Genomic DNA, 72,089 nt, shown 5'->3' on the forward strand with positions numbered 1-72,089 from the left:
AAATGCAGCAAGGAGACTGCGGCCATACTTCTATGCTCACAAGGTATGCGTCTTAACCGATCTGCCTCTTCGGCAAGTTTTGACCAAGCCAGAAGCGTCAGGCAGAATCGCCAAATGGGCCATAGAGCTGGGAGAACACTCAATCGAGTACCTACCTCGGAAGGCCATCAAGGGACAAGCCTTGGCAGATTTTCTTACAGAAGCCAAGTTCGATCAAGCAATCCCTGTCATTGCCGAACAGAAAAAGTCTGCCAATGCCGAACTAGCACAGCCCTTGGAATCCGAAGTAGAGCCGCCAGACTGCTGGAGCGGATTCGTAGATGGAGCTTCAAACAAGATGGGAAGTGGAGCTGGTATTTTACTCGTCGCTCCTGACGGACACGAGGTAACCTACTCACTTAGGTTCCTATTCCCCACTACTAATAATGAAGCCGAGTACGAAGCCCTCCTTGCCGGACTCCAGTTAGCGCAAAGTCTGCTCGTCAAATCTCTCAAAGTCCATTGTGATTCACAAGTCATAGTAAATCATATGTTGGGTACAAGTGAAGCTCGTGACGAGAGAATGAAGAAGTATTTGGACAAAGCGCAAAGCATCAGCCGAAGTTTCTCCTATTTTCGGATAATCCGCGTTCCCAGAGCGGAAAATAGCCGAGCAGATACCTTAAGTAAGTTGGCCTCAGATCCGAGCTCAAAGGCGGAAGAATTAATGCATCGAAGCATTGATGAAGCCGAGGTACATTCAGTATCCAGCTCGCCGAACTGGATGACGCCGATCTTGCAGTATCTGGATCAAGGACAATTGCCCGAGGATAAGAGAGAAGCTCGGAAGATCACGTGCCGAGCACTTCGGTACGAACTTCATGAAGGAGTCCTCTTTAGAAAGTCTTACCTCCAGCCGTTATTGCGGTGCGTGGGACCAGAAGAGACGGACTACATCCTCAGAGAAGTTCATGAAGGATCGTGCGGCAGCCACATCGGAGCTAGAGCTTTAGCTAAAAAAGTTCCAAGATGGGGATATTATTGGCCAACCTTGGTACAAGAAGCAGTGCAGCTCGTCAAGACCTGCCCGAAGTGCCAAATCCATGCAAACATCCCAAGGATGCCGCAAACCGATCTATCCACTATGCAGAGCCCTTGGCCTTTCATGCAATGGGGCATAGACATAGTGGGACCACTTCCTCAAGCTCCTCGGCAAATGAAATTCCTAATCGTTGCCGTGGACTACTTTACGAAGTGGGTGGAAGCTGAACCATTAGCTACGATAACGAGCTCGAAGGCATTGGATTTCGTCTGGAAGAACATAGTGTGCCGATTTGGCATACCCCACATCCTCATCTCGGATAACGGGACTCAGTTCACCGACAAGACGTTCAAGAATTGGTGCCAAGAGCTGAATATTCAACAGCGGTTCACTTCGGTCTCTCATCCACAAGCAAACGGACAAACGGAGGTAACAAATCGTATCCTGGTGAAAGGGTTAAAAGCTTGGTTAGAACAAGCCAAAGGACAATGGGTAGAAAATCTCCCTCAAGTCCTATGGTCCTACCGAACTACACCCACAACCTCCAACGGTGAAACTCCGTACAGCCTTGTGTACGGCACTGAAGCCGTAATTCCGGTGGAGATCGGCGTACCCAGTCCCCGAACTCTAAATTTCTCCTCAGAAATGAATGACGACGGACTGAGAGCCGAGCTAGATCTTGCCGAAGAAAGAAGAGAATTGGCATGCATAAAAGCAGCCAAGTACAAGGAGCAAGTAGCCCGATATTACAACCAAAGGGTGAAGAAGCTGCAATTTCAAGTGGGAGATCTCGTCTTGAGAAACAACGAAGTAAGCCGAGCAGAAAAGCTGGGCAAGCTCGAACCCACATGGGAAGGTCCGTATCGGGTGTCAGAAGTCCTCGGCAAAGGGTCTTACAAATTGGCTCACATGTCAGGAGAACAGGTACCCCGAACATGGCACATTTCCAACCTCAAGAAGTTTCATTTGTAAGAGACAGTCCGGTCAGTCAGTCTTGAGTCCTGTCCGGTCAATGTGCTTTATTTGGTTTGCTTGATCTTTGTTTCTCTATGTGCTTTTTATTTGCCTCTATGCGTTTTGTCTATGTGTTTTGTCTGTCTCTGTGCGTGTCGTCTCTTACAAATGTTACTGAGGTATCTTGTTCTTCGAAGGCTGATCCCCTTCTTAGAACATATACAAGCACACGATTGTGAGTCAAAGCTTCTACAGAAGATACAAGACCACAATTCAGCTTAAACAAGCAGTTCGTCTGAAACGAGCTGCAACAAGCCAACGATTGTGAGTCAAAGCTTCTACAGAAGATACAAGACCACAATTCAGCTTAAACAAGCAGTTCGTCTGAAACGAGCTGCAATAAGCCAACGATTGTGAAGTCCAAGCTTCTAAAGAGGATACAAGACCACAATTCGGCTTAAAAATCAAGCACTTCGTCTGAAACGAACTGCAACAAAAGTCTGATTCTCGCGATAAAACTTGCCTGAATTAGGACTAGGGAAAGTCCGATCCACGCGATAAAACTCGCCGAATTAGGACAAGGGAAAGTCCGATCCCCAAATTAGGACAACGGAAAGTTCGATCCGAGCGATAAAACTCGCCAAATTAGGACACAAACCAAGTCCGGTCAAAGAAGAGTTCACTTCATCAGACCGAGGACAAACATCAACTTACCCCGTACCTTTATCCAGAATGCCGAAGTGATTCACTTCACTTTTCGGGGGGGGGTAGTGATGGAGTACGTACTAAACAAATACTAAACAAGCCCAACAGCAGTAAAGCCCAAGAAAGAGTATCAGTTCGGCATGGCTAAAGAGTATCAGTCCGGCATGACTCAAGAGTTCAGTTCGGCACAACCACAGAGTTCGGCCCCAGCCTACAGCTCGGTAAAAGCCAACCAATCAAACTCTGCTCTCTGGTCGGCATCAAGCTCTACTCTCAGATCGGCAAAAGCTGCTCGGCAATGATTCAGCAGTCCGGTCTCAGTATTCGACCGAACTAGGAAATAGTGGACTCATGCAAGATTTCCACCTCCGCTACACCGACGATCTATTTAGTGGTGTCAAGCAGTCATTAACTCATGCAGGATAGTGGACCCATGCAAGGTCGCCACGACCTCCACGACATCCACTACCTAATAAATGCTGCATGCCACGATCTTGGTTCAATGTATAAATAGAACCTAGGTCAGATAGATAAGCTCCTTCAGTTAACTTCTGTTAAGCTCTCTAGAGAGAAAATAGCAAATAGCAAGTCTGTATTGTTAGCTGTAGAAAACAGATCAAGCAATACAACTCTGCCCTCTTTTCTTCCCGTGGACGTAGATTTACCTCAGTAAATCGAACCACGTAAATCTCTGTGTGTTGATCTTCCTTTATTTTTACAAGCATTCATCACCATCAAAAATTCGCAGATTCATCAAATTGTAAACCAAATCACATATTGAATGCATAATCACGTATAAGAGAACCAAGTTTGAATCCATGTAATGATTACCCATTCATTGAATTTAAACCATCACATTATCGCACAAGAAATATACGCACGCGCAACTTTGTCTTCTTCGTATTTAGTGTTTTTCAAGTTCGATAAAAACAAAAACACAAACCAAACGAAGAAATTCATGCATTCAAGCAAATCACACAACATGAAATTAATCCACATAATCAGAGCCAAAAATTGGCTCTGATACCAATTGCTGGGGTTTGGAGCCCCTTGCACAGCGGAAGACATGCATTCACAAATAAATCATACATATGGATCTATTTGACCGATTATGGGATTAATTGATTCACATGTTAAACATTGAATTGCATACAAGAACGCACAAAAATCATGCTTAAGGAATTAAAATCCTAATTCATGATATTCTACGGTTTAGGATTACCGATCTGATTCTCCAAAGAATCGACGATTGCTTGCGCCTTCTCCACGTGATGTTCTTCGTACTCAACCACGAATCTTCTAATCTGTGTCCCGAACTCAGAATCTGACCTTTGGGTGGGCAAAGCTTGTCCGAATTGGAAAGGACTTGATTAGAAAAGAGATAGAATACCAGTTCTGTCAAAAACTGGTTTTTCGTCCACTCCCAGAGGGGAGCACGAAAATTTATGATTAATTCTTCATAAATCTCCTTTCTAATCTCCTTTTATATTGAGTTATGTTGGGCCAGATTAGGGATCCATGGAGGTTGGACTTGGGCCAAACCTGTTGGACTTTTACTAATTAAATTGAGCCCCAATTTAATACAAGTCCAATAGAATATTATTATCAGCCACTACAGTAAAATAATATTGACTGCCTGTCCAATCCCAAATTACGAGTAATCCGGGCTTTACCTCTTTAATTTATTATTTCCCGTGTTTAAGATATAAATATCCATTAATTAATTTAAGTCTGCTATTTGACTTTAATTAATTAATATCTTTTTCCAAGAGTTGTCTAGTTCAAAATCTTTATTTATTATTCTGGAATAAATTCCAACCGGCCGGGTTTCTGAATAATAAAACCTTTTTCGAACACCTCTTGAGGATATTATCAAACTGGACTCACCCAGCACACGATTCATTGCAATAACAATACTAGCACCTCTAGACATTGATCACCACTACCCAAGATACCAGGATTCTTGGATTGCGAAAAATCCGCACCATTTGATAAATCAAAGTAGTGCATAATCAATATCGTATGCTCAATGTTATGTCAACAATGATTAAGAAATAACAATCACCGAGACCTCGTCTTTCAGTAAATAGCAAGAAAGACTTATCTCAACTGTTAGATCCTTCAGTGCTATACCACACCAGTGTCGTTTATTTCCAAAGGTATGGAAACATGCGGACTGACACTGCAACCTTTCACGATAGGTAGCCAAAGTCTATCTAGGTTGTGAAATTCTATTTCTCTTCTACAAAGGACCGACTGCGTCACCTTCTGTGAACGTCGTTCACGACCAGTCTACTATGCAGAAGAATTAGACTTATTTGCTTCTTATACATTTAAATGTTTGAGAAACATCTTATAAATGCATAAGCAAACACCAATGCGATAAAATTAATTCTTCTCGCCTTGGGTTAAAAGTGGATTGTAGAGTTTATTGTATACAAGCAATTCTATCCGTGCAACATGCTCGAAATATGCTTTTCAGTATACCAATCCTAACAGTTTCGCCTCTTGCTCTTTCGTAAGGCTGCTGCTAATGATCATCGGGTACGAGTTTTCCTTCCCTAAGAAAGTATACTTCAGGGTTGCTGGCAGTTTCTTCAATTCAACTTGTGGGGGAAGCGTGTCTGCAGGTAGAAGGTTCCTTGCAGCATCCCCCTCCTTTTCTAACTCTCCATCTGAAAGTTCCTCTGTACTGGCTGGTAGCTGAGCCCCTGCGGCTCCAATAAATTCCGATTTCTGGCAGAAATCCTTAATTGCTCCTTCTATCTCTTCATCTGTTAACCTTTGGCTACTGATAAGTTCGCACCATGCAGCCGCCTCTACATCAGCCTGTTCGTACACATCCAACGCTTGGAGCCTTTCCTGCAATAATTCGGTCTCAAGAAAATCTTGGACTAGGGGGTCAATTACATCAACGTAGCATAGATTTTCAGAATCGATAGGCTTTTTCATGGCCTCATTGATATCAAATGTAAATTTCTCCCCATGAAAATCAATGCAAATTGTCCCTTCAGCCATGTCCACGATTGTCTTAGCTGTTCTAAAAACGGTCTCCCTAGCAATATACCACTGGACTCCCTAGCTTCAGACTCACTCATCTTGATCACATAAAAGTCAGCAGGATAAGTAAAATCATGCACTCTCACCAGCACATTTTCTAACACACCCTCAGGATTTTTGCACGACCTATCAGCCAGCTGGATTAATACCCTAGTGCTCGATAACGTTACTCCCTTCAGCCGATTATAAACTGACAATGGCATAACATTTATAGAATCTCCCAGATCACACATTGCATGCTTGATTTTTACATCTCCTATAGTTATAGGCAGAGTGAACATACCGGGATCGGCTCTCTTGGGCGGTAGCTTTTTCTGCACAATTGGTGACGCTATCCCTTCCACCATGATCTTTCCATCTTTCTGGGCCTTCCCGGCTATGAGCTCTTTGATAAATTTTTCAAGCGGGGGTAGCTTCACGGCTTGGAAGAGTGGTATGGTGACATCCAGCTTCCCAAAAATTGACATGTAATCCACTGGGGTTTCCTTCTTCCTCTTGGTCACGAAACGGTAAGGGAATGGTTTTTTTCCTTTTTCCTCTTCAATCGGTTCCCCGACAGCCTTTCTGGAGTCTTTCTTGGGCACATTCTGGGCTAGAGCTTCTTTCATGGATTCTGCTTCTTTAGGCTGGCCTTCCCTGGGTTGTTTGCCCTTGGTTTCATCCTTTTCCACTGGTGTTTCGTCCAAGAAAAATGGATTCTGCATCTGGGGCAGAGGTCTGTTGAGCTATTATTCCTAGACGACGTCTTTCAGTATATTCGTCCCACTGGGCTCTCCACTGGGTTTCCTCCGTTGGGGTCCCTTATAAGCAGTACCGGATCGCAGGGTGACCTTGCTCACGTTTGCCTTTTCAAATACGTGGACTGTAGACGGGAGATCCCCCGAATTCCCTTTCAATTCACCCATCGAATTTGCCAGCTAAGCCAATTGCCTATTCATCATATCTATGTTTTCCTTATGCTCCTTCTGGGCACTCTGCATCCCCTGCACTACTTCATTATTGGACTGCAACTCACCCTTGATACTATGCTGCGAAGCGAGCAGTTCTCCCATCATATCCTCCATAGATCTCCTTGACCTGTTAGGATATTGGGACTGATTCGGACCTTGGTGCTGGTTATACTGGGGGTTTTGGTTGGGCTGGTAATTCTGGAAATTTTAGTTGTTCTGGTTAGGTGGGTATTAGTTATACTGGGCAGGAGGGTTGTACTGGACTTGGTGATAAGGAAACTGGTTCTGGTTCTGCTGGTGTTGGGGACCTTGATTATGCTAATTCTGGTAATTTTGGAAGTTTCTCTGGTGGGGTGGTACATAAACAGGGTTTGAGTTTTGGTTCTGTGGTTTTGGTTATGGGGTTGTTGGTTCCTTCCTGACCAGTTGGACTAGTGGTCGAGATTTGCTGGGCCACGGTTGGGATTCTGGTTCAGGTGGGGGTTGTATTGGTTCTGACCTTGACCTTGGTTCTGATTTTGGTTTCCATCTCCCCATCGAAAATTTGGATGGTCCCTCCATGGTGCGTCCCGTTGTCTCCCCGGGATCCAATTCCCACTAGAATTATAGTACCCTGCAGCATTGACTTGCTCCATATTTACGAAGTCATTCTACTGATCGTAGGTTGGCCCTTGACTTCCCTGCTCCACAGCCTTATATGGTTCCCAGTTGGGGAAGGTGGTGGAGTGTTCTTCTTGATTGCGCTCAGGAGCATCTTTTTTAGCTCTTCTATCTTCAAGTCCATTTTCTGCTCTATTTTTTGCTCTATGTTCTGCTCCTGATCAGTAGACGAAGCACTCGCAATCCGTTCTCTGCTGTACCCATCTCTCGAATTGTCGTACTTCTTCTTCGCGCTCAGAAGCTTCCCTAGGACCTTTTTCGCTTCACTAACCCTCAGTTGCGTGAAGCTTCCTCCTGACGACGAGTTTGCCAGATCTTTTGTTGCCTTATTCATCCCCTCATAAAAGGTATGATGTATCTCTATATCTGCCATACGATGGTTCGGACATGCGTCCAAAAGGCTCATATACTTCGCCCAATAATCACTCAAGGGTTCATCGTAACCTTGCTTCACACTTGTTATCTCTCTCTTCAGCGCACTCGTCTTTGATGACGGAAAAAATTCACCTAAGAAGGCTGACTTGAAATCGGCCCAACTCTCCATGGAGTCGGGTGGCAGGCGCATGAACCATGTGTTGGCCTCCCCCTTTAGGACGAACGGCAAGGCCTTCAATATGTAGTCATCTTCGGTTGCCCCCGCTGGCCTTCTCTGAGCCTTACAAATCTTACAGAACTCATGAAGGAATTCGTAGGAGCCTTTATAGCTCTTCCCACAGTACGTGGGTAGAATTGCGATAACATGGGACTTCACATCACAGGCTGTCTGTCCTGGGATGACAACTATAGCTTGCGGCGGTTCTCCTTCGGTATGCGCGTTCAGCGATCCGATCTCCGGATCATCATCTACTTGGGCAGCCATCCTCCTTGGATTTCCTTCCAATTGTAGCACCGGTTCTGGCATTCCTCCTTCTATGATGTCCTGCTTTTCGTCACTACTCGTGCCTAGGTCAGACAGGGCTGTCTACAGGCCAGAACGAGTGGTCACAAGTATAGTCCCTCGTTGGAGTATCTTCGGTCTCTGATGGTCAGGAGCCGAGCTGCTTCTCATAAACTGAAATAAAAAAGGAAAAAAAGAATTATGCACAATATATACGGCAAAGTATCACACACAATAACAGTTAATAACACCATTCATTCCCGGCAACGGCGCCATTTAATAGAGCTTCACTTTCAGGTGTCGTGTAAAGCAAGGATGTATCCTACTGATCAGGATAGAAACCCCAGCTAAGCCTGAACCTGGCTATCAAAGAAATTCTTCAACCCACTTCTACTGATTAGTATAGTGGTGGTAAGGATCGAATCCCACAGAGATGAATGCGCTTTGGAAATTGTGGTGATATTCTGGAAGGGTTGGTTAGTTACCACGCTTTGGGTTGAGATCCTATTTAGGCGGGAATTTAAGGTGGTACTCTACTGACTAGTAGGTGTGAAAATGATCAACGTGTGGCTGTGTTTGTGAGAGTGGGGAACAAAGTGTTTCAGAGACATGTACTATAAAAGGCTAAACAGAATATCAGATAATAAGTGGTAGTTAGGTAACTGGACTGACAAATCTGTAGGGTACGAGCAGAAAAAGTAAGGATAAAACAAAAAGCAACTAAAAAGCAAAAGTGGTCCCAAACTTGGATGTGGATGTTGTCTTCTTCAACAAGCACGAACAAAATCAAACAAACTCAGATTCCATAGATGAAATTACAGATTAACAACTCCACAATTCAGATCCATAAATTAACTCACTAAAATTCAAAGATTAAACAAGAGAAATCGAGAACTACACATACTGGACGACATGCAAGGTGGCAGAATCACGTAAACTCAGATTTCGCACTTAATCACTTCAGAAATTAAATCTAAACAACAACTTAACTAACACTCACAGATCGAGCAACTCCGAATGAAATCATGCTTTCAACCCTTAGAAATTACCGCAACAACTAGATCTAAGCTACCTAGGCAGAATGAAACAGATTCAAACAGAAAGAGATGCATAAAAACAACTTCATTGCATAAAACGTTTGGATCTAAACGAAGTATTTCAAAAGCTAACAAGTATTGAAATTGCAACAGATCCAACGTAAGGAAAACAAGTAAAGATTAACTAGGAAAGCAAATAAAGATTGTTTTGCCACTCCGGGTGAGGAAACTGCTATGACTACGAAATGAACTGGCAGGAACGGTGGAAGGCGAATCTCCGGCGGACTTCTGGAAACTTCAGGTGATCATGGTTGTGGCGAGGAATGAGAAGATGTAGGACAATGCTAAAGGAAACTGATCTACCGAGAGAAAATATTCTAATTAAGAGTGGAGTGTGTTGATTCTTTCTCTCTCTCCAAGTGGCTTGCTTTTATAGGGAGGCCTGCCCCTTGATTTTTAGGGTAGACTCTCTTCGTGAAATGACTCATTTGCCCTTGTTTGTGGTTGATCCTTTCCAGCAATCTTTCTTCTCCATCTCGAGCCTTTTCTGGCATGCATCCTGGTCAGTATTGCACCCTTCTGGCGCTCTTTTCACCTGAGTTATCCGAAACCCTTCGATACTGACTAGAACCCTTTTCCTGCACACTTTAACAACTGTTTTGCAGATATAATCCAATTACGCACGTTATACTGACCAGTAACCAAGGCCTAGAATGCGACTTATCATTGCTCTTTTTGGCCTTTGCATGGAGGACTCCACCTCAATGGCTGCACCATTCTTCTTATTGTCAAGATATGGCATCCGATTCTCATAAAAAACAACATCCTTACTAACCAACAGCTTCCCCTTTCCTGACTCAGTACACTAGAGACTAAAGTCATTGGGTCTAGTTTGGTATCCCAGAAACATACACTTAATTGCTTTTGGACTTAACTTGCCCTGCTTGACATTAGCATAGGCTCTACAACCAAATGGTTTTAGCCTAGTATAGTCAGGCATTCTGTCATACCACAAACAATTTGGAATTTCAAAATTAACAGTAGAAGATGGACTTCGGTTGATCACCTGTTGTGGATAAAGCTTCTTCCCAAAATCTCTTGTAAGTTCTAGATGTCAGAAGCATACACCTTACTCTTTCAAGAATAGTACTATTCATGCGCTCAGCCACTCCATTTTGCTGTGGATTTCTAGGAGCAGTTCTGTGTCTTTTAATGCCCTTAGCTTTGCAATATTAACTCTGAAATACTCCAATCCGTTGTCTGTTCTAAGTAATTGAAGACTTACTCTTTTTTCCCTCTCAATCATGGTGTGCCACTCTTTAAAGAACTTGAATGCTTCTAACTTTTCTCTCAAAATCTGAACCCATAATTTTCTAGAGAAATCATCTACAATGGTAATGAAATATTTATCTCCATTCATTGTAGATGGTTGAGCTGGCACCAGATGTCACGGCATATTCCAGAACTGACTTTGAGGTATGTTTGGCTTTAGGAAAAGGCTGCTTGCTACTCTTTCCCATCACACATTGTTCATAAATTTTTATGCTATCTTTCTCATCAGCCTTGATTACCCCTTTCATGACCAGCTGCAGTAATCCCTTATGCCCAAGATGCCCGAGTTTCATGTGCCAGCTTCTCAGATCAGATTATACTAGTTTTGTGCTATTTGAATGTCCAATGATCACATCTGCCTCAAGATAGTAAAGACTTCTCTTCTTGACAGCACTTAAGATGAATTTGGAGCCTTTGTAGATCTCCGTGTAGTGTTTTTCATATTTGAATCCATATCCTTCGGATTGAAGTACACCCAGGGACACCAAATTTCTTTTGATTTGTGGAATAAATCTGACTTGATGACAGATTGATCTTTCAGTCTCATTCTGATGCGCCTTTGCCTTTGATAGAATACATATGATCATTCCCCAAAAGAACTGATTCTTGTGATGGCTCAAAGGTCTCAACCATTCCTTGTGAGAGCAAATAGGGAAAATGCAGCCAGAGTCAACAATCCAGCTTTCTCCTATTTCACCTTCAACATTATTCATTATCTGCATTGGCTTGCTTCCTCTTCCAAGAAAAACAATTCTTTTTGTTGTGTCCTAGCTTCTTGCAGTAATGACAGCTTCGAGTCTACTTTTTCTCCCATTTTTCTTTATCTTGGGAATTCTAGGATCCTCCTACCTTTGGTTTGAACTTGTTCTTAAATTTATTGACATTCAAGACTTCTGCAGAGGCATCATCTTGATTGTGCCCAAATATTTTCAAATCGTTAAATTTCAGAGCTGATTGAACCTCTACTAAGGTAATAGCTTTCTCTCTACCATATAGCATTGCATCCTTAAGCTGCTCAAAAGATTTAGGAAGAGCATTCAGCAACGCAATTGCCTTATCTTTCTCCTCAATTTTACCATTGGCTATCTTGTTAAACTGATCCAACTGATCTCCTATCTCCCTATCATCATTGAATCTAAAAGATTATCAACATTGCTTAAAATATAACTTGTTGGCCAACGATTGGTCATATGTACAACTCCTCCAATTTCTTCCAAATCAAGGCTGCAGACTCCTCCCTCGTGACCTCTCTAAGAACCTTGTCATCCAGATTCAAAATGATCGTGCTTCGAGCCTTCTTTAATATCTCATGAACTCTCCAGAACTTCATCAAGCCCTTGATAAGTGAGCAGCACCTGCATTTTGATCCACCACAAACCAAAATCATTCCCCCCGTTGAATTTCTCCATCTCAAACTGCGCCAGCGCCATCGATCCATCCTTCGTTTTCCACAAACGACCGACAAGAGTGAAATAATAAAGACATGCGGTTTACGTGGTTTGACAAAATTGCCTATGTCCACGGAAGGGATGAGATGTTTATTAATATCACTCTTTTGATGGATGTACATAGATGGGAACAAAGAAAAAATGGAAAACAACTCCAAGCTAACACACAGTACACATAGTGAATCACACAACTCTCTTTCACCTTTTTTTATCTCTCACTCTCTCTGATATTGGTTGCTAAGTTAGTTACATGATGAGGAAACTCCCCTTCTATATCTATGGAGGCTTCCGAATTAGTTACAACTAATTCTACTCCCCCATGCTTTGATCTCATGCAACACGCTCTCATGCACCGGAAGCGAATGGGCCATGTGCTCACTCCACACTCGTCGATGTCGCGGCCGCATTCCATGAAAGTCAATATCACTTGAAACACATGGGATCGATCTAAAATATTATTGTCATTAAGATATCCCGACATCCCAAAGAAAGCATGTCATATCCAAAGATCAAATGATTCTACAGCTTCTAATATTATTATTGGAGTTGGACAATTTTTCCAGTTCCAGTGCATGCAATCTATGCTTCCTAACATACCTGGAAACCACGTTCGCCAAGTGCAAGTAGTCAAGCTATATCATTGTTGTATGGAGACCTCAAGTATTGTGGACCATATACCTCTACAATTGTTGCCATGAACTCTCTCAAACAAACCAATGTAGTACTCTCTCCAATTCTAATATATTCATCCACAGAATCCGCTAGTTGGCCATAACCAAGATCCTTTGTGGCTATCATGACCTTCTGAAGAGAGGACAAATCGGGAAGACCGGTAGCATCACATCTTTGGCGAAAATATGCATTGTGAGCTACCACGTCGTCAATAATTCAGATAAAAAGAGGACGACTCATGCGGAATATCCTACGAAATAAGTTTGCAGGATACACTGGATGCTCATAGAAGTAGTCGCGATAAAGTGTTTCATGACCTTCTTGCCTACCACAATTAATCACTCGATGTCCCGGAATGGAGCCATGATGGTCCCTCATCTGCCGACGACTCACCTCTTCCTCTTGTGATGCCGTTATAATGGCATCAAATTCATCATTCGAATCATTATTCATATAATCTAAAATATTTTGAAAATGAAAACAATGAATTATCCATTAACTCATATTGTTGCTTCCATATAATCCTAAATAACAATCCTAACTAACAATTCTATCTTGTAGTTCATTTTTTATGCATAGTATAGTATTTAAAATAGTACCGTTGCATTCTTGTAGAATGAGTCTAGTAGCTAACATTTGAGGAAATAACAATTTACCTTTTCAATACACCTCTTCTTCTTTGGAGTTAGTTACTTTTTGGAAAGGTTGATTTCACTTTTAGAGAAGGTATATACATGATATACTCTTTTATTTACCCTCTCACCTTGGAGATACTCCAATAGTGGCTTCGCAAGTTGATATCAAATATGTTCACACACTGAGACTACACCGACATTTTAGAAGAAGAGGTAGTATTAAGCCCTCTAGAAAAAAATCAATTGTACTCCTCCGTCTCACTGAAGATGACTCACTTTTCTTTTTTATTTGTGCCAATCAAAATGACTCATTACTAAAAATAGAAACACATTATCTCTACTTTATTTCATCACTCTTACTTTATTCTCTCCACTAAATACATACTCCCTGCTTTTTTTAAAAAAATAGCAACTATTTCTATTTTGGGACGTTCCTTAAGACCATCCACAATACCGCCCAGCCGACCGCCCAGCCGAGCGCCGGCGCTGGGCGGTTCGCTGGGCGGTCTATTACAGTCGCCCAGCGGACGATTGGAGAGAGAAACCGCGCAGCGCTGGGCGGTTTCGTGGCGCTGGGCGGTGCGCTGGGCGATCCGCTCGGCGCTATTGCAACGCCCGGATCGCCCAGCGCGATTTTTTTTTTAATTCGAATTTTTGAAATTCGATTTTTTTTAAAAAAATCAAATATAAAAAATATTATTTATTTATAAAAATTGTTTTCTATATATAAAAATCAATTTTTATAAATAAATTTATACTAGAAATTCGTAATAGCCCATATATATTTAATGTGCTTGCGAATTTATGAAACTCATTCTTGGTTGTCTCTCTTTTATAGAGACATCCTTGAATGTTTTATGTTCCACTTTCGATGTGTGACAAACTCATTCTTGGTTGCCTCTATTTTATAGAGACATCCTTGAATGTTTTATGTTCCACTTTCGATGTGGGACAAACTCATTCAAGGATGTTTCTCTTTTATAGAGAGATATCCATGAATGTTTTATGTTCCACTTTCGATGTGGGACAAACTCATTCAAGGATGTTTCTCTTTTATAGAGAGATATCCTTGAATGTTTTATGTTCCACTTTCGATGTGGGACAATCTCATTCAAGGATGTTTCTCTTTTATAGAGAGATATCCTTGAATGTTTTATGTTCCACTTTCGATGTGGGACAATCTCATTCAAGGATGTTTCTCTTTTATAGAGAGATATCCTTGAATGTTTTATGTTCCACTTTCGATGTGGGACAAACTCATTCAAGGATGTTTCTCTTTTATAAAGAGATATCCTTGAATGTTTTATGTTCCACTTTTGATGTGGGACAATCTCATTCAAGGATGTTTCTCTTTTATAGAGAGATATCCTTGAATGTTTTATGTTCCACTTTCGATGTGGGACAATCTCATTCAAGGATGTTTCTCTTTTATAAAGAGATATTCTTGAATGTTTTATGCTCCACTTTCGATGTGGGACAATCTCATTCAAGGATGTTTCTCTTTTATAGAGAGATATCCTTGAATGTTTTATGCTCCACTTTCGATGTGGGACAAACTCATTCAAGGATGTTTCTCTTTTATAGAGAGATATCCTTGAATGTTTTATGTTCCACTTTCGATGTGGGACAAACTCATTCAAGGATGTTTCTCTTTTATAAAGAGATATCCTTGAATGTTTTATGTTCCACTTTCGATGTGGGACAATCTCATTCAAGGATATTTCTCTTTTATAGAGAGATATCCTTGAATGTTTTATGTTCCACTTTCGATGTGGGACAATCTCATTCAAGGATTTTCTATAAAATTGTATTTTAAATTATGGCATTTTTATTTTTTTAAGATTTTAATTATGTCTTTTTTTTATTTTTTAACTTTAAGTTGTAATGTTATTTTAAATTTTCATTTGTAAATTTAATTAATGTAATTTTTTTTAATTATGTAATTTTTTTTAATTATGTACTTTTTAAATTTTATTAATATTAGTGAATTTTCCCCGTATATGTCTCGTAAATTAAATTTCGTATATTGCGTTATTGTTAATTATTGCATTTTGTATATATTTGTTAATAGTGATGTGGATAGTATGTGGCTAGGCTATGGCTGGGCTATTGCTGGGCTATTTGCTTGTTTTGATGATGTGGCAGGAGGATTTTTAGTGCTGATGATGTGGCAGTGGCTGGGCTATGGCTGGGCTATTCCTATTGTGGATGGCCTAAAAGTAGAAATTTTAGAATCTTTCTATTTTAGGACATGGACCCCACAATCCAATAACTCTACTTTCACTCATTTTTCTTTTCCTCTCTCTTACTTTACTCATTTTTATTTTCCTCTCCTCACTTACCAATTTTTCTCATTTACTTTACCAATTGTGCATTAAAATCCGTGTCATTTCAAATGTTTCTATTTTTTTAATACGGAGGGAGTGTAATAAAGTTGCATAAAATACCGTACCGCCCAAACAAGGAGTCATCTTCCTTGGGACGGAGAGAGTACTTGTAAAGTTGTCCCTCGATCTCACTATAAGCAAGTCTTTTTTTTGGTGTCCAAGCATAACTTAGTTATTCTCTCTTTTAGTAGTACTCCCTCTGTCCCTGAAGAGTATGCACTATTTCCTTATGAACCTTCTAATTTTGGAAACACTTTTCTCTCTAATGAGGTATGACTCATTCACCATTAACATACTTAAAAAACTTTTTCTATCTATCTCTCTTTTACTTTACCAATAATGCATTAAAACCTGTGTCAAACCTAAAGTTCATACTCTCTGAGGACGGAGGACGTATATTTTAATCTCTTTTGACTCAATTACTTTTTTATGGAGGGAGTATTTATTATTATGTCATTATTGTTGCCATTTATGGTGTTTTTATTTTTATGTAGCTATCTTTATTGGTTATGATTTCTATAATTGATTTTGTTTTCAAACTTGAGATATTTTTCCTTTATTCTTAGTCATAAGTTTAGACATTGTGATTTGGTAAATTTGCACATCAATAGCACTTATTTGGTGTTTTAATTAGATGTTTGACATCGGTAACAAATTACCAATATAATCGACTCAATTGAGCATTCCTTTGGTGTCAAGTTCGGGGTGATTTAATTATGCTCGAGTTTTAAACTTGTTTTTGTAATATACTCCATGTAGCATGGCAAACGGCTGAAATTAGGGCTGAAATTAGGGGTGAACATTCGGGTTTCAGTTCGATTTTTTGCCTAATCGAACAAAAATTGAAAAGCTGAATTTAGTTCAAAACCTAAACCGAACCGAACTCGAAAAATCGAAAAACCGAAAACCGAACCTCAAAAATTGAATTTATATGAAATAACTGAAAAACTAAAAAAATCGAAATTAATATATATATATATATATATATATATATATATATATATATAATATGACTTAAAATTGCTTAATTATGACCTTCCGTGTTTTTGGTTAATTATTGACCATTAGATCATCTAATCCTAGGGCCAAGATTTGGACTGCATTTCTGGATTTAAATGCATTTTTATTTTGATCATCTCCCTATATATATATATATATATATATATATATATATATATATATATATATATAGGGATGTATTCATTTCCTTTTCTCATATTTCCTCCTATTTCCTTCTTGATCTTAGCCGTTGATTTCCTGTATCCAATGGCCTAAATTAGTGTGTTTAATCATTTAATTTAATGATTAAAAAAAAACGAAAAGGGCTTAATTGGTAATCAATAATTTGGTTGGTTATGGCAACTTCCTAAATTTACTCCAACTCAATCTTCACGGTTATTATTCCTTGCCAAACGCCATTGACGTGAATTTCTCCATTACATATGTGCTTTATGAGAGGCAGCGACGGGGAACAGAGGTTGATGCGACGTCGGCTCTGTGCTGGATCGCGCACAGCCATGGCGGGAGGAAAACAGCAACATCCGTTCAATGGCGACCCTAGTGGTGGCAGCGGTGGCTGATCAACAGCGATGATGGAGAGTCGCGGCTGCGACGAATCGCAGCGGCGCTGAGAGAAGAAGATAGGCGGAGAGCTGAGCTTTCGAGCTCGCCGACGGTGACGACGGAGTACAGATCGGAGGGCAGAGAAAGCGAGGTTGGGAACATGGGTAGTAGCTGCGCGAAGGACAGCAGCCGTGCAGCAGTTCAGCGACGGAACGCCGACGAAGGAGGGAGAGCAGACCTAAACAATGGCTGACGGTGACGGAGAATTTTCTAAGAGAGAGGGAGCGCTGCGTGAAAGGAGATGCTATACTTTGTTGAATTCTGATATGTAGAGTATAATGCGCAGTTTAGTTTCTGTAATGCATCATATGTGATATGTAATGAACATTGATCTTGACCCGTTTAATTAAACTTATGCAGTGTTTCGATGTTTGGCTCACGTTTCCTGTTTTCCCTAAGGGTTTAACAAGCCTAGGGGCTAGGGTGTAGTACGTTCTAAGTCTAAATAACGTTGTCCAAATACACGAGATGCAGTATTTCATCTGGGGTCGCACATTCATAGCGTGTATGTTTTTTTAGTGATATACATAATGTACATATTATATAGTATAATGCGCAGTTTAGTTTCTGTAATGCATTATTTGTGATATGTAATGAACATTTATCCTGGTCCGTTTGATTTGGTTGTGCAGTGTTTCGATGTTTGGTTCACGTTTCTTGTTTTCCCTTAAGGTTTAACAAGCCTAGGGGCTAGGGTGTAGTACATTCTAAGTCTAAATAACGTTGTCCAAACACACGAGCTGCAGTAATTCATCTGGGGTCGCACATTCATAACGCGTAGGTTTTTTTTACTGATATACATAATGTACATATTATATAGTATAATGCGCATTTTAGTTTCTATAATGCATTATTTGTGATATGTAATGAACATTTATCCTGATCCGTTTAACTTATGTTGTGCCGTGTTTCTATGTTTGGTTCACGTTTCTTGTTTTCCCTAAGGGTTTAACAAGCCTAGGGGCTAGGGTGTAGTACGTTCTAAGTCTACATAACGTTGTCCAAATACACGAGCTGCAGTAATTCGTCTGGGTTGTAGAGTATAATGCGTAGTTTAGTTTCTGTAATGCATGTTTTGTGATATGTAATTCACATTTATCCTGCCCCATTTAATTTAAGTTGGGCCATGTTTAGATGTTTGGCGCACGTTTCTTGTTTTCCCTAAGGGTTTAACAAGCCCAGGGGCTAGGGTCTAGTAAGTACACATTAATAACAACGTTAACAAAGACCATTAGTTTGATTTATAAAACTAGTGTTTAGTTATAATCGCGGATATGCAATAATTTTGACTGATTTACATAATGTACATATTATGTAAGAGACGAGGGCCCTTTCTTCCTCTACGGCTCTTCGGCTCACCCTTAGGGTCTAGGGTCTATTTATAAATCAAACTAATAGTCTTTGTTAACGTTGTTATTAATGTGTACTTACTAGACCCTAGCCCTTGGGCTTGTTAAACCCTTAGGGAAAACAAGAAACGTGCGCCAAACATCTAAACACGGCCCAACTTAAATTAAACGGGGCAGGATAAATATGAATTACATATCACAAAACATGCATTACAGAAACTAAACTACGCATTATACTCTACAACAAATGTACATTACGTACATTTGTTTTAAAAATGTCTACGCGCTATGAACGTGCAACCCCAGACGAATTACTGCAGCTCGTGTATTTGGACAACGTTATGTAGACTTAGAACGTACTACACCCTAGCCCCTAGGCTTGTTAAACCCTTAGGGAAAACAAGAAACGTGAACCAAACATAGAAACACGGCACAACTTAAGTTAAACGGATCAGGATAAATGTTCATTACATATCACAAATAATGCATTACAGAAACTAAAATGCGCAATTTCACAGTCATAGAGCATATTCTCAAATACACACAAAAAGTTATATAATGCATAATTCAGTACAAATAATGCAATGACATGCAGATATGATGCACAGGATTTTGATCCGTTTTCTATATATGGATTAGTATAGTTATTGTGTAATGTACGAACGCATTATTTGGTGTAGGCATTGCATTATGCACTAGGATTTGTAAATTATGTGGTTTATGTTAAGCAATATGAGAGTTAATCGTACACGTATATGGACAAATAACATAATACACACTACATTGTAAAATAACGTGGATTGCATTTAAAATAAAGGCAATCCGAATAAACGACATGCACAAACTGTTCGGCTGCGTGTTTGAAATTTCACAGTCATAAAACATATTCTCAAAAACAGAGTACTGCCCCAAAACCAATCTCCGTAACCGCCCTTTTCTGTCTTGGATTTAACTGCTTCAAGTAGTTAAAAAATTCCAGCGGTGGTCGTCTACAGTACAGCCGATTAGGCTTTCGTCCCTTTAGTTGTTTCTTTTCAGCATCACCTGCGACCGCACTGGGAGCGCCCTCTGCCAACCTATCCCTGAACCTCTTAGCCAAAGCAACTGGTATAACATCATCTACTGTATCATCTATTTCTGATTGTAGCCGCTTCTCTGAAATAGAACAAACAAAGAAAACTATCATAACATTTTCAATAAAGTCTATATAATACTTATAGATGTTCACATGATAATGCATTAAATATTACTGATAATGCATTGTCTCAACATGATAATGCATTAAATATTACTGATAATGCATTGTCTCAACATGATACTGCATTAAATAATACTGATAATGCATTGTCTCAACATGATAATGCATATAATATTACTAATAATGCATTGTCTCAACATGATAATGCGCATGGGTTATACATAAAATATAGTAAACTGTATAAATGATACCATTCATATAATGTAGTCAATACTATAAAAAAATGCAATATTATAGTTTCAAAATGCATTGCCCACACAACATAATAAAAGAAGCTCATTCAAACTGAGGATCTATGGCAACACATCCAAATCCCTGAATAATGCATAATTTAGTTAACTTAATGCATAAATAATGTTCTATACTGCATAGTCTACACTATTAAATGCACAAACGAACTGATAGTGCAGCGTCTCAACATGAAAACGCACATGTGTTACACACATAATGTTTGAAACTATATACATTATACAACTCATATAATGCATTCAATAGTAGAAAAAAATATCCAATTTTACTGTTTGCCAATGCATTGGCCACACAACATAATACAAAAAACACATCCAGACTGAGCAAATATGACAACACATCCAACACCCTTAATAATGCATAATGTAGTTACCATAATGCATAAAGTATGTTTCATAATGCATAGTTTACACTAAAATATGCACATACAAACTACTTCACGAGTTTAATCAACACAACACAAAACACACGACACTATGCACATTGCATAATTTACTGCACATAAAGAATACCAATCATATAATGCACAATATACTCCAAAAAATGTACAATTACAGTTTCATAATGCATTACCCACACAAATTGATAAACCTATTCCATCCGGACTGAGCACATATACACCAAGAGATTAAAGAACATTGTAAAGTTATTCCTTTTTAAACTGGATAATGAGCAATCAACAGAGTTGCAAATACCCTTTCACGCAAGCAACAAATAAGATATTGAATAGCGTCGGAAATTTCACCTGCATCCTCTGATGCTTGAGAGAGTGGTCGACCTCTCGTAGGCATTTGCAAAGTTGAATGCTTTCCATTTACATACCTGCAAGATTTGTTGAATATTCGTCGAAACGAGTCAAGGCCGGTCGATTTGTGGCAGATGTAACCACGGTGGAGTGTAATCGCCGAAATATGTCACGGATCGAGGCTGTCAAAATCGATTTGTGGGAGATGTAACTAGGGTTTTAGAGAGTGGAAGGAGTGGGGAGAGTCGAATCGTATGCTGGAGAGAAGTTGGAGAAAACTGAAGAGGCGTAAGATTGCAAATCGCTTAAAATTCGCTATTGCCAAAAATATGGCGGTTCCATTTTACTAACTTTACTATATTACCCCCATAATGCACAACTAAAGGTTCTATAATGCAACGCGGAAATCATTATTAAGGATTAACGTGGTCCGTTGATTGAAAAGATCTAACGGTTATTAGTAAGAAGAGAAAAGAATCTAAGAGTGGAAAAGGATAATAGTGCTCCCCTATATATATATATATATATATATATATATATATAGAGAGAGAGAGAGAGAGGTGTGATCAAATACAAACCCCTATCTATAATACAAACTACAAACTTTAATCCTACACACTCCTTGTAAGTAATCAACGGTTAGCAATGAGATTCATATGTCAATGTCAACGCCTAATATAAATTCTGTCACTGCGGGAATGTCAACGCCTAATACAAATTCTGTCACTGGGGGGAATGTCAAGAATGTCTACGCCTAAAGTTTGTATAGTTTGTATTATAGAGGGTTTGTACATTATCATGACCTTATATAATATATATATATATATATATATATATATATATATATATATATATATATATATATATATATATATATATATATATATATATATATATATATATATATATATATATGGTCCTGTTAGGTTGAGATTATTTAGCTAAATTGAGAAATGAGATGCAATATCAGCCACTAATCCACAAGATTAACTAAATGTCAACAGCTATCACATTATGTCAACACGGGGGTATAAGTGTCATTTCATTTCAATAGTCAGAATATCAAATGTCAACAGCTCGTATTAAAATGTCAACAACTAAAAGATAACACTTACAATTCACATATCAATACCGAGAATATCAAATGTCAACAACTCGTATTAAAATGTCAACAACTAAAAAATAACACTTACAATTCACATTTGAATACCGAGAATATCAAATGTCAACAACTCGTATTAAAATGTCAACAACTAAAAAATAACACTTACAATTCACATATCAATACCGAGAATATCAAATGTCAACAACTCGTATTAAAATGTCAACAACTAAAAAATAACACTTATAATTCACATTTGAATACTGAGAATATCAAATGTCAACAACTAAAAAATAACACTTACAATTCACATTTGAATACCGAGAATATCAAATGTCAACAACTCGTATTAAAATGTCAACAACTAAAAATAACACTTATAATTCACATATCAATTACGAGAATATCAAATGTCAACAACTCGTATTAAAATGTCAACATCTAAAAAATAACACTTATAAGGATTCACCGAATGCTTCGATCTGATCCACACAAGAAACAACGTCACCAAATGCTTTGATCTGATCCACACAAGCAACAACGCTTTTGCGGAGCTTCAATTCCAAATCGGAGCTTCAATTCCAAATCTATTTGAATTTCTTACAATTCAATTACCATTCCCAAACTTATGATGAAATTTCTCAATTTTAAAATTACCAATTCAAATTTGTTTATCTTTAATAAACAACAGGTTTTGTTTATAGCACAGTGCAAAACAAATTTTTCGGCAGTGGGAATTGAAATAGAAAATTGAGCTCAATTGAATCACAAATTCAGATTATGAACTGCATCTACTCATCTATTTCCAAATTCAGACGAAATCGACCATAAATCAAAATTCATTTACCGCACAAAATTAGTCGATCGAAATTTCCTCTGCATCGCGCTAAAATGGAGATCTTCGCGCCGGCCTCCTCGAGCTGCTTCTTCGCCTCCTCCGCCTCCTCCTTCGTCACTCTTTCCTTGAATTTCTTCGGCAATCCTTCAATCAATTTCTTCGCCTCCTTCAGCGCCAGGCTCGTCAGAGCCCTAACCACCTTAATCGTCGCTATCCTTGAGTTGCTTGGCACGTCGTCGATCACCACGTCGAAGGGGGCGAAGGAGGCGGCGGAGACGCCGAGCTTGTCCTGGAGGTACTCGACGAGCTTCTGAGTGTCGGCGAGGGTGAGGTTCGAGATCTGGTCGCCGAGCTCGACGACTTTCTTCGGAGCATCGACGGCGGCGAAGGGTGGAGGTGTGTGGTGCGGCGGCGGAGGGGGAGGTTTTGAGGGGAAATTCGATGGTGTGGCAGGGAATGTGGGGGTGGGTGAGCGGTAATCTTTAAAAAATATAGAATTACTATTCTGCCCTTTCACAATTAATTAATGTAAAAATATTTTCTATGCGCCAAATTCTTGACCACTCATTTAATAAAAATGAGTGGCTGAGATTGCATCTCATTTCTCAATTAGCTTAAAAAATCTCAATTGATTATGAACCTATATATATATATGGGTGCATTATAATGATAACCCCAATTTGTGTGATAACCCTACTAAATCTGGACCACACATATTTTCTAATCACGTGGTTCAGATTCAAACTTAGCTTTCCTTCATAAAAAAGGGTCAGAGGGTAAATATGTCATTTCGCTCATTTAATTTCTGAATTTCGCTCATGATAAAATGAACACCTACTTCGATTCAGATTTAATTGATTTATGTTTTAGTATCTGGTTTGTAAGGTGTTGAGCTGCGACTACTCGTGTTTTAATTTCTGATGATTATTCATGAAAACAGATGTATGAGGTTCAGTTACACGTATGTATGTATGTATGTATATATATATGGAGTCCGAGTCTTTTATATTGATGTGGATTGGTTTTGGACTAGATTCAACATGGATAGAGTAAATTGAATTGTGTTTTGACAGTCTGCATAATCGTGTGGATGCATAATAAATTCTTGTTAGTTATCATTTTATCATTTTATAGGTCAACATTATCATTTTATTAGTCAAAAGTATCATTTTATCAACTCAGAGTATCATTCTATCCGGCAAAACTATCATTCTATGCAATAAACCTAACATATATCATTTTATCATTTTATCAGTCAAAAGTATCATTTTATCAATTCAGTCAAAAGTATCATTTTATCAACTCAGAGTATCATTTTATGCAATAAACCTAACATATATCATTAAATGTCATTTCCTTTTTGTATCTTTTGTTCTATTGTTCTTTTTAATCTCAGCCCCACGATTTTGTCATCCGACGGTTATATTGATGCCACGTGTCATTTAATAATGCATATTTTCAGTTGAATAATGCACACCGACTAATAATGCACCATTATAGTGTAATAATACAGATTTTCAGTTGAATAATGCACACCGACTAATAATGCAAATTTTTCGTCAAATAATGCAGATCATCACAACCATCCAATTCAAGGATCCAAGGGCTATGATTAAAAAGAACATTGGACTGAAAAGCTGCGAAGGACCTTAACACACCCCTATATATATGTATATATATATAGAGTTGTGATCATATGATAACCCCAAATCACGTAATAACTCTATAACCAAATCTGAACCACACATATTTTCTAATCTTGTGGATGTGATTCAAACTTAGATTTACTTCAAAAAAAAGGCGCAGAGGGTAAATATGTCATTTCCCTCATTTAATTTCTGAATTTCACTCCATTCTTTCACTCTCTCTTAGTTCGATTCTCTCTTCTCAGCGATTTTGTTTCCATATTTCTTGCCTATTTTTATTTCCATAAGCTCCAGATTTTCTTCCGATTTGGTTCATTATTCCATAATCTCCAGATTTTGTTTCCATATTTCTTGCATAATTGTGACCAGGAAGATGTTTTCAATTTTGCATATAAGTTGATAAAATGATACTTTAACCTGACAAAATGACATATTATGCATTGTCGATTATGTGTTAACATGATACTTTTGGCTTATAAATGTTAGGTTTACTGCATAAAATGATAGTTTTGCCGGATAGAATGATACTCTGAGTTGATAAAATGATAGTTTTGCCGGAAAGAATGATACTCTGAGTTGATAAAATGATAGTTTTACTGATTAGTAGGTATGTACATTCTTGTTTGCGATGATGCTTTGAAGCCAATGATTGGTATGAAATTAAATACATTAGTAGAAGCAGCTGATTTCTATGAACATTATGCTCGTTAAGTTGGTTTTGGCATTCGTAAAATGGGCAACAAATCAGTTCATGCTATTATGTAATTATATTATGCAGTGCCGATTATGTGTTAACATGATACTTTTGGCTTATAAATGTTAGGTTTACTGCATAAAATGATAGTTTTGTCGGATAGAATGATACTTTGAGTTGATAAAATGATAGTTTTACTGATTTGTAGGTATGTACATTCCTGTTTGTGATGATGCTTTGAAGCCAATGATTGGTATGAAATTCAATACATTAGTAGAAACAGTTGATTTCTATCCCTGGTATCATTTTATCATTTGAAACTATCATTTTATCCTCTGAAACTATCATTTTATAATTTAAAACAATAATTCATCATGGAATAAGGTATGAATTCATGATACAAAACCAACTATGAAGTAAATTCAAAGTAAATTCATCATGTTGTCATATGTAACTCTAAAGCTACAATAAAAAACTATGGAATCTAAAAAAACGAGAATCTCTGGCAAAATGATAAAATCGAGCAAAAACAAAAGTGAAATAAGTTATAAACTTCATCCAGCCTTCTTTCGAAGATGCTTGAGTGTTTTCCTTCGACATATTCCAGAATTTGGATGATTTTCCTTCGAAACTGAAGAAGCAAGGGTTTGAAATGCAATTCGGAGGGTTTGAGTGTGAGAGAAATTGAATGCAACGTTTAATTCACGTTTTCTTCTTACCCGCCCAATTTTATAACGAAATGACAATTTTGCCCTTAATATATCCGAAATATGATAGTTTTATTTGATAAAATGCTAGTTTTATTAGAATAAATCTAAACCACATATTTTAAAAATGTGTGGTGGAGATTTAGTTATAGGGTTATCACACAAATTGGTGTTATCATTATAATGCACCCCTGTATATATATGTGTGTATATATATATATAGGGAGATGATCAAAATAAAAATGCATTTAAATCCAGAAATGCAGTCCAAATCTTGGCACTAGGATTAGATGATCTAATGGTCAATAATTAACCAAAAACACGGAAGGTCATAATTAAGCAATTTTAGGTCATATTATAATATTTAGGTTTAATGTCATGCTAAGATCGTTTTAGGTCATGCTTTGTTAGCATGACCTAAAAATTATAACTATGAAATCTAGTTTTGCATAGATCAAAACCGTATATATATATATATATATATATATATATATATATAGGGTCGTGATAATATACAAACTCCCTAAGATACAAACTATGCAAACTATAATCTCATCTATTAAGTATATTTAATCGACGGTTCTAATTTATGGGCTCTCAACATGTCAACATAGCTTATAAAAGATGTCACCAAGGGTTATTTTTGGGACAAAAATTATAAGCTAAAATCACAAAATCCGTTTAGATTAAGGAATCCCAATAATATCGGCTATTAATCGCACCTCTCATTTATCACGTCATCCCCTCTCTCTTACATTTCACCAATTAAGCGTGTTCAACGCACCTCTCCAATTTCCTCCATTCCAACGTTTCGTCTCTGTACTCCACGCAATCGTCGTTTTCCAAGGATCGCGTTGACATGAGTTCTGCGAGGCGAGCGGGTCAAGCGGCTGGAGCGTCAGCCGGAGGTGAGGTTTCCGTTGAAAACCCCAATTTGCAACCGCGGTGTCATTCCGAATTATTTGGGTTTTTGTAGATTTATTCAGTCCATTGAATGCGCCGCTCTTTTTGTATAAATAAAAAATCGATACATTGAGCTATGTTGACATCCTGTCACCATGGGTTGTATGAATCGTGTTTGATTGTCACTGATAGACAGTCAAGTCTCTTTTTTTTAGTGCAATTAACCACTTTTCCCCCCTTGTAATTAACATGCAGGGTACATTTAAGTTCGTTCTATTGAGAAACCATAAACCCCACACAGATTTGTGGTTTATAGTTTGTTTTTTTGTTTGTTTTTTTGAAAATTCAGCACGAATCACCCAGCAAACCACCCCACTATTAGTTTTTCTTGTGTTCCAGGGTTGGTTTTGAAATCACAATGCCGTGTAATTTTTCTTATTTTTTTGGAAGTTATATGTTGCTGACATTGAAATTGCATGTTATTGACTATGAAAGTGTGCTGACATTGTTAGAAGCTGCTGCTGACACTGAAATTATGTATATTCCAAGTTGTTGACATTGAAATTCTTTCAAGGTTGTCTGAGATTATGTGTACTCTATGTTGGTGATTTTGAAATTCTTTCAATGTTGTTTACATTTACAGAATCTTCCTTTGACGTTGAAATTATATTTTGTTGGCATTTAAATAATATGCTGGTGACATTCAGACAAAATGCATTGCTGGCAGATTATGCTGGTGACGTTGAAATTATATTTTATATGTTGTATCAGACAAAATACATTGCTGACAGATTATGTATACACCATCAGAACAAGCATAAAAAATTAGATAATCTTACACAAAGTCTACGTTTCGAAAACACATTCAAACACATTTCGGAATATAACCTAATGACTATGCATACTCTACATACGATGTCTTCTTTAGTCAAGAACAACAACTTCTATACTATATATCCAACAATTTTTAAACAAAAAAGGACAGAAAACTCAGCATCACCAAGAATGTCATCAAGGAATGTCATCTCTGAATCTAACTGCAACTATACACACGATAGGGAAGCATCACCAAGAATGTCATCACGGAATGTCAGCGGCCAAAGCTACAGACAAAACATTGCGATAGAGAAACTACCTTGATCTTTGTAAGACATTTCCATTTGAACACAACCGAGGACGTTGACCTTGGGCCGGAGAAGGACACTAAAAAGCACGTCGAAGAAAATTTGGATATGACTTTCAACGGGAGATTGAAGTTTATATTGCAATGGTGAATAATTAATTTATGTTTTATCTTGTGGCTGAATGAGTAATGTAATCACTTTCCAAAAAATGATACTAATGGTAGTTTGGGAGAATGGAGATAAATTAGGGAGTCATCATGGTGTGATCACGCCTAGGAACGGTTACAAATAATTCTAGTTATGATTATACCAGATTGGAGTAAAATAAGCGTGTATAAAACTGCTGGTGCAAAACGATTTACATATACACCCCCGGTGACATAAATTGAACTACCCGGTGACATTGACTTAGTAACCATTCCCAGCCGCAGATTAGAATCAAAGATGGTGTGTGATTGCAGTTTGTAGTTTGTATTAAAGATGTGAGTTTGTATTTGATCATATATATATATATATATATAGAGGGTCCTGTTGGGTTGAGATTTTAGCTTAATTGAGGATTGAGATACATTTTCAACCACTCATCCACAACATTTTCGAAATGTCAACTGCAAGTAGATTATGTCAACTCGAGGGTATTATCATCAATAGCTTGCACATCAAATGTCAACAACTTATAGTTTACATTAAGTGTGTATAGTTGACATGAATTGTATATTTAGTTGATATTATATGTGTGTAGTTGACATGGATTGTAAACATAGTTGACAAAAAAAATTTAAAAAATAAAATTAAAAAAGTATTTAGTGAATAAAATGTACCATGAAATTACCATTCTGCCATTTCATAATTAATTAATCTAAAAATATTTTTCATGTGGCAAATTCTGGACAACTAATTTAATAAAAATGAGTGGCTGATAATGCATCACAACCCTATATACACGTATATAAAATACAAAATTTATAGAATATGTATATAGGGATGTGATCCGTTGCTAACTTTTCTTAAGTTGCTAACTTGCTAACTCATCAACGTAGTGTATTAAAAATGTCAACACGATGATAATGAAATGTCAACATAAACTTAATTTGATATTTTAATACATTATATTGACATTAATATTTAAATGTCAACGCAGTTTATTAAAATATCAACACAAATATTTGTCATGTGATCGTGTTGATATTAAGCAAGGAAGAGATACTTATGTTGAGCATTTTGAAACTCAACACGTGCCAAGCAATTACACAGATTCGTTGCTAACAAAATCAAGAAAACTCGATTTAATTGGCTAAGAAAAAAAAAGATGAAAATAAGAAGAGAATTTGAGCTGAGTTTAGTAGACAAGCACCGTGGAAATGGCGTTAACTTTTTGTCTATATGAAGTACAAAATGTTTCTTTCGTGTTTCAATCATAGAAAAAGTTTCTTTCGTGTTTCAATTTAGTACATTCTGTTATATATATTTGAACGGTGTTAACTTTTTGTCTATATGAAGTACAAAATGTTTCATTATTGTTTCATGTTCGTACAAAAAGTTTTTTGATTGTTTCATATTGATACAAATTTTTTTTTATTATTGTTTCATGGTTTGTATGTCATATAAGCAAAAAGTTAACACCGTTTAAACACATATAACGGAATGTACTAAAGTGAAACATGAAAGAAATTTTTTGTATGATTTATGTCAACTTCAAACTTTTTGTACTAATATGAAACAAAAGTGATACATTTTGTATGAGTTTTGTATTTACCCCGAAAATTGAAATAAGAACAATATGATACTCCCTCTGTCCCTTAAATATTGTCACAGTTTGACCGGGTATGGATTTTAAAAAATGTAATGGAAATGAGTTGAAAAAATTAATAAAATTTGGCTACTACTTTTAAAGTATTAGTTTTATAATTAAATGTAAGTGATAATATGTTAGTGAAATATGAGTCCACTGTCACAAATGATAAAAAATGAAATATTAAAAATTTTATAGAACAAACAAAATAGAAAAATATGATAAATTTTCATTGGTGGAGAAAGTGGGGAGTACTCCTATAGATATGTAAATAGTTGGTGCAAGTGGCCAAAAGCCCAAAAATTTGGCTTTGGAGGCTCAAGAAGAATTTGTTAAAAATTAAATATAAACAATATCATATAAACTAAAAAAATATAGTATAAAAGATAAAAAGTTAAATAAAATTAAATATAATATTCTCCTCTATTTTTCATTTTCTAAATCATTGGATAATAATTTCATTAGTAACCTTCACAAACACACTCTTTTCAATATAAGGACTCTGCAATTATTTAATAATTAATCTTTCATACTCTTATGTAGAGTATTTTTAATAGTAGTATGAGATAAGAATGATCCAGTGACTGGAGATTCGAGTCGATCTTCTTGCATCCGTCATCTAATTTGCCGTCAACCTTTTTGAAACAGAAATGGAATCATGTTTGCCATAAAAACATATTTTAGTTTTCTAATTTGACTGTCAATATAAATATGCTTATTAATACCATATTTGATATTACTATTATTTCAGATGTTAGGTGTGGATGTGGTCAAAGAAAGCCAACTAGGAAGAACACCATGTTTGAGCTTGTTATTTGTTAATCCAAAGAAACTACACATTTTCAATAATTGGTTCACAATAATATATACAATAATCTTAAAATGCAAGTTCTAAATATTGTACACAATTTTAAATTATGATCTGGATCATTAGAAAATTTCAACGGATGATAAAATAATAGTAAAAAAATATAAACACAATGTCAACACAACATCAACCATTGACAAGTATGTTGACATTTTTATTGCTATTATTTTCTTATCTGTTGACATTTTTTAACGGTCTAAATTATAGATTGGAGTTTGTATAATATTTAGAGTTTTGCTTATATCCCTTGCAATCATAAACGTAGTAAATAGAGAAAATAAATGACTTTAATATATTTATCTATGATAATATGAGTGCTAGATAGTATGGAAGATTAGAAAATGTATGAGTTAGTATTTTTATTTCGCCTCTAAACAAGTACTCGAGTAGTCCGTATTTATTTTCGATTTAGTGATTTTATTTTACTACAGTATTCAAATGTATACAAGTTAAATAATTCTATTGCCATACTTGCAACGTTAATCAATAAATATTTTTTTAGCATATGACCACTATTATGGTTTCCAAATACACCCCGGTCATCTAAAAATAAGGATTTATTAAAATGACACGACTATCAGTAATAAATTAAAATATAAAAGAGAAATAAAAAATATTTAAAATATTATTAATGAATAATGAAATTTAAACATATTGTTAAAAATATAAAATACACTCCTTTTATGGAAGGAAATAAAATAAAAAAATATTATTTTTTCCGGACCGATAATTCTGTATCGTAGGTGCTAAAAAATTCTCCATTCAAATGAAAAAAATGGGAATTTATCAAACATTTTAGAATTCAACTAAATTATTATTGGAGTATTTTAATAGAAATGCGAGGCGTTGGGATTTGGATTAAGTAAAGCACTTTTTGCGATTACAAACACACACGAAATAAAGAACGGAGCACAACTACCTTCTACTGAAACTCCGATCACCGGATAAATTCCCGGTGACCGGAAATTTCCTGAGCGACAACCTCGAAAATTATTTCAATTTATTCGAAACCGATGGATTCTCCGGATAATAGCGAGGAAGAGCTGAGGGATTGCAACGACGACGACGGCGGCTCTACCACTCTCCGTCGCTCCTTTCTCCGTTCCTGCTTCGCCGTCGCTTTCGCTTTCCTAATCATTCTTCTGCTTTCATTTTCGGTTCTGTACTTTGCTGTTTTGATCGCGAATTTATCAATTTGGAGCCCGATTTCGGTTCAGTCTCGCTGCAGAATAGTTTCCAGCAGTAAGCACTAAGTGATCCGTTTTTGAATCGATGGATTGTAGTTTGTTTTTTATTCTGCGCTGCTGCTATTTCTGTGTGGAATGAATTTAAGCGTATACAGCTCCGGCTCCGGCTTAGTTAATGATGATTTACCGTCTTACCGAGAAGTTAAGGGGAATCAGAATATATTTTTTTTTGGAGTGTTGAATGCTTTCACGGCTTCATTTTCTCGCGTGTTGGTTGTTGTACATTGTTGTCAGGAATCTATTTAGCTTTTTTACTAATTTGCATCATAGTTAATGGCCTCCTTTCCACATTGTTATGATTATTGCGGATTTGGAGGCAGATCATGATGTTATCAAGTTCATAAAATTAGATAACTGCAAAATACATGTGTGTGATGTAGTGTTTTGATTTGAGGAATTTGACATTTTGTAAGTTCATTGTATAGTAATTCTGTTTACAATCATTATTAAGTTATCCGGAAGGTTTATTTCGTTTCTGATGTTAATGTGAATCGTAAGTCTTACTATTTCGGTAGTAAATTTTGTTTCTGAGTTCGATGTCCAACGCTGGGTAAATGTTGTTTGTGCACGGTCGTATCTTTCTTTTCTCTATCTCACATCAGTGTTGTTGATATTTATGCAGGTGTGGATCTGAGGTCATCAAAGGTCTGTGAATTAGGTCTTTTTAACTATAAAGCTAAACATGTCTTTTACCCTTTTGAACGGAAAAAGTATCGGTGCCATTATGACTACTACTGGGCTTCTGTTTTTGAGGTAATTGTTTCTTCAATGTTGAAACAATTTTCTCTTGCGATTTTTGGAAAATACTTCCTGTTAGATTGCTCATTTCTGTGGTATTTATGTGTAAATTTGTTTACAGCATAAGGTGACTCTCAAGAACATCTATAATGCTTTAGGATGTAACTTTTTAGGTCATTTTGGCTTGCTTACTTGCAAAAAGTTTGTCCTAGTGAAATATGAGAGATATTTGAGAATATAGATCTACTTAACATTTGAAGTTCTAGAACTCCTACCACTTAACATCATTTACATCTAGTTCTGCTGGAAACTGTATATTCTTATGTGGAATACTTTTTTCTGGTCCTTGATAGCTCAAAGAGCCAATCCAGCAGTTTTAATGCTGCGAGATTCTGAGATCACCTTTTCATGTTGATAAAGTTCAGTATCAGCTAGTATAACTTTAATGGTGGTGATATGCCTATGCATGTCACCACTTAACAGTGTCTCATTACTTGGATAGCTACTACAAAATTACAGAAAAATTGGGAGCCACTGACGTCGTTTCTATTTGATACCAAGATGTATCTTACATACCCACTTGATAGTATTTGCGTGGAAACAAGTATCTAGTTCTGATCTCTGCCACATAAGAAGATCAATAAATACTTTCTGGTACTTGTTTTAGCATGTTTGATAAATGACATGGGTGGATTTCCTAATAATTTCACTGTAACGTTTTTGTATAAATGATCCCTTATACAAGTATGCATTCCATTTATTTAATATCCCAGCATGCGAGTATGCTTTATAGAGCAATTCAAATGATTTAAAAGAGTACAATTTCTGGTGTGCCTCTTTTGTCATTTGTTTCCTAATGCATCTTTCTAGTTCTTTAATTTCCAATACATTCTGTTATGTATCCCAGGTTGAATATGTAGATCATTCAGGACAAGCAAGGTATGCATCAGCAGAAGCCCCAAAAGAAGCTCTTCCATACAAGTGTAGACCCAATTTTGGTGCTGCCTGGTTGACCAAGGATAAATTTAAGGTGAACATTTGAGACCCAGCCTTTGGGATGATGTTCTAAATTTGAAGGATATCTAGCTTTTGAGAGTTTGTTCCCTTTCATCTCCTGGATTCCAAGAAGCATGTAGTTACCTCATTATAAATTAAAATTTTATTGGTATGTGTTTACATACTGGCACATTGATTTTTCAGGTAAATGAAACATATGAGTGCTGGTATACTCTGGGTGTTTCTAAGGTTAATATAAACAATGAAGGTTTATTCAATTGCCAAGCTGAGGATCCTGATACTGTCGAGATGCTTAAACGATATTCCATACTGTAAGTAAATATTGTGCCCATGAATAGTTTTGGAGCTGTAAATTTCTCATCTAGGAAGATTACATTTACATGATACTCATATTTTCACTTGAAGATTCTGTATATCATAGATAACTGAAAACATCATAAGGATATTCTCTATTTGTCATACTAATTAGTCATGAGAGCAGTCTTATATTGGATTGGATCCAGTTGCAATTAAGAAGGTAGGTTTTAATATGAGCTTCACTGTCTGCTGAACTTTTCTGCAAGTGTGTTTTATGTAAAATACATGGCACCACATGCTGCTCCAGAGCTTTTACATTTAGCAATTTAAACACTTTAATCCGTCCACTTTTGCATAACCAGACCCCATTCAATTAGCTTAGGCAGCCGTTTCTTAAGGGATAGCTAGAGTTCCATTGAGAAGATTTTTTTGGTGGAGGTCCTTAGGCTTGTATCCAATTTTCAGGAACCAAAATTGGAATGTGGCTAAGTTACTTGTTAATTTGAACTGATCTCAAAAAAATAGTTGCTAGTTTGCTGCAGATATTTATGCCAATTATGTTTTCTCTAGATAAATGAATGTAACTTGAAACAAGGCACTTGTTAGTCAGCTAATGTTCATATTAAGGAAGTGAAGTTTGCTTTAAATTACATGTATGCATCTGGTTGATCTTTCCGGATGCCGGTTTGATGTCTATGACCACAGTTATAATAATTTTGAACAAATGCTCGAGTGATGATTTAGTATCCGATTATATTCTTTATTGGCTCAAGAACCATGTTATCAATTCTTTGTTTCTACCAGCATGTCATATTCTGTCTTTATATTGGTCTTTATATGTCTGTAAAAGTTACCTTAGTCTGTAACTTCATATTATCCCTTTGTCATTTTTGGTCCATATAAGTTGCTCATATCATCTCAGGTTTACAAGGTTACTGAAGTCATGGGTTTCCGGTTCGGGATCAATACACCTATGGAGATGGGATCTAATAGCTGGAGCTATTTCCGGCTTTATAATGTCCTTTCTATCCATTACCTTAATTGGAGTTCTCTACCCGTTGCTAGACATCATTCGCCGACGTTTTGCATCCTGGACTTCCACGCCTCACCCAAGTACTATTTTATTAAAGAAAGTTTGTTTCTTTGCAGTGTATTTTTCCTTTATGAGTTGGGTCACCGTTCAATACGTGCAAAGGCTCGGCCTGTCATAGACGTATATATGCTTACATTAGAAAGGCACTCAATTTTCCAGTAGTGCTGTTGACAAGTCTGAAACCTGCATCTCTAAGGCATGAAATATTTTAACAGTTTTGTAACAGAGACAAAAATAGCAATTTTAGCAGTTAGTCATCTAGTTCCGCTGTAGGTAGTAGTACACTTGCTTATATACCAGGACCATAAATGTATAGTTTATTTTTTTCTTCTTGTAAAATTGTTGTATCATATTAATCATGAAAATTTCAAAAAAGAAAGTACAGCCTATCCCTATTTCCATTACGAATTTTCTATGCTATCTTTGTGTTTATCATTCGTATAGGTTTTATGCTCTTACATATTTGTGGTCGTTTACATTACTATACAGTCTTGGCTTTTATGATTTATATAGGTTTTATGCTTTTATATAGTAGTTTTGGTGGCTGGATAGTTATTGATTTGTTATCTTCTAATTTTACATATACGTGGTTATCTTATCTCCATTGCGATTGGATCTTATTATCCCATGTGATCTGTATAGGTTTTATGCTTTTACAAATTTGTATTTTGTAGTTGCATAGTTTGTTAGTTATTAAGGTTGTTTGAATGTTATTGTAACTTTATAGAGTTTCAACTCACACATGTCTGAACTAGGCGACTCGAACCTCTGACCGTTTGATTAGAAGGATTCCTACTAGCCAAGTTGAGTTTCTTTGTCGTTTGATTAGAATGGTGGTATTTTACATTCAATATTCGGAATTTTGGTATACATGTGCGCGAATCATATATGATCATACACAGGAAGTATTGTGAATCTTTGTCCATATTCTTGTAAAGCCAATAGCATAAATTGAAGTATTATAAAGATAGGAACATTTAGATAGTTGTGAAAAAAAGTTGAATAATAGAAAAGTTTAGGTTGGTGGTAAAAATAGTTAGATATTGGCAGTTTCTGAAATGATCCTCTCAATCTCTTCAAGTAGTCTCGCCTTTTCATCTCCCAGATCTTGATTCTGTTTCTGAAGCTCTTCAATTTGTTTAGTCTGCTCTGAATCCTTTCTGCCAAACAATTTACTTTTGTTAGGGAAAAAGCTAGATGAATTTTGTCTGCATTTACATTTTCATGATACACAATTGAATAATTTGATGTATGAATCAAGCAAGTATCTGTGTAAGTTCACCTGTTCATAAAGGCCAAGTTGAGTTTAAGTGAACGCACTTCCTTCTCGAGATTCTCGCATCGTTTCAAGATGGATTGCATGTCCGAAGGCACGGGTGGTGTCGAACTTTTCTCCTTTGCCTCCGCCATCCTTCAAAACTCATAAACAATCACTTTTCAAGTTGATACAATTTCAACAAAGTTGTAAACTTGATAAGGTTTAAAGAATTGATAGGATAACTAAAGTAAGTACGTACTTGCGTGATCGCTCCACCCTACGTTTTTTTGTGGGATCCCCTCTGTCAACTGCATAACATACAAAATTAATATCTTATCAATGTTAAATTAAGTTTAGATCAATGTTTTAAAGATCAGATTAGTAAGTGAACCGGTGAAGCTATTGATTTATGGTATTTAACCATAGCGTGAGCGCATGATTTGATGACTCGACTCAGATATATTCTCCCCAATATTATTTATTTCAAAATCAATTTGGACACCCTATACATTCCCCAACAAATGTAAATAATTTTGCTAGAATGCTTATAAAAAAGTAATCCGTTCTTACCTGAACCAGTTGATTTGATGGATCCATATCGAGCTAAACCTTCTTGCTGCAAATTGATAGGAAAAAAAAGGCAAGAAAAAGTTGGGATCAGTTTTTTGTTTATATCAAGAAATACCATTCTTATACAAAGGTTTAAGTACCTTTTGATCTTCTCTTGAGCTATCATACACACGTTCTCTAAAATCTACAGCTCAAGAAGTGAAAATTCAACATTAAAAGAGGCCTAAATGTTAAAAAAAAATCGAAGTGTAAAAGTTATGCATACCTCTGCTCCTTGAGCAATCTTCAGGGCTTCTTCGCGTCCCCATTTGATGCCTTGAGCTCTCACAAACACTAGGAGCTTGTGCGGAGATGCAAGGATCTTCGTAGACGTCGACACCACTTGAAGCCATGGGTGCAGCTGCAGAGGACTCACTCTGAGATGGCTCCCTTGACAGTGTGCTCATCTGGTTGAGGGGTCCCAAAATGCCCTCCATCAACGACTCCTCTATTGTATGCAGCGCCCTTGTCTCATCATCTCCGAGCACAGAAACATCCCCAAAAGTCCCTTGATTCTCAAACATGTCGCCTAAAACTTGTCCACCGTTATTATCATAGTAGGTGGCAGTGACATCAATGGCTCCTCTCTCGATTTTCTTGCGCTCCAGAGTGCCCTTGAGCATGCTGACAACAGACGAGATCTTGTCCTCGTGTCCCATTTGAGGGTTGTGGAACGTGGACGAGGACGAATTGGATGGAGACATGAACGATGTTGAGTTGAAATGAGTTGGATTTCCGTAGATTGTTGACATGTTGTTGTTGTAGTTGTTGTTCAAGTGTGTGTGCTGTTGTTGAATCATGGAATCAAAGCCTATTGGTGTTTGTGAGTTTTGCATTGCAACATATCTCCGCCTTGAAGAAATTACATAATCGATTAGGCCTCTGCTCGGTTAGCTGCAGAAGATGTACGTGTATACGTACCTCAGTTCAGACGATCTGCTCCTAGTCATAGGCTGAGAACTGTGGAACCACGCCTGCGTTTACACACCACAGCAACGGCTGAGATTGAAACCCGAGATTTATATCTTGAATGAGTTTTATTTTGGGAAGTTTAGTACCTTTGCCAGAAACAGATTGCTAGCCTGCTGCACCCCTTTCAAGTCTTCTGATTCAAGATCAGCAGCAACCACGTAACTGGTTTGTGGAAACGTATCTTCGTTGCTTACTTTGTTCTGCCTCGCGCTTTGATTGCTCCAACCAGCAAGCTCTGTGGAGATCCTGCTTTTTATTACTTAAGAAACGTCATCAACGTATATGGTTGAATTGGATGGATATTTGTTTCTGATACGTATATCGATAGGTATGAGAAAACTGACCTTCTTGATGCCTGTCGAGGGCGATGTCCAACGCCTGCTGAATGGCAGCCACCGTTCTGCTAAAGAGAAAACGACACGAGACTTCAGTATTTTTCAGTCCTAACACAAGTAGAGAATATTCACAAAATAGGTGCTTGCCTCTCCATTTGTGAGCCAGCTCTTGAAGAGCTCCTCACTGTCTGTTCGAAAACTCTGCGTGAGGTTCTTGAATCCCAGCATCTCCATTGTCGGGGCTGCTAGTCCAACGGGGCTCTCCATCATCGTCTTGATGAACATCTCTTCGCTCGTGTTCCTGTAAAACTCCGAGTAGCCTCTCCCCTCCATCTCCATGAAAACTACTACTACTACTACTACTAAAATTAATAATTTCTATTCTATATGAATTGAATCAATAAAACACCTTGTTTTGATCAAGATTTGCATATCATTAACTCTCCATTTTTTGCACCTTTTGAACTAAGGAAAAAGTCATCACAACTTCATATTTTCCCTCCCACATAAACTTGGTACATATACAGCCTTTTTCTCTTGCCAAAAATCCTACTTGAAATCTCAAGAAAAGATAATGTGACTTCTATATATTATTGAACTACTATAAATCAATTTTTAATTATCTCACTTCTTTCACAATCAGGAATAGGATGTCATATTTTCCCACAAGTTGAACAATAAACAAACATGTAGGATGAGATCAACTTCAATTATAAAATGTGTGTTTCAGGAATCAAGAAGCATAGTCTTGTGAAATATTCCAGTCAACTAAATTCGTCCTTTTCTGCTCATTTTAAGTGAAAGTGTGAAACAGTGGTGAAAAAGAATAAATTCATCCTGTATTGCTTGTAGCCTATTCATTTAAATTTTAAGACCATATCCATGTACATTAACAAAATTTAATGGTAATATAAATGTGGTATTGGCAGTTTATAGCTTGATTTTCTAGATAATGACGATGGCTTAGTAAAACCTAATCCATCATCTACATTCAAAATATCAAGTATACCTAATCCATCACTAAAACAAATAAATAATTTCACAATGATGGTCAAAAGGATAATAATTAATTATAGAGAAAATATATATTATTCCAACATTTCTTTAACGGTATGTCACATTTACATTTGTATGTGGAAAAATGTAATTAATTACATGCATTTTTTGATTACTGAAATGTTACTTTAACATGTGACATTTTGAGAAAATGTCTTAAACATTGGACAATGTCATGAACTTTTCTAATGAACCATAATCTTTCCATTTTCTCCTTTCCTTCATCGATGTGTTTATCGTGCCAACATTTTCGACAGAAATACAAGCATATATAATTTTGATTTGATATAGTGAGATTAATTCTATATTTTAGAATTGACTTTGATTTGATTGCAAATTTAGAAGCATATACAGGCAGAGCGGCCAGACTATTTCTTTAACATAATTCTTCATATGTCTACATCAATTACTTTTTGCAATAAAACTGGGACAACGACTTAGAGTTATTTTTTTTAAAATTGTTTATTTCGAATCATCATCTACTAGTTGAAGGAAAAACGTTGTTTAATTAAACTACTCCACATTTCATCTTCAAAAGCTTGGACAACTCTAGCAAAACCTCTTTGGCCTAGTAAACATGAAAATTTAATAGTATAAAATAAAACCAAAATCCAACGCTTCATCAGTAGTTTATTTCAAAAATATTTTCAAGCACACATAATGGTACGAGGGGTGCGTTATAATGCTAACTTTTCTTAAATTGCTAACTTGTTAACTCATCGGCGTAGTATATTAAAAATATCAACATGATCACATTAAAATGTCAACACATATTTGTGTTGATATTTTAATACATTGTATTGACATTTAAATGTGCTGACATTTTAATAAACTGTGTTGACATTTATATTTAAATGTCAACACAATGTATTAAAATATCAACTTAAGTTTATATTGACATTTCAGTATCATCGTGTTGGCATTTTTAATACACTAAGTTGATGAGTTAGCAAGTTAGCAATTTAAGAAAAGTTAGCAACGAATCACACCCCATGGTATGAGATTCTATACATATATAAATTGATGAAGAAAATATACAATTAAATTAAATTAAATACATTAGACATATGACATTAGAATTCATAAACTCTTTATTATTTTGGCCGGTTGATTTTCAATGGTAAGTCGCATTCGATACAAAATTCATGTTGACTATTTAATGTATTTTAATCATATTTTTATAAAGAGGTGATTCATCCCTAAAGTGCATTCTCGACTTCTTGCGGAGAGTTTGTACTCTGTAGTATCTCAATGCCTGATTATTGGTTATATTGTATTAGCAACACAATAGTTACATTTGACCATCTTAAAATATTTTTTATAAGGAAAATATAATAGTTTCTCATATGAGGGCAGATTTATAGATTAAGTAATGTAGGTGGTTGTTATACATCAATCTATCGATTCATTACAAAAAAAAAATCTGATTTTAAAGAAGTTTCCAATATATCTTCATAAATTGATTTCACAACACTGGCTCAAGTGTCAAAGCTCAATTAACACTAAAACTGATATGATCTAATAAAAAAAAACTAGATTTAAGAAATTGGATGGAAGAAAATAGGATCTAAGGAAAAAAACTAGATTTAAGAAATTGGATAGAAGAAAAGGATGAAAGGTGTATAAAGTGGAAGACCTCATAAGTACCTATGGAGTTTGGGAATAGGCTAAAGACTGAATTACGCATTTAGTTTTTTTTTTGGGTTTTTTTTTTGAAATTAACTCCTATATAAGGGAGAAAATTACAACTGATGTCAAGAGGGCTCGAACTCGACACCTCATGCAATAATGTCTAAGCTCCTTGCCGCTAGGACAAAGGCTCTGGACTTTTTTTTTTTGGGTTGTAACACCACGTACTGCTGATAAAAAAAAATATTGTCGTAAAACTCCTAACATTCAACATAATCATGAAAGATGTTTCTTGGTCAAAAATATCCCTAGTTTTCCCATCTCATGCAGACTTTCAAATTTAAATGGGTACTTCGTAGGGCTGTCAAATCATGCGTGTTGGGTCGTTATCGTGTCAATCCATTATCGACCCAACCCAATAAGGTCAAACCCAACCCAACCCGATATCATCGGGTTCTTATCGTGTCTCAACCCAACGGGTTCGTGTCGTATTCGTGCGGATCATCGTGTACCTAAGAAAAAAGTCAACTCTCTGTTAATGATAGTAAGTTAGCTTAACACGATGCGATAACGACTAAAACAAGATATTACATGATAAAATAAAAAATTACCAAATTAAAATAATTATTTTCTTAATCAAAATAATAAAATTGAAGCATAGTAATATTATATCTATATAAAAAAATTAAAAAATTTTAAAAATTAATTTTTAATAAAATCTAAGCATAATATTTTCTTAAAATTCATAAAAAATTAATTAATATTTTTTTAATTAATAAAATTAAAGTATAGTATTTTTTTAAATAATTAAAATTAATGAATAATAGTAATTTTTAATTAATTAATTATTTTCTTAATCAAAATAATAAAATTGAAGTATAGTAATATTATATCTATATAACAAAATTAAATAATTTAAAAAATAATTTTTAATAAAATCTAAGCATAATATTTTCTTAAAATTCATAAAAAATTAATTAATATTTTTTAATTAATAAAATTAAAGTATAGTATTTTTTTAATTAATTAAAATTAAAGTATAATAGTATTTTTTTAATTAATTAAAGTAAAGTATAATATTTTTTCAATCAACAAAAATAACTAAAATTAAATTTTAATAATTTTTAAATTAATAAAAATATTTATTTTTTTCCTTAACGTATAACCCAAACCCGAGCCAAACCCAACCCATTATCTTCGGGTTCTTATTGGGTCGACCCTATAAGGACCCAAATCATATACGTGAGTGTTCGTGTCGTGTTAATTTCGTGCGGGTTCGTGTCGTGTTATCGTGTCGTATAAAAAATTATCAGCCCTAGTACTTCGTATGTTATTTCAAATTTACATGTATATTTCGTATCTGATTTTGTAATATATTTGGTATTTCATACTTGATTAAAGTTCCACTCTCTACAATAATAATGACGTGTGGGATATTAGCGACAACAACTTCCATCTTCGATCCAAACTCTCATCCTCCCAACTACCATCAATAAACCCTTTATATAGACGGCAACTTCCATCTTTCAACTAAACTCTCATCCTCCAAATCTTCAACTTCAAATATTCACTGCAAAATAATTGATGGAATGTTGTATGCATAAACGATTTTGAGAATATCCAGTTTTCATTGTTCGCAAAACTGCCCTCAAAATGACATCCACCCATCTTGCACTTATTTTCACCACTGGAAAAAATGACATCCACCCATCATGCTCTTATTTTCACATACAAAGTAAAGCATTCCATACGTATTACGTCGTGGATCAGCCACTATTTTAATTGATGTTCTTTCTTGGCACCAACAATATTCGTACGTGAACTTTAGTCACCAACAACAGTTGCAACATGTGAACCTCCTATAGTAGAAGAAGCCGTCGACATTTTTATGGATTTGCATATACAAAAAAAAAATATAGAAGAAGAGCGATGGAGAATATATCATCATACACCCATAGCATTCAAATGTACAAAATTTCCCTCCAAGGCCTTGGGGCAATTTAGTCCTAAATATTGTCCATAAAGGTGAAAATGACATCATTCGTGATTATGTTGAATGCTAGGGTGTATGGCGATATTTTTTTTTTGTCAGAGGACTATGGTGTTACAACCCCAAAAGCTAGGGACTAAATGTGTAGTTCATTCTAGGTTAAAAGGTCCAAGATGGACCCCGGGCATAGCGGGTGCCAAAGGGTCCACGATGGACTCGACGCATAGCGAGTGCTAAAATGTCCACGATGGACCCGATGCATAGAGGGTTCCAAAAGGTCCACGACAGACCCCGACGCATAGTGGGTGACAAAAGGTCCCCGATGGACCCTGACGCATCATGTGCCAAAAGGTCCACGATGAATCCTTTCGTGTAGCGTGTCCAGATGCATCATGTCTCTTCAGCTCCCGTAATAGCTTGTAACCCTCGGCGATTACAATCAAGCCATCATGACACACATAATACAAGTATAAACAATTCAAACCAATATTAGCCACAACTACACCATCTTTCCATTGATTTATCTTTCTACAAACTAAAGTCTTCATCAACATGAAACAAATAAGCAACAATGTCCAACAAAGGCAACATATCAACACATTCAGCTTCACATTATGCAAACAATTCCTAAATTCTCACCCATTCTAGCAATTCTACAACAAATCAACACTAATCCTCAAAAACCCACAACTATGCATCAAATTCATAATATTCTTCCATAAATCACTCAATAGTCAACAATAATCCATGGGTAAAGAAGAAAAGAGGGAGAAGTTTATACCTTTGGGGTTTAATTGAAGTGGAATTCGAAAATTAGCTTCTTTACCTTGTTCTCACCAAAATTTCCACCGATTAATCGGTTTAAAATGTGTAAAAGAGAGAGTAGAAAAGAGATTAGAGTCTAGAAGTGAGATTGGAGGGGAGGAATTGAGAGGAATTTTCCTGAGAATTGGATATGGGGCTAGGGTTTCGCGAGGAGAGGCGCCGAGTGTTCTGCGATGCAGCTATATATACGCGACTAAAACACCCAACCGGGAGATCTGGAAATTAGAAAACACCCAGTCGGGTTTTCTCTCTGGACTCCCCCGACTGCTTTTTCAAAACACCCGACCAGGTTTTTCTGAAAATAGAAAACACCCGGCCGAGTTTCTTCTCTGGACCCCGACAGCTTCTTCAAAACACCCGACCAGGTTTTCTGTCTCAGCAAAAACACTCGGCCGGGTTTCTTCTCTGGACGCCAACCTATTTTTTTCCTTCCTTCCATTTTTAACCCATCCAAACCCATTTTCCAGTTCCAGCACACTAAAACAAATACAAACCCAACTTGAAAGTATTTGGGGGCATCAAACACACTTAAAACGATACACCAAAATAAACACTACGAAAATTCCTAAAAATAAGAGGAAAACACATTGACTCAAATAAAATAAACTCTAAACTTGTACCTACTAGGGGTTGCCTCCCTTATAGCGCAATTGTTTAATGTCGTTTTCCCGACATTCTTCAAGCTTTCACTCAATGGTTCAACCTCACTCAGATCACCTCATCGGGGCCCGCCTTTGCTTTAGCGGCCAAATAGAGCTTGTTTAGCCGCTTCTTCCACCAAGTAGGCTTGTCATTGTCCCCAAGATCAATTCCTTTACATTCACCTTTTGGCAATTTGACCACCTTCTTCTTTTGTTCCCCCAAACTCGTTTCATCCTCAAGCTTAAATAACCAATTTGGGACTGGAATCTCCTCCAATGGCTTCTCAACCTCATCATCCTTAGCTTTCACATGCCCCACTTGTATCATCTTGCAATCTTCAACTTTCAAGGGCACCTCTTCCACTCTCTTAGACTCTTCCACTTCATGGCGTTTCATCTTGTCCAACATAGAGAGAATGGTCGTCTTGTTTCCATGCCTAAGGGTGAGTTCTCCCTTGGTGACGTCAATTAGAGCTTTCCCGGTTGTAAGGAATGGTCTTCCAAGGATGGGAGGGACATTTGGATCCTTTTTCATGTCCAAAACAACAAAGTCCACGGGGAAGATAAAATCATTCACCCTTACCAATACATTCTCAAGGAGTCCATTCGGGAATTTGACGGACTTATTCGCCATTTGGAGGGTAATGGTGGTTGGCTTGAAGACACCAACCTTCAACTTCCGGAAGAAGCTTAAGAGCATGAGATTTATGCTTGCCCCCAAGTCACACAATGCCTTAGTTTGCCTATCATTCCCGATCACACAAGAAATGTTGAAGCTCCCCGTATATTTCATCTTTGCCAGCATCTTTTGTTAGATGATTGCACTACAATTCTCGGTCAAATTCACGGTTTCATAATCAACCAACCTCTTCTTCTTTGATATTATCTCCTTCAAGAACTTGAGGTAACCAAGAATTTGTTGGAGAGCCTCAATAAGACGTATGTTGAGGTGCACCCTCTTTGAAGATCTCAAGGAACTTAGCAAACTTCTTCTTTTGCACCACTTGAAGAAATGAAATTTTAACCTCTTTTGGCTTGGGAGGAGCAATTGCCTTGTGTTGAACCTCGGATTGCATAATAGGTGATTCCACCTCTATCTCATCTTCTTCTTTCTCTTCGGACACTTCCTTAGCTTCCACCTCGGGCATATGAGGACTCTCATAGCTTGTCCCACTCCTTAAGTAGATTGCCTTGCAATCTTTCAGATTTGAAATTGTAGTGCTTGGGAATTGCCCTGGTTGATGTATTTGCCCCACGGCTTGGGCAATTTGACTCACTTGGTGCTCTAAGGCTCTCAATCTTGTGGTGACCTCCACTAACGCGGTTTCCACTTTATCAATCCTCATGGTTGAGTGTGTCATGATCCCATCGGTCTTCTCCATGAGTGCTTTCAAAAGCTCATTGGTGACATCACTCGAAGATTTTGAAGTGACGGGCAGATTGGCCGTCCCACTTGGTGCTCCAAATCTGGGAGGTGGAGTTGGTTGGGTAGCATTACTCGGATTCCCATATGAGAGGTTTGGATGCGCGTTGAAAGGTGGGCGGTAGCCTTGATAATTATCACCCCCATTGTTATGGCGATAATTTTTGAAATTTCTTTGGTTTCCTCCTTGATGGATGTAATTCACATCTTCAACGGTCGGTTGAGGTTCTCCCATGGGTGCCACCCCCACACTAAGGCTATCCACCTTTTGATTCAACATCATTATCTGTTGGGTGAGAAGATTAAAGGCATTTACATCCACGACCGAAGCTACCGGCATTGAACCATCTCGGCCCGAGCTCCAACCCTTGCTTGTATAGGCTAGCCTTTGAAGCATCTTTTTGCATTCATCAACTCCCTTATCCAAGAAAGACCCCCCGGATCCAAAGTCTAATTGACTTTTGATGAACTCCGAGCATCCATTGTAAAAGAGGCTCACTTGATGGCCCGGTGATAGCCCATGGTTGGGACATTCCTTTAACAAGGCGTTGAATCTCTCCCAAACCTCGAACATAGACTCTTGGCCTTTCATTTTAAAGTGGGAGATCTCCGCTTGAATGTTGAGAGTGAAGCTTAGAGGGAATAACTGATTTAAAAACTTTTGGGCTAAGTCGTCCCAACTTGTAATCGAGCCCGACTCAAGGTTATCAAACCAATCTCTAGCATATCCCCACAATGAGAAAGGGAATAGCCTAAGCATGATTATATCGTCGGGAACCCTATTAAGCTTAGTTGTATTGGCAATCTCCAAGAATTCAACTAAGTGCATATTAGGATCCTCTGTGGGCCTTCCCGAGAAAACACGTTGCTCCACAAATTGAATCAATACCGTCTTCAACTCAAAATTGTTGGAATTCACCCTTGTATCATAGGGTGGAATTGGGATATTGACGTTCCCAAATGCATCCCTAACCGGTGCCTCTCGCCTCCTTTCCTCCTCTCTTTCCCTTCTCATCTCCGCCATTTCATGTTGTAGTTGGAGAATGATTTGGTCTTGATTCAATAGAGGTGGAGTTGGAGGGGGAACTCCCTCATTGTTTCTATGTGGATTTTCCATTGGCTCAACTAGATGTTGAGCTCGTGCTCTCCTCCTTTGTCCTCTTCTCCTTCTATTGGTGGCTTCTATTTCCAAGTCAATCGGCTCAAGGGATAGACGCCTTGAGCGCGTGAGTATACACACCTACACAACACAAGAGAAGAACAAAGGGAAGTTAGAACTAAACAAGAAAACTAAACTAAATGAAGCAAGAAAAATGTCTAAACTAGTATTCTCAATCTTATCACAATATCAAACACAAAAGCAAATTTAGTCCCCGGCAACGGGGCCAAAAACTTGACTCTTGCTAATTTTGCAATTAAAAGCGTCACCCATAAGTGTACGGGCTAAGTAGCATATGGAAAGCTAAAATTATCGATCCTCGAAGACTAAAAGCCGGTTTGAGTATTACGAAGCAACTTTGAACACTATTTAGACTACTAAAAGGGGTTTTTGTTTTTTTCTATAACTAAGATCAAAGAACAATTAATCAAGTAAAGACAATTAACGAAACAAGACAAACGAAGGATGATTTTTCACACAAATTTGGTAAGGTAGGGATATGGATCCGTTGGTATGGATCACGGGTTTCACCTAGGTATCATGCTCGTCTATTAGTTCTCATGTGTGGCTAGGAAGGTCGGGTTAATTGGTTAGACCTCCTCTCGGGTGCATCTAACTCGTAGATTAATCCCTAGTGTAGGAGTCTCCTCCATACAATTCAAGATTAACTCCCTAGAACAACGGACCCAAGTCCTCTCTCTAGCTCATACATCTCTCGATTACATGTAACGCGGATAGTTGTTGATTACCTAACCATTCTAATCATGCATCTCTCAATGTCATTAATTAGAACAAGATATATCAAATTGTTAGCTAGGCAATTGAATAATAAAAGCTCAATAACCAACAAAAGCCAACACAAGAGATAGATAGCATAAATCAAAGATCAACCCATGGATTCCAAACAAACATCACCACATCCCTAAGGAAAATCTAGCTACTCATGTTCAAAGATAAAACAAAAAGGAAAACAAAGCAAATGGAAAAAAACATGGATAGAAATTGGAAACTAGAACTCCCTATGGTAGAAATGATGGTGGGGAGTCTTCTCCTTCAATCTCTTGAGAGGGGAAACTCCTAAGCCTTCAAATCCTCTTTAAAACATTCTTGCTCAAAATCGTTGTGTGGGAGTTAGGGCTCAAATGTGTGAAGTCCTCTTTTATATTCGGAGTGAAAAAATGTGTAAAATATGATTCTGACGAAAACGCCCAACTGGGCGATCCGCAAGTGCCAAAACGCCCGAGCGGGCGTTTCTTCGGATGGAAAACGCCCGACCGGGCGAACTCTCTGGAATCAGCCCGTTCGCTCCATTTTGCCCGTTTTAACCTTATAATAAACACCTTAATTCAACAAAATAATGGATTAAACACCTCTAAAACCATCCTAAACTATGAGTTTGTCAACTCCCCCAAACAAACACTTGGTTGTCCTCAAACAAGAAGAAAAAAATAAGAAAACAAACTCATGTAAGGATGTTGGAGTGTCATCATTGCGTCAGTAGAAGTAAAGTAATCAACAAGTATCAATGGCCTCGTAGACAAGTAAAACATTATATAAAGTATTGCTTCAAGTTACTATCATATAATCAACCTTGCCAAATTGCCCTCACAAGGAGAAAATGCAATGTACATTTGAAAATTTTACTCACTCTCAAAGTGTATAGGCTCATGACATCACTCTCAAATCATCAAGGCATGCATAGTTTACCATAGGCTTGCTCAAAATTTACACTATCCTCTACTACAGTGTGATTAAAGATCTAAGGTCCGAAAGGTCTTCTCTATAGGTTGTAATATAGGCTCTTTGGATAGGTGAGGTAATTTTTGGCTAAAGTGATTTTAATCCCCAAGACCTAACTTGTTCAACTTTACCAACTTTCTTCCCCAATCTTAGCTAGTTCTAGGCTTGCCTAGGCTCTTCACATGTATCAACATTCCACTTTTGTTCTTCACCTCTTTTTCAACCTTCAAGACACCCTTTTCAACAAATGTCAATTATTCACTATTTTTCACTTTCATTTTTCTTTTCTTTTCTCTTTCTCTCATTTTGTTTTCTTTTCCTCCATGCTTTGCATAGTATCATCACTATTCTTTCTTTCTTTTTCTTTTGCTTTTCTACCCCAATAAGCTTCTATTTCATTTGCTAATTCCCCCTTCAAACTTCCATTTCCTTTTGATTTTTCATAAATAGCACACAAGAAATCCAACCCCATGGCTTGTCAAAGAAAAATTTTATTGGCTTAAAGTGGGCTAATAAGAATTATTAACATGATAACGGTTAAAAGTAAGAGTAAACTAACAAGGATGGCCTAACGCCCTCCCTTATCTCTATAACCACTATGTAGACTCAAGGAGATCGCGAGCAAGTTCTAGAAACATATGACATGCTTGAGATAAAACACACATTTAGGAACAATATAGGCTTAATTCTCACAAGGTCATCTTGGCAAAAGACAAGGCTCCATGCAATTCACTTTAGGCAATTTGAAATGAAAAGTCACATGTTACTTAGCCATATCAACAAGGTTTTCAAAAATTTTTGCACAAAATCATCATTGGCAACTCCTCCAACATGTCTCACACTCGTTCAAACTTCATCTATCTCACCCTACCCAAGGGAGATTATTCAACACAAAAAGAAAACAAGAAAAACAAACCTAAAAAGAAACAAAAACACAAAAACAAAGTGGAACAAGAAAACATGGAAACATTCTCCAAAATCCAAAATCAAAGAAAATCATAAGTTAAGGTTACATGCCCAAATGTCATCATCAAGTATATGCAAAAGAATATGGGTACAGGCCGGGGGATCATCAATCAAATGCATAAATCAAGCACGAGAGAGAGAGAGGTAAGAGAGAATCCACTAGAACGAGAGAGAGAGGTGAGAGAGAATCCACTAGACACCCCCCCAAACTTATTCCAAACAAAGCTAGGATAAGTTTCAAAGAGAGTGGATCTCTCATGGACCTTCAATGCGGGAGAGGAGGCAGATGTTGCCACTCATCGAGCCGGGCGTTTAGGTTAGCCCATTGCGCGTTGTTGAAATCAGTGAATTGATTCCAATTTATCTCGTGCTGCTCCCAACGGGCTTTATTCCGAGCCCAATACTCCTCTTGTATAACCTCCATCCGGGCCACTCTCTCGGTGAGAGAACTCATATCCTCATCCTCCTGCTCATGTCGATCTCTTCTCCTCGGATTTCTCGTGCCGGCCTCATCACGGCGGGGGACCTCCTCTTCATCATCATCATCATCATCTTCTTCTTCTTCATTGTCTGCCTACTCAACTCCAATAATGTACTCAGGGAGCTCCACATGAGGGTTGTCCTCCCCATACCACGGACTCGGGTCATATGAGTGCCATGGAAGAACGGGTGGGAGAGCGGACTCTATGGGAGTCGGCATTCATGCCCTAGTTCACCGTATACTCGGGACCATTCACATATGTGTTCGGCGTATCTGGAAGAGGGTAGTGATCATCCTCCCTCTGACAAAGATAGGCCCGCCGGCGTCGGTCCACTGCAATAAATTGTTAGCTAGAAATTGGATAATAAGAGCTTAATAACCAACAAAAACCAACACAAGAAATAGATAGCATAAATCAAGGATCAACCCATGGATTCCATACAAGCATCACCACATCCCTAAGGAAAATCTAGCTACGCATGTTCAAAGAATAAACAACAAGAAAAACAAAGCAAATGGAAGAAAACATGGATAGAAATTGAAAACTAGAACTCCCTATGGTAGAAATGATGGTGGGGAGTCTTCTCCTTCAATCTCCTGAGAGGGGAAGCTCCTAAGCCTTCAAATCCTCTTCAAAACCTTGCTCTCTTGCTCGGAATCGTCGTGTGGGAGTTATGGCTCAAATGTGTGAAGTACCCTTTTATATTCAGGGTGAAAAAATGTGTAAAATATGAGTATGATGAAAACGCTCGACCGGGTGATCCGCAAGTGCCAAAACGTCCGGTCGGGCTTTCTCTCTGGATCCCGCTATTCACTCAAAACGCCCGAGCGGCGTTTCTTCGGATGGAAAACGCCTGACTGGGCGAACTGTCTAGAATCAGCTCGTTCGTTCCATTTTACCCGTTTTAACCTGTTTTTAATTTAAAACTCCAACAAACTCATTACTTCATCTAACTGATGACGAAATGGGTGAAAACCTATAATAAACAACTTAATTCAACAAAATCATGGATTAAACACCTCTAAAACCATCCTAAACTATGAGTTTGTCAAGCTTGTTCTATTTGCGGTGCTGCAACGAACAAGACGAAGTTGTTTTTATCTTTGGGGACGACACGCTAATCCGAGAACACTACCGGGACGTATCTCGTCTTGCGGAAAGATGACTCCTCGACTCGGCTTACAAATTATATCTACAGTTTAGAGTTTATGATTTGTACTTTCGTTTTAGTTTATTTCTGTTTAATTTCTCCATTCTTAATTGTGTTGTATTACGCTCGTCTAGTGTTTATCTCTGTATCACCGTAATTTCCACAACAATCGCAAGACGAGATATACTTACCGTTAAAGAAGGAGACATGACTATATAAACTGAATCTAAAACTTTCAAAACTAATACCTTAGCGTGGAGATGGATCCAGTCGCTGCGGTCCCTATCGCCACTTTCCCCGACTCCAACGCCGTCGTGCCACTGTTCCCCCTCAAGGTCCCCATTGATTCCACGACATTACCCTTGATAACCCAAACGCCATGGGCGCTTACTAACCCGTTTGGATCGACTGGTGCATCCACATTGAGTGGTACCAATAGTTTTACATTAAGTGGTTCTGTAAGATCCTTGATTGGATCGACTATTGAGGACTTCGGGGCCAACCCGCAAATGACGGTTCCACCGTTAGTGGTTCCGCAAGATTCTTTAATGGATCATGTATTGAGGCCTTCGGGGTCAACACGAGTGTTGGGGCATTGGGGCAACACGCAAGCTGACGGTTCCACTATTAGTGTTTCCGTGAGATCCACCAATAGATCGAGTGTTGAGGCCTTTGGGGTCAACACATGCGTTGGGCCTTGGGGCCAACACGAGAACTGGTGGTTCCATTCGTAATGGCTCCATAGAATCCTCTAATGGATGGAGTGTTGGGACCGTCAGATGCAACACGAGAGTTGATACATTTGAGATCAACACGACTGGCTCCAACGTGGGAGAGAGACCTCGTGAATGGTCAATGGCAGGGAAGTCCCCCGGGACGTCTCCCGTTGACCCCATGGACAGGGCTTACAAATTACATCTACGGCTGATAGTTTCTGAGTTGTACTTTCGTTTCAGTTTATTTCTATTAAATTTCTACATTCTTCATTGGGTTGTATTACGCCCGGCTAGTGCTTATCTCTGTATCACAGTAATTTCCCCAATAGACGTTATAGATTAAAGTGATAGAAAAATTTAGTGGAATGTAAGTCCTACTTTTATATACTGTATTGATTTTTATACACCTCCGTCCCTAAAATGTATGAACCATTTCTTTATTAGTTCGTCCCGAAAAAGTATGAACTTACTAATTTTGGTATAGTTAAACAACACATTACCCCTACATATAATTTTGTTTACAAGTTATACCATTACACTATACTACTAATGATGTGGAACCGCTTTCCATGTCAATCGGGTGCAGGCTAATCGGGTTGTATTTTTATCGGGTTATAAAAGTTCAATCCTAACCCTAAAGGTTTGGATTTTGGGGTAGCCCACCGGGCTAATCGGATTACTGTCAATAATATTAAATTATTTATATTTATAGGATGTAAACATTTAATTATGATAAATTTGAAATATATGCTTAAACTCAAACATGATTTACAAACTATTTGTATAAATAAAAAATAAAACATAAAACATATTTCAAGAAATTCTAAAGCATATTTACAAACTTAAATTTTTTTAGTAAATTTGAAGTTTCTAAATTGAAGGTTGTTTTTTCAGTAAAAAATAGTCTAATTTGTGGATGACACGGGTATTAACGAGAAATTGGTAATGTAATAGAAAGGGGGAAAAATAGGTAAAGAAAGAGAGATATGGAGAAAAAATATGGGTGAGATGAGTAAAGTATGAAAGATAAACTTTCTATTTTTAGAAATTGACTATTTGTTGTAGATATCCCAAAACGGCAAAATGAGATCATAAACGGGTCGTGTATTATTATAATGAGTAAATGTCAATTTTGGTCCTAAACATATAGTCGAAATACGAATTTGGTCATAAAAATTCACTTTTTGGAAAATTGGTCCATAACAAATGAACTCCGTGTCGATTAGGTCCATTTTTTACGGTTCTGTTAATTATTGACGGTCAACCGTCGATTAGCGAAATGTTGACTCGATTAGGCAATTTTGATTACTGTAGCATATATATACATTTTTAAAAAAATAATAAAAATGCAAAATTAAAAATATAAATTTAAAAATGTAAAATTAAAAATGAAAAATTAAAAACAAGTTTCTAATATTAAAATGCAACATATATACGATTCACTTTAAAATTTCATTTCTTTCTCTTTCTTCTCATTCTTCTCCAAAAACTCTACTTTTACTTTTATCTTTCTCTGCAACACCACCTTACACCATCCGACCAACCCATCGGATATGGCCAACTCGAGGTGCAGCAGGCGTTCCTGCGATGGCGGCGGCGCACAAGACCTCCGATTTAGCTACGTTTTCTGCAATTGTAAGAAGGTGGCGTCGCTTCAGATTGTCACCAACCAAGTAAAATCGGCAAGAGGAAGCTTTACTTTGTATGTGAGAGCAAAGAATGTTGTTTCTTCAAGTGGTGCGAGTCCATTCATGAAGTCGAAGCCATTTCTTCGTCAACCTAAGTGGGTGGTTCCGATTTTGAGGGTTTAGCATTGAATTCATCTGAAATAAAGGATAAAATTGAGAAATTGATGAATGTTGTGTCGTATTGTCTATGGTTTGTTGTTGTTGCAACAATTGTTTGTGTATTCAAGAAATTTGATTGATTTGAATGCAAAACCTTAATTTTGAATGATGAATTTTGAATCTGAATTTGATTTTGAATATGTATGGATGGATTCTGAATCTGCTACATACCATTATGGGATGGACTTTTGAATTTCGATTAGCAATTATGGATGGATTTTGATTGTGAATCTGAATCAGAAAACATACAACTTAATAAACGTCTAAGTAGTCCATGATATTCATAATCAAGCTCAAATAGGTCCTGAACATTTTACAATTAGATGACTAATAATCCGAGATTAAGCCTAATCAAGTCAACATTTTGCTAATCGACGGTTGACCGTCAAAAATTGACGGAACCGTAAAAAAATGGACCTAATTGACACGGATTTCATTTGTTATGGACTCGTTTTTCAAAAAGTGAATGTTTTGGATCAAATTTATATTTCGGCCATATGTTTAGGACCAAAATTGACCTTTACTCTATTATAAAATAATCAATAAAGTGTGAATTAGGAGTCAAACAAACAGAATAATATTCACTCTATTCCATAGTAGTAGAGACATTTCTTTCTGGCACGGAGATTAAGAAAAAAATGCGTAATGTATTAAAGAAAAAAGATAATAAAGCAAGAGAGAGGAAAAGTAGAGATAATAAGTAACAGAGAGGGAAAAGTAAGAGTGAGAAAATGTGTTATTTTTTACTAAGAAAAGGAAATGACTACTTCCATGGAACGTTTAAAATGGAAAATGATTCTACTACTATGGAACGGATGCGGTAGAAATTTTATCAGGTTTTTGGGGCAGCCCAGTGGGTTAGCCCTATTCGGGTTGCGTGCTAACCGGTTATAATTTATCGAGCTACAAATTTCCGACCCTAACCCTCTAAATTTAGCTGGCTATTTAAGCCAATCCACGAGTTGCGGGTTGTACTGACAAGTCCTCACTAACACTACACAACCGTTTATATCTCTCTTACTTTACCAATTAAATATTAAAACTCGTGTTGAATCAAATGTTCATATTTTTCAGGGACGGAGTGAGTATGAATTATTTCCTTTTTGATCCGTCCTTGAAAAGTATGAACTTTCTAATTTTAGATCTCATTACACTACTAATAATATGGATCTCACTCTCCACTAACACTATTTGTCTGTACCTTTTCTCTTCCTCGCTTTATTAATTATGCATTAAAACAAGTGCCCAACCAAAATTATACTCCATTCGTCTACCATTAAATGTCATATTTTGTCATTTTCGTTCGTCCACCAATAAAAGTCCATTTTTACTTTTTACCATTTTTTATTTTTAAAATCCGTGTCATGTCAAATGTGGACTTATAATCGTGCATGGGGAGTACTTTCCAGGAATATATGGAGTAATAAATGGAGTCAATTAGTGGCATGTGATGTCCACCTACTAAAAATAGTAAAAATGAAATGAGACTTTTTACAAAAGACCAAACAAAAATGAAAAAATAGGATTTCTAAATAGAACTTCTAGCATTCCCACTCTTAAATGCGTATCATAAGCCCAACCAAATCTGCATATAATTCTAGTTATTTTTTTATATTTAAAAGGAATAAGAGCAAAGAAGCTTTTGGACATACATGTCACAAAATATTATAAGGCTAGGTAGTAAATATGAAATTTGTTCAAATAATAAGGCATTGATGACACTATAAATCTTATCTAAAGAATAAAGTTCCAAATTATCTTAGTAAACAATAGATGAATGTATGGTCATCTTGGCTCAATAGTAGAAACAGTTAATCCATTAATAGAGTGATTTACCTCTAATGAGGTAGTGGAAGTTTTTGCATTTACAGCAGAAAATGCAGGTTTGTTAGGTGGTGGAAGAGCTGCACTCTCACTGCTAAGCATGGACACCACACTAGACATGTTTGGCCTATCATTAGGATTTTCTTGCACACACAACAGTCCCACATTGATATACCTCAATGCCACCGCCGCCTCCGGAGATCCCTCCACCACTTCCACTCCTCTGCCTGAAGTCCACAGATCCCATGTCTGCAGCAAATTCATTCATCCAACCACATTCATTACAGAGAGTCCAAGAAGATATAGGAAATTAAATATGGTATATTTCTTGCTTACATGTCCAAGAAGATTGAGAGAGTGAGTTTGGTAGAAGCCAGTGTTCTTCTTGCCACTTATAATCTCAAGAACCAACACTCCGAAGCTGAACACATCAGACTTTATGGAGAATAGGCCTTCCAACGCGTACTCAGGAGCCATGTAGCCACTAACATTTTTAGACAACCAAATCTACATCAGTTTTCTTGCAATGCCAAACATATATAGTTGTAATTAAGAGTTTTCTTACTATGTTCCAACAATCTTATTCGTCTGAGTCCGCGAATCATTGCCCCCAAAGATACGGGCCAGGCCAAAATCTGCAATCTTGGGGACCATCTCACCATCTAGGAGAATGTTACTCGCCTTCAAATCTCTATGGATGACACGAACCCTTGAGTGCTCATGGAGATAGAGTAACCCTTGAGCAATCCCTTCGATAATGCCAACGCGTGTTTCCCAATCTAGTTTTATTAATCCTGTTAAAATTGGATTACTAGTCATTATAGTGTAGTAAGATATGTATTAATGAAGTGGTATATATAGTACTATATACTAACCGAAGAGGAACAAGTCGAGGCTCTTATTAGGCATGTACTCATAGATGAGTATGCTCTCATCTGGGGCAATGCAGCAGCCTAAGAGGCGAACGAGGTTTCGATGCTGGAGTTTTGCGATTAGCAAGATCTCATTTCTGAATTCCTCAAAGCCTTGTCCGGATGTCTTTGAGAGCCTCTTTAGGGCCACTTCTACTCCATTCAGTAGTTTTCCCTGTTTGAAAATAATTGGACAGTTTCATGTAAGTTTTTGCTCTAAAGTGCATTAAGCAATCAAAGATGAACCTTGTAAACTGGTCCAAATCCTCCCTCTCCAAGCTTTTTTTCTGGTGAGAAGTTGTTAGTTGCTGCAGAAACACTTGAATAAGTAAACATGTGCAGATCAAATTGTGTGTTGTTCTCCCTTGTTGCATCATAGGATGGCTGGTGCTCCACATTTAGGTCGAAATCGTATGACAAAAGATCATCTCCATGTTCCTTGCCTTCTGTTCAATGAGCCCAACATTGCAAAAGTGACTATCAAAAGTCCACTACTATATGCAAATACATGTAAAAGAAAGGCCTTTTAAAACCTTTGTTCCTGTTCCTCATGTAAAAGCATCGCAGAGCGCCTCCGGAGAAAACCACGACCATCGGAACCACCACTGCAATGATCACCTCCAACATTTTCTTCTTTCCTGAACGATGTACAATCCAACATAAAAAGCATATAACTCGGTGATATTAAGTAGTAAACACACCTAACCTTTTTTCCCACAATCTGCACAGAAGTCATAAACCTCTTTGGGCAGCTCAAACTCGGTGGTCCAATTGCGCTTGCTTCTGAGAGAAACAAGCTGCATCAAATTTCCTGATGTATCCAACACAACCATGGATAACACATGAGGATTCAGCACATCATATTTCATGTAACTCCCATTCTCATTTGAATGGAAACTGAAATTGTACAAGTAGCTAAGCTGAGGAGCTAAGGTAAACATATTCACATTCACATCCCAACCCCCACTGCTCCAATACACACTTGACATCTCCTTCTTCAACAAGAAAGAATGAGGATTTTCAGCAGCCATCTCCATGGAAAAGGGCCCCTCGGAAGGATCACAAGAGCTTTTCCAAGAGACGATGCGCTTCCCCCTGCCAACTGCAGCTCCAGCTAGCCAAGCATGAGTAGGCTGATCAAAACTCTGCCAAAATACTCTACTTGGCTTTGATGCATCTCTCAAGATGAGATTCCCATTATCAAGAAGCACTGCTTCAACAGTTTGTGCTAGAGTTGGAACCAAACTTGTGGACCAGAAGACGTCAAGGTGATGGTGCAATTCTAAGTTGCCATTTGGAGATAGTTTGAGGTTGAAATTCTTGGAAGTTTGGGGCAATGGCTTCTCTCTGTTGGCCACCCAAACTAGAGTTTTGTTTGGGAAATCTTTGTACCAAATGCCTAAGTAGGTGTTGTGAGAGCATGGTTTGAAGAATCCCATTTCAAAGATTCCATCTTTTGAGATTAGTGTTTGGCTCTGTGTGATGTATTCAACTTTGGAAAGTGTATCTTTTCCGAAGGAAAGAGATGCAATGAAGCATAGCAGAAAACTTGCTGAGATTAGTTTATTCCTGCTTCTCAACATGGCTTGCAAATATTATTTTTTGAATAATTAATTGAAATGAGGATTTCATAGATAATAGATTGAATTATTGTAGAAAAACTAAGTGTAGTTGCGTAGACAAGTAGTATACTACAAGTTAATTTCCAGGAAACTAGACAAAAGACCTCAGAATTGACTTATGTTGCAAAAATTAGTTTGATCTGTATTAAAAATCGGACCAGCCGGTTCGACCGCAAACCAGTAGACAGTCCTGTCCGGTTCACCCCTAGAAACCACTAGCATGTTAAACCGCCGTACTAGACAAGAGACCTCAAAATTGACTTATGTTGCAAAAATTAGTTTGATCTGTATTAAAAAACGGACCGGCCGGTTCGACCGCAAACCAGTAGACAGTCCGGTCCGGTTCACCCCTAGAAACCACTAGCATGTTAAACCGTCGTGGACCAAAAGCCGTTATTTCACTTTTCAAATTTTGTTGTTGGTAGGGTTTGAACACATTACCTCATTCTCTAAATACTAACACCTTTCCCACTACACCATATAATCATTTTGAAATATTGTGAACAATAATTATACTTATACATTAAATATGAAATTTTTTATCCACCAAAACTAATAATTTCATTTTAATTTTATATTTTTTAAGAAATTGTTAATTATAATATATATTTCCTATATATTTTAAGTATACTTTAACAATTACTAATATTTTACAAGTTTAGAGTTTATAATTATACATAGATTTTTTAATATTATTAATTATTATTTATTGTTTCCAGATATTAATATTTTTATTGTATATATTTAATTTATATACACTTTTACTATTGATATTAATGTATAATTTTATTTAAAATAACTAATAATTTATGTTGTATTTGATATTATTATATTATTTTATTCAATACTTTTTTAAGTTAAAATGAACTTTATCTATTTATATATATAATATAATTTTTTTTATCTACAATAACTAATCATTTATATATTTAATTTATTTACCGGCAAAAAATTTATGAAATTTTATCATTTATTGAAATTTAATAATTTTATTGACAACTAACTATATACTATATATGGTTAATGATTTTTGATATTTTATTAATTATATGTAAATTTTATATATTTTGTATATCGTATACTTAATTATACTATGTATTTGCAATAGTATAACGGTTCGATCAGTGATTAAACCGGTTGGACCGGCTGAACCATAAACCAATAGTTTTGCCAGTACACTCATCGGTACCATTTTTAAAACATTGGTTTGATCAATCATAAGCTTTGAATTTCATGCCTACCACACCTTTGTAAGTCTATTTTTGGGATAATATCATTTTTTTTGGATTCACACCATAATGAAGCTTTGTCCAAACTAATTACTAAACTTAGGAATTTGACCATAAAATATTGCACCCCTCTTGCTCTTTCTTCTACTTTTATTAAATTTCTAAAATTTGAATGTATGTTGATTTTATTTCACAATTCGATAGGTGCAAGCAAGGTCGGATATTGTCTAATTCAAATATGTGTTTGACTAAACTTAAGAGGTTAGACGAGTCAACTCCGGTTACTTTCAGGTTGACCGAGTCAACTCGACTTTAGATTTGATTTAATACTTATCACTTATTCGCTCTAGTTCACTGACCAAAAAAAGGTCGTGACAGCCCAGCCCCCTGCTTGTTCCATGACAAAAATGGTGACGACGAGAAGAAGATGAATGTGTTAATTATGAATTATAGAATAATGAAATAAATAAAACAATCTAAATGTTACTTTCACTAAAATAAAGTTTAATGGGTCCATTAAACTAACAACACAATATCTCTAACAAGCATACCTTAATATTGAATTTAGTTTGCAAAGATAATGCAACCATAAGGGATTTTAATAAATATTCAAAGATAAAGATGAGTGCTCAATATTTAATATTCAAAATGAGTCCAAAGTTGCATTCTCACAAATCATATATGAGTATTTATACTAGAGGCTAAAAACAACACAAAAAATATGAAAATGCCTTAAAAATGCTTTTGGGCACGTCAGCAAGTCGTTGGTCAAAACCCAGCGACTCGATGGGATTGTTTAGGAGCCATGTCACTAGGTGCGCCCCGCTGGTTTAGCACTGCTCTGTACAGTCTCCATAAAACAGCCATACTCTCTGATAGACCCTTGATCTATCAGATTAGAGCACCAACGATTCCAACGATTTGTAGTGAGAAGAAGAACTAGATGAACCCTAATTGAGATGCTAGGGGGCGATTTCCGCCATAACCGAAAATGAGAATAAGTAATTAACTTTATTTCTCAATGAATCAAAATACTATATAATTCTAAGACCATCCGCAATGGGCGGACGATGGCACGCCCGATGGCGCGCATCGTCCGCGCCATTCATCGTCCGCCCCCACTGTGGGTGTGTGGCATAGGCCGCGGACGATAGTCGCGGCCTATGCTTCGGGCGCGACTTAAACCGCGGACGATGGCCATCGTCCGCGCCATCGGGCTGCCATTGCGGACGTCGCGGACGATGGCCATCGTCCGCGACATCGTCTGCCCCATTGTGAAGGCCGCGGACGATGGCACGCAGACGATGGCACGCGGTTTCGTTTTTTTATAAATAGCGTTCATTTGTTATATTTTATTTCACACGATTTCATCTTCGAAACTTACATTTACATAATTACTATGAAATGGATTCAAGCCCCAATAGCCCTACGTTTAGCGGAGAGGCGCATTAGCCGGGTACAGAACCCGGCGATTATCGTTCGTTCGGCGACAACACCCATTACGATCCCGATTTCAGTACGGAATCGTATGGGTTGTCTGATATGTAGCCGTCGCCGCACCGCCCAACCGCATCGGTCGATCCCGCCCCCGCAGCGACCGGTGCCGCCAAGGGGAAGGCGAAGCGGAACAGGCAGCGGGCGCAGAAGTTGCCGCCTCCCGGTGACTGCGATGAGTACGCCCCCGGCCGTACGAACTACACCGGCGACGAAACTCTCACTTTGGCCCGGTGTTGGGTAGATATATCGGAAGATCCGATATTCGCCAACAACCAGAGACAGACCGCGTACTGGGAGCGCATCGCGGACCTCTACAATTCGGTCAAGCCGCCGACCGCGTACAAGCGCAAGCGTGAGCAACTCCGCAAGCACTGGGATCAAATCAAGAAGCAAGTGAACTTGTACTCGGCGGAGTTCGAGAAGTGCGCGCGGTCACAGGGGAGCGGCGAGAGCGTGCACGACGTGCGCTCTAAAGCGATGTTGTCGTATCGGTCGATGTTCGGCGAGTTCAAGCACGAGGCCATCTGGGCGCTCTTGAGGGAGAAGCAGAAGTTCCAAGGTGGAATTCTGCACACTGGTGCGCCGAAGAGGACGAAGGTCACCGAAGCTGGTGACTACACGAGCAGCGGCAGCGGCACTAACCCGGTTGACCTCAACCGGACGTACGTGGATGAAGGGAGTTCCGGCACACCGGTGTCCTCCCGGCATCCTCCCGGCATCAAGGCTGCGAAGGCCAAGGGGAAGGCGACCGCGACGTCATCGTCGACCGCTGCAACCCCTGATCAGGACCCGGATGAGCTCCCGACGCAGACGTCCACCGCGTTTGCGTCGTTAGCTACAGCGTCGATGGCAAGGACGATGTTGCAGACGCACAAGGCCCTCAAGAAGTGCACCGACCCCGAACAAGCCGAGTATCTCCGTGCATTACTCGATGAGTTGCGTAGGAAGTTGGGAATTGGCCCGACTTAGTTTTTTTCTTTTTTTAGTTGAATGGTATACTTTTTTTTTATTAAAACTTCGCCGCTTGTTATTTAGTCGTTTTTTTTACTCGTTACGTGTTATTTGAAAACAGTTAGATTAATTAAACAAAACAACAAAATGATGATGTGGCGCGTCATAGGGCGCGCTTTAGGGCGCCCCACTGCAGGTGGAGAAGGAGGAGGATAAAAATGCTGACGTGGCGAACCATAGGGCGCGCCTTAGGGTGCCCCACTGCTGATGGTCTAAACCCTAAAACATATCTTGCTAAGCAAGTAAGATAAATAAAAAATATTACAAAAGATATGCAAAATCAAATACTATTAAAAGATACGTTGGAGATTGAGATAGATTTTGACGCGATCTTGGGCATGATTTAGATGCTCGAGAGCCCTATCACTCTCTCATCCGGATTCTAATTGGAGCTTGCAAAGTACTCAATCGAAGCTTTTTGAAAGATAAAGACAATGGTGATCTTAGTAGAGAATTTAGATATCATCTTGATAGGAAGATCACTGTTTGAATTAGTCCGTAGCTCCGACTTGACTTTGTTATGTCTTCACCCTCTTCTCCGACCCCTATTAACCTATGACCCTCCATGACATTGTATTATAAGATGTTTGAACGTCCAGATTCACATCAATATTTCTATTGAAATTCAGAATGTGAATTCTAAATGATTTTTTTAAGGATTGTTTTCTTTTTTATCAGGCGGCACGTTTATTTTTTCTCTATTTGAGGTTCCATTTCAAACATGTTCTGACATCATATCAAAGGGGAGGTGAATTGTTAGAATATCCACATTCATGCTATTGCGCAAGAGTATGGATGTGAACCCTAACACTTTTATTCATTTTAATTCCCTGCTCTTCCACAAGAGCACAACACTCATATTTGTGCTCTTCCACAAGACATACTCTTACACTTCATGGGTCCCACCATTCTATTATTCAATTTAAATACTTCAATTACTAAACACATTTTCAAATATTAAGATGCATTCAAAATACCTGAAATACTATTACAAATTACTAAAAAATAAAAAACTATTACAAATACCCGAATATAACCATTGACTAATAGAGGTGAACAAAACCAAAATGAATAGAGTAAGAGAAAAAAATTAAGTAGGAAAGATAAAGAAAAAGTAAAATAACTGATGGAATAAAATAAAAGTGATTGGATATATTATTTTTTTATCAAAAAAGAAAATGACTCAACTTAGTTGTGACGAAGTACTGACTCAACTTAATTGGGAGTCTTGGGACGGAGAGAGAATGAACTTTTTAATTTTGGAATATTTGAACAACATATTAACCATACACATCATTTTATTTACAACTTATATTATTACACTCTTTACTCTCTACTAACACTACTTAGACTGACATTTCTATCTCTCTTACTCTACCAATTATATATTATACTCGTGTCGAACCAAATGTTCATACTTTTCACGGAGAGACGGAGGAGGACGTATTAGAGTGTCCATAGTGGTGGCGCCGCAGCGCATCACTGAGGGGGGGCGGAGCCGCAAACGCTGCGTGGAAGGGGCGGTTCTCCGGCGGCCGGCGCGACGGACCACTGCAGTGCACCGACCGCTGAGGCGGCGCCGGCACTGGAATTTTTTCCCCCCCGAATTTTTCTTTAAATATACCCATTCTCTCATTTTTTTTTTCTTTCACACCTCCACAACAACACTACAATTCCACGTCCATATTTTCATCTCTCTAACTAATTCATTTTTTTCATTCCATTCTAAACTCAAATCTAAAATTTTACTCAAATCATCTCTCAGAAAATGGCTGACGATGAGTATCAACGCATGTTAGATGAGGCGTTTGACGTGGTGGTTGAAGAGGTGGAGTGGGAAGTTCGGGAGGATGCGGAGAGTGCGGTGGCGGCGGCGGTCCCCATTCGATTCATCATCGGCGGTTTATCCGGCGTGACCATGCCGGGCTAACCAGTGGCTGACTTTCGACTACTTTGCCGAAAACTCCCGTTATCCGCCAGAGCTTTTCCGTCGGCGCTTCAGAATGTCGCAGCGGCTCTTCCTCCATATAGTGACGTCATTAGTTGGGCGGTACAGGTGCTTCACCCTCCGACGGGATGCCAGCCACCAGATCGGACTGTCGACGTTGCAGAATTGCACCACTGCAATTAGGTAGTTGGCCTATGTCGGACCGGCTGACATGTTCGACGAATACTTACATATGGGTGCGACGACTAGCCTGGAGGTTCTGAGGCAGTTTTGTAGGGGCATCAGGGACATCTTCGGTCCATAGTATCTTCGAAAGCCAACCGCACAAGACTACTAGAAACTGCTCGCTATGCACGGGAAGGTGCACGGATGATGGGCAGCATCGATTGCATGCACTGGGAATGGAGGAACTGTCCGGTGGCGTGGAAAGGGCAGTTCAATACTGGCTTTAAAAGCAAGCACCCGTCGATGATCCTTGAAGTCGTGGCTGACTACCGGTTCAGGATCTGGCATGCGTATTTCGGTGTTGCAGGGTCTAACAATGACATCAACGTTTTGCAGTCGTCGCCCCAATTCAATGAGCAGTGCCGTGGTGAGGATCCGAAAATCCGCTTCGTGGCCAACGGCAAGCAGTACAAGTTGTATAACAGGGGCTACTATTTGGCAGATGGGATATACCCTCAGTGGCCCGTATTTGTGAAGACGATCCGACATCCAGTTGGTCCGAAGAAAGCCCACTTCGTGCAACGTCAAGAGGGTGTGAGGAAAGATATTGAGCGAGCTTTTGGAGTGCTCCAAGCGCGATGGGGCATTATACGGTGCCCGGCACGAATTTGGCTCAAAAACGATGTTGTTGATATCATGTATGCATGTATCATATTGCATAACATGATAATAGATGATGAAGGCTCGGCTGCAGAGCGTTGGCCATCGGACGACGATGTTAGTTCAAGTCATGGTGTTGCCACTGCGCCTCTGCAAATGGGTGTACTGCGTAGTAATGAATACTGCTGGGGTTTGGAGCCCCTTGCACAGCGGAAGACATGCATTCACAAATAAATCATACATATGGATCTATTTGACCGATTATGGGATTAACTGATTCACATGTAAAACATTGAATTGCATACAAGAACGCACAAAAATCATGCTTAAGGAATTAAAATCCTAATTCATGATATTCTACGGTTTAGGATTACCGATCTGATTCTCCAAAGAATCGACGATTGCTTGCGCCTTCTCCACGTGATGTTCTTCGTACTCAACCACGAATCTTCTAATCTGTATCCCGAACTCAGATAATGACCTTTGGGTGGGCAAAGCTTGTCATAATCGAAAAAGGCTTGACTAGAAAGAAGACAGAATATCAGTTTTCTCAAAAACCGATTTTTTCGTCCACTCCCACTGGGGAGCACGAAAATTAAGAGTAAAATCACTTCCTTTTGTCTTCTATTTAGTCTCCTTTATATAGAGTTATGATGGGCCAGATTAGGGATCCATGGAGGTTGGACTTGGGCCAAACCTGTTGGACTTTTACTAATTAAATTGAGCCCCAATTTAATACAAGTCCAATAGAATATTATTATCATCCACTATAGAATAATAATATTGACTACCCGTCCAATCCCAAATTACGAGTAATCCGGGCTTTACCTCTTTAATTTATTATTTCTCGTGTTTAAGATATAAATATCCATTAATTAATTTAAGTCTGCTATTTGACTTTAATTAATTAATATCTTTTTCCAAGAGTTGTCTAGTTCAAAATCTTTATTTATTATTCTGGAATAAATTCCAACCGGCCGGGTTTCTGAATAATAAAACCTTTTTCGATCACCTCTTGAGGATATTATCAAACTGGACTCACCCAGCACACGATTCATTGCAATAACAATACTAGCACCTCTAGACATTGATCACCACTACCCAAGATACCAGGATTCTTGGATTGCGAAAAATCCGCACCATTTGATAAATCAAAGTAGTGCATAATCAATATCGTATGCTCAATGTTATATCAACAATGATTAAGAAATAACAATCACCGAGACCTCGTCTTTCAGTAAATAGCAAGAAAGACTTATCTCAACTGTTAGATCCTTCAGTGCTATACCACACCAGTGTCGTTTATTTCCTAAGGTAAGGAAACATGCGGACTGACACTGCAACCTTTCACGATAGGTAGCCAAAGCCTATCTAGGTTGTGAAATTCTATTTCTCTTCTACAAAGGACCGACTGTGTCACCTTCTGTGAACGTCGTTCACGACCAGTCTACTATGTTGAAGAATTAGACTTGTTTGCTTCTTATACATTTAAATGTTTGAGAAACATCTTATAAATGCTTAAGCAAACACCAATGCGATAAAATTACGTCTTCTCGCCTTAGGTTAAAAGTGGATTGTAGAGTTAATTATATACAAACAATTCTATCCGTGCAACATGCTCGAAATATGCTTTTCAGTATACCAATCCTAACAATCTCCCACTTATACTCAAAATCATGCTTTCGAGTATACCCACTGCCAAAACTCTCCCACTTATACTCTAAGCAGGTCTCGGGCCATGATACATCGAACTACCATACTTTTCACCTCATGTGTAAAACATGTTGCCATATAGGCATTTTGTGAAAAGTTCAGCCAGGTTGTTCTCTGATGATATCTTGGAAACCATAACATCTTGTTGCGCACTTAATCCTTAATTAATTTCATACTTCATCTCTATGTGATTGCTTAGTTTTATCAGATCTTGTTTCCCTTGAGTTAGACATATGACTAGAGTAATTATAACAAAATATAATACTCATACACATACTCGGAATCACGGTCAAAGCTATTAGGAAATTACTGAGATGAACAACTACCTTAGTAGTTTCCGATGAAACCACACTTGTAATTTTCATGATAGAGTCTATGATTTGACCAACACTCCTTCATGTTTCAGTATTCAACTCCTAGAGTGAACACATAGTCAGAGGATGACTCGATCACCGATCAATTATAAAATCGAGTCGATGTAACCTAAAGGACATAACATAGATATCTGGTAAACTAGAGCATATCGTTTAGTCTTCTTCAAGTACTATAGTATATTCTTTACCCAATCCAATGTCCTTGGCCATGGTTAAAATGATATCATGCTTCTATGCCAATGGCAAAACTAATATCTAACTTAATACACATCATAGCATACATGAGACTTCTGATTATGGAACTTGTCTCATTCTTCTTGATCTCATTCAATGTCGAAAAACACTTGACTAGAGACAAAATAATTCCGTCTAGAAAAAGAAAAACCTTTTCTTGGAATTTTCAATGCTAAAGTGTCTAAGTATTGTGTAGATGTAGGATTCTTTAAGAAAACATACATTCTTTTTCTAGCAATCTAATGACATAGATGCTTAGAATGTAACTAGATTATCTTAAATCCATCATCCTTAAACTGGGTAGACGACCAGTTTGCTACGCTAGATAACCCTCTTAGTTGTTTATCAACTTTTATAGATGTTATCATCGTAGAGTACCAAGAATACCAAATATAGTGCACTTTCAACTTTCTTGCCCTGTATTACATAACCATTAAGATGTTCCATGCAGATGATCTCCTCAAGACTCCTACTCAAAGAAACATGTCTTGACAATCATAGTACATACATCCTAATTTATGTAGGCTACAATAGACAATATACAGATCGACTTAGGCAAAAATAGCAGACGAGAATATAATTCTCTCTGGGTATAACCCTTTGCCATTATTCTAGCCTTTTGAGATCCATGCTTACACTTGCAGGTCCACTAGCTCCCACTGACTGAAATAGTCTATGGGTAGTATCGCAAGTCTTGCAAACATTCTTGTCTATTTAAGATTGTTATTCAGAATCTATCATCTTATCAAGAATGATTATCTGAATAAGTCATTGCGCCCTTGTAGTTACAGGGATTATGTTCAAGTTGATCTAAGACTGAGTCTTAAGACTCTTCTAGACCCATGAACTTATTATGTTCGCAAAGAACGCTCCCACTACGACACGACTCTTACAATCTTAGGTACAAAAGTTGATTTTCTTAGTGCATAAGTTTCTAATGGTATGACTTCTTGGTTAAGATGGAAAATATATATTCTCATTATCTTGAGAATTATCATGCTTGTTAGGCTTGTAGTTCTTCACATAATCTTCATGAAAGAATCTAGTATTCGTGTAAACAAACACTTATCTTGCGTGGAAGATTATAGAACTTGTACCTTTTCTATCATTTGGGACAACCTTAAAACATACCTCAGTACACAACTCCAATTACTTGGATACCTTTTCCAAAACATGTCTTGGAATAACTCCACACCTTGAGATGTGCTGGACTAAACTTATCTCTAGTCCACAACTCGTGTGTTGTAGAAGGTAGTGATGTTATGGTAGTTTCTTTAAGGTATAACTCGTTGTTTCCAACGTATATCCCATCAATGATAAGGTGTTATTGAGTAAAACTGTTCACTTATTGAACTTGTCTTCGAGAGACTTCGATATCTTCTTATATGACTATCCCATTCTTTAGAAGAATGCTTGGAGTAGTCAACTAGGATTTAACTCCCACTACTGATCTTAACTCATTTGCTCGTCTCCCATGGTATAAACCATTGAGACTTACTAGTCTTTCTATGTTGCATCTCTATAAGTATTCTGAATCCCTTGAACCACCAAAGGATTCTAACTTTTAGTGCATCAACCAGACTTTCTTGACCTTCAAGCTATTTAACAAGCAAGTTGTTAAAATCTCGATAGTCATTTGAGTTAGACAAAATCAGTTTGAACAATTACTAAGTACTTTCTTGGCCTTAAGTCTAAGTGCCATAAATACTTTATTGTTCATTGTATAAGAAGTTGAACTGTTGTGTTAAACTCAATCTTGTTGCAATTACATTGTTTAGATACTATGATGTATAATTTGTTTTTCTATGGTACCATGATTGATATTCAATCCACATTTCTCAATAATGCAAGCATTATAAAATGAAATTGAACATCGTAGAATCATAAATGAGTTTAGAAACTGAATATAAATTCATTCTAAACAAGACTGTACCAATAAAACAAAATCTCTAACATCAAAATAAAACAATAAAGTGAGCATAAATAAATAGCTCCCACTGCAACAACTGCCCAACTGGATCTAGATCTCTCTTTTAGAAATTGCATTGTTATCTAAGTCATTGTCCTTCTGTAGAAGAGGTCAATCCGACTCACAATGCATCTTCTCTTTGCATTTTCACCAAAATTTTTCTTGTCTTTCTTGTTTTGAGCAGACATTGATGACAATTCAGCCCTTCCCTCTTTCCATTACTAGTCTTCTGTTCGATTGAACTAAGACATAGGAAAGATGCAGCTTTAACGAATTTGTCATCTATCATGATATCTTCCTCTATTAGTAATAAAGTGAATATCATGTAGAAGGTTTCCAACTTTTAAGTACTAACCTTCATATAATCACTTCCTATTATATTTGGCGATGAACTGAGTGTAGAAACTATTTGAGTAACTGAATCAGAAGATTCCTCAAAACATTCTATCTCTTTTGGATGTTTCAACAGAATCTGGACAACGTCCTCATTGGATATCCCTCTTTCATCAATATAAACCAAGACGTGTCTTACTACTTAAAAGAAAGTAGTTTGACCTTCTATCTCAAAGAACTTGTCAAGTACATGCATGAAATGCATTCTTGAACTTTCTTTATAGAATTTTGTCGAGGAAATGGAGGACATGAATTGGTGAGTACAAACTTTAAGTTTTCAGCAATGAGAATCTTATCCATTTAATATTTCCAGTCTACATATTTTTGGCCTTCGAGTTTGATTTCATTAAGGTTCGCAGAAATTATTAAGAATTTGGCTAAGAAGAAATAAAAATATTTATCACATACTATGCTTAATACATAATTGCAAACAACCACAAAACAATTTATGTATCTCGCAGCTGCCAAAACCAAAATAAGTACGCCTCTAGGGAGGTCATACAAATTCGGATTCCAACAATTTCCTGGTCACAATACCGACGGATAGTCCAGAGACCACTAAGGTGGCATGGCCGCCAAATATTGCCTAAGCATTTACCATAAATATTTGCATCTAGGAATTTCATTTCTGTTTTGATACTCCTTCTAGGGGAGGTCGTACGCCACTAACAAAATTCCATAGCTATCTTATAAATATGTTTAAACACATGAACTTGCAATTTCACAGGATTATGGCTCCCACTAGGGTGGGTCGCGATAATATTAGAAACTCGCTTCTAGTTTAAACAAATTACTATTAAGAAGTCTAATCTTATGAACTTGCTATTTCGTAGGATTATTGCTCCCACTAAGGTGAGTCGCGATAATATTAGAAACTGCTTCATATATAGACCAATTTATGGAGACCATATACAACGCACTGTTGTAATTATCGCTTAGTCATTTTAAACATGGTTTTTGCATAATTATCACATAAGTAGATAAGGCAGATAATCCACTTAAAACAGATTAACACCAAATAAATAGATAAGTCCATTTACTTCATGGTAATTAATCACACTGGATATTTATTGAAATTATTTAATAAATCTAGGGAGATTTAATTAAATAATTAATTCTTATCTTATCCAAAACAGGAATATCGAATTTGATAAGATTTTTCTTGGATAATGATTATCCAAATTAATTTAGGATTTATCTAGATAGAGTTGAATCTATCTAAATCCATTTAAGATTATTCTAGATTTTATAAGAATAAAACCAAATCCAAAATTCAAGATAAAACTGACCTTGGATTATCCTTATCTAAATCATACCAGGATATTTCAGGATGAAAACAAATTTCTCCAAATCCATAAGATAAAGATAAAACCCAATCATTCCAAGATTTAAAGAAATCTTAGATTATTTAGAATAAGAACCTAGAATATAATTAGGATTTATTCTAGATAAAATTAATTTTATCAAAATCCACTTAGAAAAGGATTATCTTGTATTATCTTTATCCAAATTTATCTAGGATATTTTCTAAATAGAAATAAATCTATTTATATCCAAAAATTAAGATAATCTATAATTAATATTAATTTAATTCAAACATGATTTAACTAGATAGAACTAAATCTATCTTAAATCCAAAAGATAATACAATACTGGATTAATAATTATATAAATCTACTAAGATATATTCTAGATAGATATGAATCTATCAATATCTATAAGATATAGATAAACTTAATTATCTAAATCACATGGATATTTTCTTAATAGAATTAAATCTATAAATATCCACAAGATAAAGATAAACATGGATTTTAATATCCAAATCTACTAAGATATATTCTAGATAGATATAAATCTATCAATATCTACAAGATATGGATAAACTTAATTAATGTTTATCTTAGTCTATCTAGGATTTATTCACATAGAATTAAATCTATATAAATCCATAAGACAATAAAATTAATTGTTATCCAAATTTATCTAGGATTTCTCTAGATATAATTAAATATATCTAAATCCATAAAATGAGGATAAAATCCAAACTTTATTAATTTATCTAGTCTATCTAGGATTTATTCACATAGAATTAAATCCTACGTAAATCCATAAGACAAAATAAAATTAATTAGCATTATCCGAATTTATCTAGGATTCATCTAGATAGAATTTAATCTATCTAAATCCATAAAATAAAGATAAATTTCCAATTAATCCATAATTTAATTAAAAATTAAATTTTTAGATAATCCAATTAAAGATATATTCATATCTTATTCTAATTCATATCTCGAAACATATCCAAAATTAATTCCTAGGGTTTAGGAAACCCTAACTCAATTTTGGAAAGGTTAGTCGAGTCCCACTCAATTCGAACTCCGTGCAACTGCTGATCGGAATTCTACCGTCACAGCACTTCGAAAAACTCAATTCGCACAGCTTGGCCAAATTCCCAGCTCGGCCAGTCTGCTGTGCAGCTGATGCACAAGGTCGCCCAGCTGCCGCCGGTGATGATCACCGCAAACTGCCGCTGCTCGGAGATGTCGCTGCTGCTGCAAACAGCCCGACGTCGCAGCTTGTCTAGCTGGTCGGCCTGCCCAGTATCGCAACAGCCTCCACCGCGCTGCTGCCCCGTGACTTCATATTGACGCCGCCATCTTGGTCAAACAGCCCAGCCCGATAGCTAAGGGCAGTTAGCGTCTTTCTCTCG

General features: G+C 37.3%; 4 protein-coding genes across 4 annotated transcripts; 1 reads left to right on the plus strand and 3 right to left on the minus strand.

Annotated features, from left to right (window-relative positions):
- The first annotated feature begins 31,493 nt into the window (after positions 1-31,493).
- Positions 31,494-35,447, plus strand: LOC121754972. The gene is made up of 5 exons (XM_042150259.1): positions 31,494-31,878; positions 32,506-32,636; positions 33,529-33,651; positions 33,822-33,949; positions 34,858-35,447. The coding sequence occupies exons 1-5, from the start codon at positions 31,650-31,652 to the stop codon at positions 35,144-35,146; spliced, it is 900 nt and encodes a 299-aa protein (XP_042006193.1). The 5' UTR covers positions 31,494-31,649; the 3' UTR covers positions 35,147-35,447.
- A 532-nt stretch (positions 35,448-35,979) lies between these two features.
- Positions 35,980-38,729, minus strand: LOC121755143 (protein CYCLOPS-like). Its single transcript, XM_042150421.1, has 10 exons — positions 38,350-38,729; positions 38,212-38,267; positions 37,954-38,113; positions 37,817-37,869; positions 37,122-37,747; positions 36,997-37,040; positions 36,857-36,902; positions 36,546-36,594; positions 36,311-36,439; positions 35,980-36,188 (listed from the first exon to the last, which is right to left on the minus strand). The coding sequence occupies exons 1-10, from the start codon at positions 38,539-38,541 to the stop codon at positions 36,065-36,067; spliced, it is 1,479 nt and encodes a 492-aa protein (XP_042006355.1). The 5' UTR covers positions 38,542-38,729; the 3' UTR covers positions 35,980-36,064.
- Positions 38,730-45,272: 6,543 nt separating this feature from the next.
- Positions 45,273-46,790, minus strand: LOC121754604. The gene has a single exon (XM_042149934.1). The coding sequence runs from the start codon at positions 46,788-46,790 to the stop codon at positions 45,273-45,275; it is 1,518 nt and encodes a 505-aa protein (XP_042005868.1).
- An 8,752-nt stretch (positions 46,791-55,542) lies between these two features.
- LOC121753710 (G-type lectin S-receptor-like serine/threonine-protein kinase At1g11410) lies at positions 55,543-58,167 on the minus strand. Its single transcript, XM_042148957.1, has 7 exons — positions 57,268-58,167; positions 57,095-57,199; positions 56,808-57,007; positions 56,526-56,736; positions 56,216-56,444; positions 55,987-56,134; positions 55,543-55,899 (listed from the first exon to the last, which is right to left on the minus strand). The coding sequence occupies exons 1-7, from the start codon at positions 58,142-58,144 to the stop codon at positions 55,612-55,614; spliced, it is 2,058 nt and encodes a 685-aa protein (XP_042004891.1). The 5' UTR covers positions 58,145-58,167; the 3' UTR covers positions 55,543-55,611.
- Between the last annotated feature and the right edge of the window lie 13,922 nt (positions 58,168-72,089).

Source organism: Salvia splendens, chromosome 11, assembly GCF_004379255.2.
Source record: "Salvia splendens isolate huo1 chromosome 11, SspV2, whole genome shotgun sequence".
NCBI lineage: Eukaryota > Viridiplantae > Streptophyta > Magnoliopsida > Lamiales > Lamiaceae > Salvia > Salvia splendens.

Coding starts and splice junctions, on each gene's coding strand:
- LOC121754972 (XM_042150259.1), top strand. CDS start 31,650: ATGGATTCTCCGGATAATAGCGAGGAAGAGCTGAGGGATTGCAACGAC. Junction 32,637..33,528: donor ACTGGGCTTCTGTTTTTGAG/GTAATTGTTTCT, acceptor TATGTATCCCAG/GTTGAATATGTAGATCATTC. Junction 33,950..34,857: donor CTTAAACGATATTCCATACT/GTAAGTAAATAT, acceptor ATATCATCTCAG/GTTTACAAGGTTACTGAAGT.
- LOC121755143 (XM_042150421.1), bottom strand. CDS start 38,541: ATGGAGATGGAGGGGAGAGGCTACTCGGAGTTTTACAGGAACACGAGC. Junction 36,903..36,996: donor GCTCAAGAGAAGATCAAAAG/GTACTTAAACCT, acceptor ATCAATTTGCAG/CAAGAAGGTTTAGCTCGATA. Junction 36,440..36,545: donor AGGGTGGAGCGATCACGCAA/GTACGTACTTAC, acceptor TGAGTTTTGAAG/GATGGCGGAGGCAAAGGAGA.
- LOC121754604 (XM_042149934.1), bottom strand. CDS start 46,790: ATGGCGGAGATGAGAAGGGAAAGAGAGGAGGAAAGGAGGCGAGAGGCA.
- LOC121753710 (XM_042148957.1), bottom strand. CDS start 58,144: ATGTTGAGAAGCAGGAATAAACTAATCTCAGCAAGTTTTCTGCTATGC. Junction 57,008..57,094: donor CATGAGGAACAGGAACAAAG/GTTTTAAAAGGC, acceptor CTCATTGAACAG/AAGGCAAGGAACATGGAGAT. Junction 56,445..56,525: donor CCTCGACTTGTTCCTCTTCG/GTTAGTATATAG, acceptor CAATTTTAACAG/GATTAATAAAACTAGATTGG.